General features: G+C 39.6%; 1 protein-coding gene and 1 long non-coding RNA gene across 6 annotated transcripts; both read right to left on the bottom strand.

Moving 5' to 3' along the window:
• Positions 1-20,179: 20,179 nt before the first annotated feature.
• Positions 20,180-38,424, bottom strand: LOC148163171 (uncharacterized). Its single transcript, XR_015769137.1, has 3 exons — positions 38,340-38,424; positions 33,818-33,957; positions 20,180-20,255 (listed from the first exon to the last, which is right to left on the bottom strand). It is a non-coding gene; the product is annotated as an uncharacterized LOC148163171 (long non-coding RNA).
• A 13,356-nt stretch (positions 38,425-51,780) lies between these two features.
• CMTR2 (cap methyltransferase 2) lies at positions 51,781-59,007 on the bottom strand. Of its 5 annotated transcripts, none has more exons than XM_028096254.2 (3): positions 58,797-59,007; positions 57,993-58,066; positions 51,781-55,314 (listed from the first exon to the last, which is right to left on the bottom strand). In XM_028096254.2, exon 3 carries the CDS (start codon positions 55,293-55,295, stop codon positions 53,001-53,003), a length of 2,295 nt encoding a protein of 764 aa, XP_027952055.1. In that variant the 5' UTR covers positions 55,296-55,314; positions 57,993-58,066; positions 58,797-59,007; the 3' UTR covers positions 51,781-53,000. The 5 variants fall into 5 exon arrangements, with proteins under 5 accessions (XP_027952055.1, XP_027952047.1, XP_027952042.1 ...); XM_028096246.1 differs by lacking the exon at positions 58,797-59,007 and adding an exon at positions 58,572-58,783; XM_028096241.2 differs by lacking the exon at positions 57,993-58,066 and having other exon boundaries at positions 58,797-59,006.
• Positions 59,008-67,006: the final 7,999 nt, after the last annotated feature.

The following is a 67,006-nucleotide window of genomic DNA, read 5'->3' as shown; positions in this document are numbered from 1 at the left end:
AACCAAATCCCTCTGACAAAAATAATGTCTGGGAATCAAATTTCCTTTCACAAAAATATTTAGAATCCCTTTAAGAAAGCCAGCCATACATATTAGCGCAAACCTGGATTCACTCATTGACCCTTCCAGGGCTCCAAGTAACATCAGTGAAGAAAGGGACCAGGGCTTTCATCAATCTCTGCCAGCCATTAGGGATGTGGTAATTCCCAGGAGCAAGTTATGATGAGCAGCAAGTCAGCTTGACCCTGCTCAAACTGAGTGCTTTCAACACTAAACACTGGCTCATACATCCTCACCAGCAGCTACTTGTTAAATGCTTTATGTCTACCTTTTATTAAAATGTCAAATGTAATTCTTTTAATTCATACTGGATGGCTGCCATAACAGAATTCAATAATGAAAACCAATGACAGAGATTGGCTGCATACTATAAAACTGTACCTGAGCTGTCTGGAGTATAACAGGGTCATTTTTCTTCTTTCATTATCACATTGGTAAATACTGACGGGGAATTTCTTAGTGTGTTGGTGTCACAGAGCTTGGCCAGATCGATTTCCATTACAATAGTATGAAAAATACCTATATCCAGCCTACATTTCTAATAAGGACAAAAATAAATTTTTCTCCTAAAATTAAAGAGAACTTCCATTTCCAGTAAGGGCAGATAACAGTTGGTTGAACCAACGATTCATGTGAATACTACTAAAAACTTTAGGTGAAAAAAATGTCAATTTCCCTAAAAGTATTAAAAGGTTATCAATATAGTGAGCAATTACCAGACCACAATCTAAATGCAATCAAACACCAGAGAAGTAAGTGAAGCACTAAAATTCCATAGCTGCTTCTGCCCCAGGGCATTTGCTAATCTTGAAAAACTGGGGCTTTGTTTGGTGGCCTTGCTGGGCAATGAGATAGAAGTCAATGATTAGAGACTGCTCAAGATGGGAAGTATAATGAGAAATCTTTTCACCCTAGGCTGGGACCCAAAATTAAAACTGGCCACGCCATCACCATCCCCAGAAAGCCACAGTAGAACTTGTCATGGTGCTAAGCAGAGAAAGAGAAGAAAAAGAAAAAGTAAAAAAAATCCCAAAAGTTGAGGCCACTTCTGACTCAAAATTGCAGCCCAAGTCCATCCACTAAATTGGCTAGAGAACTTCAAGCCATGAGGTAGCTCTAGGGTAGTCCCAGATTAACAGATCCTGAGGTGCCTGACAGAAGCAAATATAATTCTACTATCAAGGAAGGCATCATCAATACCAGACCTCAAAAACTACAAATCCCTACAAATAATATTTTAAGGACAATGAGGAACAGAAATAAGCAAACAAGAAAACTAGACACCATAAACAAAATTAGCAGAAACTACAAATGTCAGAAAGATCATCAAAGTTTCATATAGGGAACTTACTAGATACAGACTATAAAACAACTGTGTTTTTACCGTTTGAAGAACTAAAAGATAAACCTGAAGATATCTTCAGGGCACATGAATCCATTTTTTAAAAATTACAGCAATTCTGTAAAACAAGTGGACTCCAAAAATGCCAATGTCCTGAAAAACAAAACCCAACAAACACCCCACCACCACCAAATGTCAAGGGAACTGTTCTACATTAAAGGGAACTAAAAAGCTTCATAGTTCAATATAGCATACAATCCTTGACTGGATCCAGGATTTCATTTTTTAAAACCACTATAAAAAACATTATTGAAAAATTGGGGAGGGACGCCTAGGTGGCTCAGTTGGTTAAGCATCTGCCTTTGGCTCAGGTCATGATCCCAGGGTCCTGGGATCGAGTTCTTCATTGAGGACTGCTTCTCCCTCTCCCTCTACCCATCCCCCTGCTTGTGCTCATGAGGGCACTCTCTCTAATAAGTAAATAAAATCTTTAAAAATATGGGGAAATACGAACATGGAGTGTATATCAGACAATACTGTATCAATTTTAAGTTTATAGACTGTGATAACAGCATTGTGGTTACGTAAAAGAATGTTCTTAATCTTAGCAAATACCTGCTAACTACATAAAGGAGCAGTGTCATGACCCCTCCCTCTGTAAGTCATATATTGCTTTCAAATGGTTCAAAAGAAAGAGAGAGAGAGCAAAAGCAAATGTGAAAATGGTAATGACAACTGATGGATCCAAGTAAAGGGTATTTGGTAAAATTACTTTAAGTTTTCTTTAGGTTTGAAAATTTTTTTAAATCAAAATGCTGTTGTGGGGGAGTTGTACAGCAGATTTGAAAAAGATTTAAATAGGATATCTAGCAATGAAAGATACAGAGACTAAATTTAGAAATTTCTTCAGAAAAGTAAAAAGCGTATTTTAAACAGCTGGAGAGAACATGACTGAACTAGAAAATGGATCAGAAGAATCAGGCAGGTCAGTACTTGGAGTGACAGAGGAAAATAAAACACACAAGGGAGGTCAGAGACATGAAGGACAGAGACCTGACATCATGAGAGCCTCGAGTGACAGGAGAGGAGTCAGAGGTGGTAAGTGAAAACTAACAGCTGGGAAATCTATTGCAATGTTGGAAAAGACCAATATATAGGTTCAAAAAGCCCATCAAATCCCAAGCTACATAGATGGAGAAAAAAAATCCATACCTGGACTCATCTTTGAGAGGGTGAAGAAAACCAAAAATAGAGAAAAATTAGTAAAAGAGCCAATAAAAAAGATTGTTTTCAACAGAGCCATGGTTACATTGAGAGCTAATTTATCAATACAGTGGAAGCCAGAAGATGATAGAATGATGAATTCAAATGTGCTGGAAGAAAAAACTGCCATTTTTTAATTCTATAACCAGCAAAAATATCTTTCAGGAATAGGGGCGAATTAAGGACAATTTTAGACAGACAAATATGGGAAGTTCACCCTAGCAGATCTCCTTCACAGTTAGCACTGTCTGTGAACTTAAACTGCCCTGAAATGTAAGATTCAGCTCTCCAGCATTCTGCTGTTTCCTCCACCAATCCTTCCAATAATGTACAACTATGGGATGGATACAAGAATAATGTACAACCATTGCTGAAAATGAATCCGAAACAGTTAATATGCCAATTTACCTCATTTGAAGTCTCCGTACAAGTTCACGAATACACGTACATCCATATTGATGTTCTACTTTTTCAAAATGAGGAACCAAAACAATCTGAACTCAGCAGGAATCTCATTGTCCCTGGCTCATAATAATATGGCTGTCTTATGGTTCTGTATTAATTGCTTTACAAATAGAAATATCATTACCCATATATAAATTTCACTTCTGAACAAAACAAAACAAAACAAAGATCCATGAGTGGTGACCTCCAGCTGAACTGGTTAAATTTAGGGACTCATTTGTAAAGGTCAGTGTCCTTTGCTGCAAATCTGCTTCTTATGCAGATGAGAAGATGAACCTGCCCTATGGCACTGGGCATAATTAGCCAGCTGCACTCCCCTAATAAGGTGCAGATGGTTAATTACCCCAGCAAATAACTGCTTACTTGTGGGCACAAAAGCCTGTACCTAAAATCATTGAAAGTATATTTGGGCCTATTTGTGCTCGTGCAAACAAAACACTTCTTCCAAGGTTTCATCTGTGAACAGAGCACCACAGGCTCAAACTGCACTGCTCTGGGGGAGACCCATTAACACTGCTGGGGGCTGGTTCAAAGGAGGGACCAGTGGCCACAAAGCTATATTTAAAATGGTGAAATATTTCACAGGGTGCTGAATCCTTGTTGAAAAAATCTCCTAAAGTTTCCTTGTTGTAATAGGAATCGTAAATGAATCAGAATTTGGTTTTCCTAGAATCCAAAGTAAATTCTGTATTCTTTAGATAAAAATTCTGAAATGAATTTTTTCACAAGCAAACACGTCAACATTCATTGTCTTAAGAAAAAAAAAAAGTCTAATTTTCCTGTGCCTTTGAGGAATTTCATGAGCTAGCTGAGCGACCAGAATTTAGAAAGCCATGTAAGATATAACACATCCAATGGTTGTTAGAAACTGTTCCAAAGATCCCATTTAAGAACAGAATCTATCAGGGGCACCTGGGTGGCACAGTCGGTTGAGCGTCTGAATCTTGGTTTCGGCTCAGGCCACTGCCTCAGGGTCCTGGGATTGAGCCCCACGTCTGGCTCCGCGCTCAGCATGGAGTCTGCTTGAGATTCTCTCTCCCTCTGGCCCTCCCACTCATGCTTTCTCTCTCTCTCTCTCTCTCAAATAAATAAATCTTTTTAAAAAATAATTTAAAAAATGAAAAATAAAAACATAATCTATCAATCTCCCTATGGCAATAGTAGGATTCAGAGAGAAAGCAGAGAAGGGGTAACTGCTTCCTAAAATCCATGTTTGGAAGTCCTCTGCAGCTGCAAAGCTCTCAGTTTGCAGGGGCAAGATGACAGGGCTGGGGAACAGAATACTAATCTACTTGAATCTGCACAGAACCTTTCCTCTGAAGAACCCATAGGGTGTGTGATTCCATTCAGTTTAATTGTATGTTGGGGAAGAGGAAAAGCTGCTTGCCATGGTTTTAATTGCTAAGAACATACTATCTTTTCAGGAACCATCTGTTTAATTATAATTACAAGCAGTGATGTAAAAACACAAATGCTTAACAAGTACAAAACTCCCCTAACACTAACAGTTCTAACATGATGAGCCATATCATGGAAGAGTATGTTGCCTTTTCCCTCTACAATATTTCATGATTTAGCAAATGACAGCCTACCATTTATTATGGAATCTCATTCTGGTAAAGCAAAAGTTATTAATTACTATTCTTAGATTATATCCCTCTGTTATTCCTTTTTATTAAACTTTAATTCCCTCTGAGAGTGACAGGAATTATATCAGAAATGAAATACATCAGGCCCCCTTTCTTCCCTGCTAAAATCTTTGAGGTTCCATATAATACACATCACCTATAATTAATTACCAGGGACATTCCAAAGTATTGCAAGACTAATTTTTTGGCTTTCATAAACACAAATCTCTGCCTTCCTGGTTTTGAAATATGCTTACAACACTGTTATTATTTTAGGAGCCACAAGTATTGGTAATTGTTTTCAGGCATGAATAAAAATAGCTTAACCTTGAAATTTATTTTAATTAGGGATTTTTCAAAGCCACGGCTACAAACTTGGGTGGATTGTTTATAATAAAAACAAGCATCAACAACATAGTTGTACAGAACATAGAATTAGGCAAAGTTATTTAACTTGAGCTTACAATAGTGGTTTAAAGAAATAAAAACAGACACAGACGCAGTCAGATCGTAATGTTATTAGAGCAACCTTACATTCAGGACATTTTAGATAGCCTACTAAAGCAAGAAGATGCCAAATAAAATGCAGGAGATTTATGAACTGCCAAGAAATCACAAGAGATTTCTTCCTTAGTCATTTCACACTAACTTTTCTTTAAAGTCAACCAAGTTGACTCTATGGTATTCATTGTAAGAAGATGATCACTACTTTGACAAGATCATATACTTTCTGACAAGCCTTTCAACCAAGCAAAGAACATTTTTTTTAAGTCAAGAACATTTTTTAAAAGCCCACTCTTCTTTCCTACCATCATAAGGGGTAACTATGACTCTTAAAAAAAAAATCAGAACTTAAGCACTTTAAATCCTCAAAGAAATGAAAAGACTGCACAGTTTTTCAAATGAAATCACAGTGGAGGCATCTGGTGATTTGTCAATTTCTCACTTACCCTTCTCTGCCCTAACTGAAATCCTCCCAGCCATGATTCGACAATCATTTTTGCCTATTTCAAGCCTTCATTCCCCTTGCAAGACATTTTTATATAAGAGCAACCAAATGCTAAGTGCCTCTGCAGTGTTAATGAGGGAACAGATCTTGGAAGGAATCATTTGAGAAGAGACTGCCTGCAGGAAATGGTTATTTCTTCACTTTCAATGATAGCAACCATGATCGAGTGTATTACTATCCCCTGTGCTCTGACATGTGCTCATTCTAAACCAGTAATCTTTGACCTTTGAGGTCTCAGTCCCACTAGGAATCAGATAAAAGCTCTGAACACCGTCCCCAGAAGAGATGAACATAAACATAAAATCTAAAGGTCCACATTCCCAGGGTCAAGAATCTCTACTTTACACAGATCCCAAAGTGTATCAGTTAAAACATGACTGCAGTACTCACAAGCTATGCGGGCTTCTTTCAAATTTGATGAGAGTTATCATGTTCTAAATGTTTTTGCTGCTAATGTGGAAGAACATTCTCAAAACTATTTTGAAGTTTGTGAAACTATTCCACTAATTAATAACAAATAATAACTTCCCCTCTACTTTGTGGTTGGTTATATGAATCATTCTCACACACAAGTCAGAGGTATTATACCCTCCCCAAAATAAAGCTAAGTTTGCTCATATACAAATAAAATAAAATGAAATAACAAAATAATAAAATGATTAAAATGAAACAATTTTAAAACAATGAAAATGAAATAAAATGTAAAACATAAATCTATCAAACTTTGAGGAGAAAACAGAGAAGAAAATCGGTGTCACCTTGGGTTAGGCAAAGAGCTTTAAACAGCATAATCCATGGAAGAAAACAGTGACAAATTGGACTTCCTCAAAATGAAAAAAAAAATTGACTTCAAAAGACAACTCAGTAAGAAGACAACCGAATAGGACAGGGGCAAATGATATGAACAGAAACTTCACCTAAGACAAAAGAGAGTAATAAGCACAGGTTGTTTAACATTATTAGCCATCAAGGAAATGAAAATCAAAAACAGACTGAGATATCATTACACAACTACAAGAATAACTAAAATTAACAGAACTGTCACCTGCTGGCAAGGTTGTAGAGCAAGCAAAACTCTCGTACTATGGTGGCAGAAGTGCAAAATGGGACAGTCACTTGGAAAACAGTTTGGCAGTTTCTTATAAAATTAAACACAAACTTACCACAGAACCTAGCAATCCCACTCTGGGTGTTTATCCAAAATAGCATAACATATGTTGATACAAAGACCTGTATGTGAATGTTTACAATAACTTTATTTATTCATAATCACCAAATGCTGGAGGCAACCCCAAGTCCATCGACTGGTGGTACATCCATTCAACTGAATAGCACTCAGCAATAAGGAATGAACTACTGTTACATGTGACAGCGTGGATAAATCTCAAAATCAATGTGTTAAATAAAACAAGCCAGACAAAAAGTGCTATATATTTTATGATTCCATTTACATGATATTCTGGAAAACTCAGAAACAGAAATCAGATCATTGGTTGCCAGGGGCTGGAGGTAGGGAAAGGGGATTGACTACAACTGGGTACAAGGGAACTTTTTGAGCTAATGGAATCATTCCATATATTAATATGGTTACATGACTATATATTTTTCAAAAAACATGGAACTGTACACCTAAAAGAGGTGAATTATATAGTATATAAATTATACATCATCAACCTGACCTTAAAAAATAACTAAGAACATACTAGGAGAAAATACTAATTTAATTTATATTTCAACATAGCCCACAAAGTATCAATATCCAGGGTGTGTACAGTAATTCTACAAATCAATACAAAAAGGACAGATCATTTAAAATGGGGAAAGATAAAGACAGGCAATCTCCAGAAGACCAGTTATCAAGGGTCAACAGACATAAACCGCTCGATTTCACTGGTAATCTGGCAAATGTGAATTATAACAAAGTGATAACCATTATTTTCCCATCAGAAAGGCAAACTCTTCAAACACTGGAAATATCAAATGTTGATGCCTATGCAGAGCAAACACAATCTCTAAAATAAGACCCCAAGAGAGTTACATCAATGGGGATGATGGAATTTCAACTATATTCATACTTAGCTAAATCAAAACACAGAAAAATAATCCTTTAAAGAGTTGGGTGGTTAAAAAGAAACAAACTAATAAAAATAAAATAAAGAGCTGGGTGGTTGTCTTTGCTGTTCCGGTCAGTGGGTTGGAGGATGAGGTGAGACAGTCCTGAAAATGCTAGTGTCGGTGCCATCACTGCTGGAACAGTCTGTCAGTCCAGTGCGCACTGGGGACACCATGGAAGGTACCATGAAGGATACTAAGGATTTACCAGCCCAATAAGCAAAGAGTGATGTCCAGGTAGCCCTTCAAACGGAGCCGGCCTCCTCAAAATTGCCAGGAAAGAAACTGAAGTATGAAATGTGGGCCACAGCAAAATTTAGAATAAAGACATAATGGACTGATAAATTTATCCTTCTACTAATTTATGGAGACATATAGGAAAAGTTTATAAATTAGAATTTTAAATATTCTCAGAATGAAAGCTTTTCAGTGGCTCAATTTCTGAATTGGATTGCTGGAGGGGATTTAAAGGGACTGTCCAGGGATATTTTTGACTGCATCCAATTTTGATCTTAGCACTGACTTCTGAACCTAATACAGTAAAATGTGACTCCACCATATAACCTCATCAAGGGCACATAGATCCTGTGGGTAACAGTATTTTTTTTCTTTCCAGCAAAACACCTACCTTAGTCCTGGACATGAAGTAGGACTTGTTACTTTACGGAGTAAAGAAGAGTGGGGAAGAATCATCTTGATAAAATACATAGTATTTGAAATATTACGAAACAAAAAGGACAAGACCCAGTAGAGGAAAGGAGCAAGAAACAAATCCAAGGTAAACAAGTGAGCACACACAGAGGACAATACACCTGGTATCCAGCATAGGTGGTGATTAAGAGTCTTAGCAACGACCACTCACTAGCTGTCATCATGCGACACTCTCTGAACCCAGAATGCTCCACAGTAAAGGCCGACTAATCATTAAAATCACTTCACAGGGCCATGGCTACGAACTGTAACCCTAGAGGAGAAGTACACCTGAGGGTGCAATGGTCAGTCATTGATCCTCACAGTCTTCCTGGGAAGGAAATGGGGAGGGAATGGAGGGGTGGAGGCGTGGCACCCTAGCTGGGCGAGAAAATACGGAAAATGATTGGCCCGAGGCCTCGCGGCTAAATAGAAGTTAGGAGCAAAGTGAACACCAAGGTCGGAGGTTCTGCTATTTTAACCGGAATAAGAAGGGGCCTGGGAAGGCTGAGGAGGAGCGGGGTCTGGAAAGCTTGGGGAACCCCTCAGATGAAGGGTGGGAACATGAGGAGGGGATGCCCCGGCCAGTCCCTAAGCCCCTCGCACTGTGACCCCGTGATCACCGCAAGGACCTCCAACCCCGGTACACCTGCGACTGCCTGCCCATTCTGTGTGCTGTTCCCCACCAAGACCCTGCGTCCAACTCACAGGCGCCGCAGCCAAGGAGCTCCGCACCAGGCTCCAAGCCGACGGCTCTCCTCCAGCGTCCGGGACACAGCTGTTGCCATCCGTTGCCACAGCAACCACGGTGCACCGGGCAGCCGAGCAAGCCGCAGCGTGATTGGAGAAGGCAAGCGTCCTTAGCAACTGCCGCGCAGCGCTATTTGGTGGAAATGAACTTGGTTTTCAGCGCCGCGCAGCGCTATTTGGTGGAAATGAACTTGAATTCTTCAGACACCCTCTCTCCCTAAAGGCACCCTCCAGCAGGCACCCGTCCTGGCTCTTGAAAGGTGCTCCATGCATTATCTCATAAAACATCTGTCTCTCTTTGTTACTGTGAGGGTTCTCATTTCCACAGAAATTTTTAACTTGACGCCAATTTTATCTTCAGGTAAAATGTCCATGAACTCCTTTAAGTTTATATGTAAAAGTCTATGTCCACTTACGCAGTAGGATGGTCCATAACTATAGATTCTCAAAGGAGCCAGAACCAGAACCCCAGACGTCCAAAAGAAGAATTTCTATTTGCATTAACACCATCTTCCTTCCCAGAGACCACCGATTATTAAAAACAGTGTGGCTCCTCCCGGACTTCATTTAGACTGTGGCCTCATTCATATCCTGCCTTGAGATATCTCCAAAAGACTTTAACTAACTCTTGACTTTCTTTCATTCATCCATTCAATAAATATCTATTGATCACTAACTATGAGTCATACAGTTGTCATAGAAGCGCCTTTCTAGCCACTGGAGTATAGCAACTGTGAAGACAAAGTCCCTAATTTCTTAAGAGTTTTCCTTGTGGTGTGGGAGACAACAGATGAATAAGCAAGATCGTTTCAGTTTATGATAATAAATAAAATGTTGTGATAGGACAGGAAGTGTCTAAGGTAACATGCCCCATAGACAGGGTGGTCAGAGAGGTTCACACTTGAGGAGATGGCATTTGAGCCAAAATGTGAGAAGACACTGGCTAGAGAAGAGCAAGGAAGACAGCAACACAGACAAAAGAGACAGAAAGTTAAAAGAAATGAATTTGAATGTTAGAGAAAATGAAAGGCCAATGTAGCTGAAAAGGAGACAGCTTGTAGGACCGTGGCAAGAGACGATCAGATTGCCCTTTCCCTGGCTCTTCAAAGGGCTGGCAACTTCTTCCTCCTCCCTTACCCGCCCATCCCCGGTCACACCCTATTACATCACTGGTCTTTCCTTCACAGCCCTGGTGACTCTGTATTGTCTGTGAGCTCCCTGAGGACCCAAACATTACTCAACACAGGATCCCCAGCACCTAAAATAACTGGCCCGGCGTGGACACTAAATAAGTATTCGTTGACTACGTGAACATCCGTATCACAAAACTAGAAACTACAGTGGATCATGGGGACAAGACAAAGACACCTCTGCCTTTATGAAGCATAAATGCTTGTAGAATAAATGAATTTACAAACTATGTGGGCTAACTAAATGTATGCAGAGTTGAGTGATTTAGACTATGCTATGGAAAGCTGTTGAACAATTCCCTGGATAATTTCTTCATTCTATTATATTTCAGTTCAATTTCACAAATATCTAGTGTTTGGCCTATGGTATATAGTAATGACCAAGAAGAACACCAGTCTTACCCGTAGAGCTCATGGTCTACCGCCGTGCTGTCTATTACAGTAGCCACCAGACACTTGTGACCATTGAGCACTCATTTGTGGCTGGTCCAAACTGGAATGTGGAGCAAATATATAATTTCCAGATTTCAAACACTCAGTGCAAGACAAGACTGTAAAATAGCTCCTTATTAATTTTTAATATTGATTTCATATTGAAATAATAATATTTTGGATATATTGGGTTAAACAAGATTATTATTAAAAATTATTTTCACTCGTTTCTTGTTTTTAATCTAATTGCTACAAAATGTTAAATTATGTATGTGGACTGCATTATATTTCTATTAGACAGCACTGGTCTAGTGGGAGCTGAATGCTAGTTGAATAAACAAGTGATACCTTATCACAGATATTAAAACAGACATTTCAGGGGCGCCTGGGTGGCTCAGTCATTAAGCGTCTGCCTTCGGCCCAGGTCATGATCCCAGGGTCCTGGGATCGAGCCCCACATCGGGCTCCCTGCTCTGCAGGAAGCCTGCTTCTCCCTCTCCCACTCCCCCTGCTTGGGTTCCCTCTCTCGCTGTGTCTCTCTCTGTCAAATAAAATCTTTAAAAAAAAAAACAAAAAAAAAGCAGATATTTCAGGGGGCGCCCAGCTGGCTCAGCTGAAACAGCATGTGACTCTTGATCATGAGTTTGAACTCCACACTGGGTGTAGAGATCACTTAAAATAAATAAATAAGTAACTTTTAAAAAATAAAATAGACATTTCAACTGAGGAAGGGTAGATAGCAAACTTCAAATAGAGGAACTAGATAAAGAATTTACAAAGAAAATAGACAACTCTTAAGTCTTTCACACATGAGAAATAAAAGGGTCAAGAGTTGGTGATCGGGGAGGATTTCTTCAAAGAGAACTGAGCTGTGAGCCCCATCTCCTAAGTTTCAGTCAAAAAACAAAGGAGGCTTTGCAGGGACCACCAGCGAGTTTAACCTATCAGGGGGCTTACGTCTGACTCCCACCTGGAAGTTCTAAAGGGCAAGAAATGGGTGAACTAGTCAGCAGACAGCCGAGCAAAGCAAAAATTGGTTGGTTGGGGACAACTGCCCCCTTCCCCCAGGATGTATCAAGGTAAAAAATGCATGAGGGTTTTCTATAGAGCAGGTATGGGCCGCTCAAGAAAGATGTGTATGGTCATTTTGGATCCTTTCTAAGAGGAAAATCTGGTGGGACAAAGTGACTTCAGCAGAGGGAAGCTGAGAATATTGTCAGGTTCCTAGGGGCCAAGGAAAAGCATAGCACCAGGCAAATGAGAGATGCGTTTGGCCGCATTAAGAGAACAATAGGGTACAGATGCCTGGTGATGAGGATAAGCTTTCTGAAAGACTCTGGAAAGTAACCCCCAGGTGGAAGTTTCCGCTTAATCACAGCAGTATCAGACAAATAACAATGTTCTTACTGCCTTCTTCCTTCCTCCCTCTTCATGCTCTAATCCAAGTCAGGCCAGAAAACAGTTGCCCAACTTGGGGCACAGGTGTGGAGGTTGGCAACGAGCCCAAATAGAAGACAACAGGAAAGAAGAAGGTGACCCTGCTTTCATTACCTGGCTGGAGGGTTTTTACTTGCAGCAGCCCAAGCTTAAAAAGGAGGGAAGCCATGACTTTTAAAGTTTTGATTATCACCTTGGACAGAACATTTTAACAACTGTACTGAGACTGGATTTTGACACCTAAGAGGGTCCATAAAAGTCTTGGCATCTGACTGAGTTCAGCCACGGGCAGGGAAACAATCTGTCCCCTGGAGACATTTTAAAGAGAAACTAGAAAACAAAAATCAAGTTGCTTTATGATGCAACCCACAAGTCATGCTTGTCTGACTTAAGGGATACAGAAGAAATAAGAGACGGGCTATAAATATAAGCAGGAACATGTGTTACTTTTGAAGTGTACGGAGCAGTAGAAGATATATAAAGTTAAGGATTAGAGTGCATGTTATCACAGGGAGAAAAACAGATTATCTAAAGACAGAGCACCTCGGAGCCAGACCTGCGACTAGCATTTAATCCCCACCCCCCAGAGGCCTTTCTGGGGCTGCTGAGAACTGCTGCTCCTTCAGGGTCCATCTGCAGCTACTGCACAGTGATGAAAGCCTGGCTTGTGCTTCGTGCCAGATGGACAGGTGGGCAGGCAACACAGGAAAAAACAAATGCAAAAAACAAAACAAAACAAAACAAAAAAACCATGCATCTAGAAATGGATATCCCACTGAAAACTAATTATGGTATTCATAAGTAGATCACATTTGGGGATCTTTATTAACTTAACGTTTATTTGCCTTCAACAGGAAGGATGAAGACTGTCTCTATTCTAGATCTGCCTCACCCCTATAGAACCTCACACTTGTATTGGATAAGAGATGAGGCCAGGGCCTGTTCTTTCTAAGGTGTGAGCAAGTAATTGGGTCAATGAGCAGTGAAGATTGAGCCTTCCTTTGACTTCAGAGTGGTTAAGTAGGCCTGTTACCCTGGGGCCTCAAGCCACCCAGCCTACCTCAGCAATCCTGGTCCATGGGACCCATGCAGAGGAGGGCCATGGTCAAGAACTTAGGGGGCAAATACCCAGAAATCATGGATTCACCATTGTAAAGAGCTGTAGAGATCAATGTGTATAAAACTTTCAGAATAATATGTGAGCAATGGGTGCGCCTGGGTGGCTCCGTCGTTAAGCGTCTGCCTTCGGCTCAGGTCATGGTCCCAGGGTCCTGGGATCGAGCCCCACATCGGGCTCCCTGCTCCGCGGGAAGCCTGCTTCTCCCTCTCCCACTCCCCCTGCTTGTGTTCCCTCTCTCGCTATATCTCTCTGTCAAATAAATAAAATCTTTAAAAAAAATATGTGAGCAATGATTTTTCTTACTATTCTGACATGACTCCAGTTCTGAACTTACTCCCTGTGTGGAGTTTGCTACATAACCTCTCTGTGGTTAAGGGACCACATCTGTACAATAGGATCAGTGAGGTTGAAATAAGATAATAACATAAACCAAGGGCTTAAGAAAGGAAAGCTATCATTCTTATTAACATTTTACCATCCTTCAGTCCTGGTTTTCTATCTCTTTGACATCACCTCCAGAAAGTTGCTCAGTGCTAAAGACTAAATGTTTGTGTCGTTATTCAAAATTCAAAATTCACTAACCCCCAGTGTGATGGTATTAAGAAGTGGGGCTTTCGGGTGATTCGATCAGGAGGGTGGAGCCCCCATGAATGGAATTAGAGCCCTTATAAAACAGACCCCAGAGAGCTCCCTAGAGCCCGTCCACCATGTAAGATTACAGCAAAAAGATAGCTTCTGCAAAACAGGAAGAGGGCTCTCAGCAGACACTGAACCTGCTGACACCTTGATCTTAGATTTCCCAGCTTCCAGAACCGTAAGGAATAAATGTCTATTGTTTAACCCACCCAGTGTAGAGTATTTTTGTCATAGCAACCCAAACCAACTAAGATACTTAGCCTGTGTTTAAACTCCTGCTCTTCATCTTCCCTTTACCAAGCTTTGACTGAGAACCCACTAAGCCTCAGCTTATGTAAGGCACTGAGCCTACTCAGCAAGTAAGATGCAGTCCCTGCCTTCAAGGGGCTCAGTCTTCTGTCTGCTTAGGATACTTACTTTCCACGCTTTCCCAAACCTAAGATCAAGCATCATGACACTCCATTTTTGAACAGCAAAAATTTTTGAAAACTTCTTCCTGAAATCACACAGAATGTGACTCCTATGTCTCTTTTATGTGACAATTTTTTCCAGCTTAAAGACCATCCATCGTGGTTTTCCCAGTCCTCTATTTTTCAGATTAAACTACCGGAGTCTCTCCAACAGTTTCTCACAGGGCATGAGTTCTAGTCAGTCCCTTTGTATCCTGACCATGCTGGGCAAATCCCAGAGTGCTCTCCTTTACTAGAGCTCAAAATGAAACACAGTTCTCTCAAGTGCTCTGAGGAGTATGTAGAATGGGATTACTGTGGGGAAAAAATTTAATTCCTCACATTTTGAGACAGTTTTAAGTAAAAAAAAAAAAACAAAACTAATCAGCCTCCTTTTGTGAGTAGCCACTGCCAAAATTTCCTGTTGATGCTTGGGTAGCATAAATCACAGCCTTAAGAAGACTGAAGGTTTGCCAAAATTGAGACCCATCACCCCACCCTTCTGCTATTTCACCTTCATCAAGGCTCTTGGCTGTAAATTAAAGAAACCCAGTCCAATTAGTTTAAGCCAGTTGGAGAATTAATTGAAGAATTCACCTAAATCATAGATCCTGAGGGCAGCTGGGCTTCCTGGGGGACAGGAACCAAGAAGTGGAAAATTAAACAGAACCAAAGCAGGGCTGGTCCCTCTGTCTGCCTATCTTTCACTGGGCCCAAATGTCCCTACTTCTCAATAGATACCTGTGTCATTTTTCCCCTTCACCTTAGACCTGTCTCTCTCTATCCTCTACCAAATCTTACAAAACAGTCATCCCAGTGCCCCGCATACCCATCCTCTTAGTGCCCGAGCATCCCTAAGTCTCCAAGTGTGGTGGATTAAATGGTGGCTTTGAAAAAGGTATGTTCACATCCCGATACCCATACCCTGTGAATGCTATCTTATTTGGAAAAAAGGTATTTGCAGATGTGATTAAGGGTCTCGAGATAGGAGATTATCCCAAATTATCCAGGTGAACCTTAAACCTACCGACCCTGTAAGAGACAGAATGGGAGAAGTCATAGACACATAAAGAGGAGGTAGGAATGTGACTGGAGAGGCAGAGATTGGAGTGGTATGGACAAGGAAGCCAAGGACAACCACCAGCCACCAGAACTGGAAGAGGCAAGGAAGGGTTCTCTCCAGAGCCTCCAAAGTGAGTACAGGCCTGCCTGTCCCTTGATTTCAGACTTCTGGTCTCCAGAACTGTGAAAGAATAAATTTCTGTTGTTTGAAGCCACCTAATTAGTGGTAATTTGTTGCTGCAGTCATAGGAAATGAACATGCTAAGTTTTAATTCCAAATTCTTGCAAGAGAAAATCCAACTGGCTTAGGCTGACTCAAGTGCAACATACTCCTCCAGTTGAATCATCTGCTAGAGATGAGTCGCACTGAATGGTATGGTGGCCAGGGCCACTCCTGTATGAAGGACTATGGTCATTCTCAAGAAAGTGAGAGTCTGGGGCACCTGGGTGGCTCAGTCATTAAGCGTCTGCCTTCGGCTCAGGTCATGATCCCAGGGTTCTGGGATCAAGCTGCGCATCGGGCTCCGGGCTCCGCGGGAAGCCTGCTTCTCCCTCTCCCACTCCCCCTGCTTGTGTTCCTGCTCTCGCTCTCTCTGTCAAATAAATAAATAAAATCTTAAAAAAAAAAAAAAAGCGAGAGTCCTTAAAGCCATCTACCACATGGGAGTTCTCCAATCTTCCAGGCCCCAAATTTCATTTTCCAGACCTCTTTCCTCCATCCCCACAATGGTCCATTTTTGGACCAGTTTTCCCTGATCCAAATTTTTCACTTCAATTTTTCACTTCTCCACATATTCAAAATTTCCCCCTTCTTTCCAATTCTCTGGCCACTAATCTGCCTCAAGCTGGCTTCATATCTTGCCTTGGTCTAGCGCCACAGTTCTCAAACTGTGTGCTGAGGCACCTCAGGGTACCACAGTGAATTCAGAGGGGTGTCTCTGGATATTTTACATTTTCACAGGAATCACAGCAATATCTGTGGGAAACTGGTAGCTTGAGGTAAGTCCACAGTTTCAACACTAGATTATTATACCATTTCCAATGACCACATCACATCAAAGCAGGGTTTCCAATGACTGCTGGGATGAAAACAAGCACCACTTGAAAATCAGTATGGCACAGAAATGAGGATGGTTGTGGTGTGTGATATGCTTCCAAGGTCTGCGAAGGTGTGCAGTGATCAATAGGCATGACTTTGCTAGGACATGTGTGCTCATTAAGCTATCTGGGACCTGATTACTTAATAAATGGAAGAGTTGGCTATTTCTTTTGGCCCACAGATACTGTGAAGCAATTACTAAGACACCACAAATATTGTCCACCTTTTTATTCTTATTTTCCATGAGCAGGAGATAGCACTGAGTCCCATTTCAAAGATGAGCCATGTAGAACGCATCACGAATGCTCCCAGAGAAGAAGACTAGCGGGACATTCCTGAATAGAATGGGTGAGACCATAGATTGTGTCACTTAGAAAACATAAGCTCGTTTTGCTTCCTCTTGTGAAAATGTCTAATATGTTCAAGTCATGTCAAAAAGCATATATTGGGTACTGACTGGTTAGTTTGGAATAAAAAGCACAAGAGCCGGTAAATCTAGGTTGGAGGCTTAGTTCTACCATCTATCACCTCTCCCAACCTCAATGTCTGCAGCTACTAAAAGGCACGATTCAGACATTCAAAAAATATTATTTATAAGCCTATTCTGTGCTCAGAAGTATTCTATCCTGTAAAGCAGTGTTCTCAACCTTTTTTTTTTCATTACTGCTCCCCTAAGGAGACTTTTTAGACACATCCGTTCTAATTATGCCTCCCAAATTTTAATATCATGTATACACTACATATCAGTCTATATACTATATATAAATTTGTGTTCTATACATTAAAAAATGAAATTTGAGGGTCTTTTTGCCCCCTTAAGAACCAGTTTTTGCCCCTTGGGGATGATATCACCCCCAATTGAGAACACACGCCCTAAGGAAACAGAGGAAAACATTTCTGCTTTCACAAGGCCCATGTTGTAGCATGCGAATTTGGATAAAAAACAAACAAATAAAATATCAGATGTGAAAAGTGCTATGAAACAGTAAAGTAGGATGCTATGATGGAGAACAGCTGAGGGGCTGAGCCAGAGGCCCCTGTGAAAGGTGACCCCAGGGGCGAGATCTGAATGACCGCAGGGGCAGCTAAGCATCTACAAGGGAGGAGCTGCTAGTGCAACAGCCTTGCTAGGCACCAATCTGGCGAGGGGCATGAGAAGGGTGGAGCGTGGCGAGCTCAATGACGCCACCATTAGAGAGAGGGTCGGTTTTTTTTTTTTTATTAATTTTTTTATTGTTATGTTAATCACCATATATTACATCATTAGTTTTTGGTGCAGTGTTCCATGATTCATTGTTTGTTCATAACACCCAGTGCTCCATGCAGAACGTGCCCTCCTCAATACCCATCACCAGGCTAACCCATCCCCCTCCCCCCCTCCCCTCTAGAACCCTCAGTTTGTTTTTCAGAGTCCATCATCTCTCGTGGTTCGGAGAGGGTCGTTTTGAAGACTGAGTATACAGCAAAGAAAAACACTTGATAAAGAGTACATTGCTAAATGAATGGGAGGGGTTATTATTTCCAAAACACTGCTTTTAGGCACTACAGCCAGAAGATGACTTAGCTCTGAACCCTGTTGTCAAAAAAAATAGTTGGTTTTGAAAGACAGCTGAAGAGACTGGATTCTGGAAAAAGGCTTAAATAACCAAAGGTTATCAGATAGCCAGACATCTAGATAGACCTAGAAGAGAAAGAAATGTTCGAAGAAATGGTACCTAACATTTCTGAAGTCCTTACCCTTTGCTTCTCTACAGAGTGCTTTACACATATGGATCCTCAGAAGCCCATTATTCTCTTCATTTCACAGATGAGATGCTAAGGCTCCGAGAGCACAAGTGACTTGCCCAAAATCACCCGGGCAGTATGTGGCAAGACTGAGATCTGTCTGGCCTGAGTCTAAGGTCTTCACCAAGATGATGTCACCCTGTTTCCTCATCTAATTCTATATACACTCCATCTTCTGTGCCTGTCCCTTTGCTATAAGCGATTTCTATTTATTCAATTTGAGGAGCTGGACTTCTCCTGCTAGGACATCAGACTCAACTCAACAATTAGAAGACTAATTATAATGTTCTTACAGGGCCTAGGAATAAAAACTGTCAGCACCATGTTTAATTACCCACTGTCTTGCTTGTAGGGGGGAAATATATCTTTTCTCATGTCCTGAGGATTAGTCAATATAGACTACGTCTGGGTTGGAAGAGAATTTAAAAGCAGACTTGATTCTGTTTTGGACTTCCTAAAAATGCAAACCGAGAACTGTCAACAGGACTGCACTGCCTGTGATTAACTGTCAAGAGAAGACCCAGAGAGAGATACTTGTCATGAGGAGACACCAGACACTTGGCTGTGTCTGGCAGCTATGAGTCATAATTTAAGTGGTAGTGGATGTGAACACCCAGGATCAGGGATTGATTCATGATATGAAAGTCTCATATGGAACCAAGAGCACGTGGTTGAGAAGACCTATAGTTTCAAAGGGATGGACCGAGAGCTCATCTGTGAAAAATTTTGCCTATCATCAGGTATGTATGGTTTTAAGCAGAGGCTTTCATTCTTGTCAATATGTGGGCAAAATCAAAATTGTTTCCTGTTAGGCAAATACTTGATAAAGCAGTGTATACAATTACAGATGCACTTACGCTTTCTTCCCCTTTTTGATGAAAATCTCACAAAATAGAGTTCCTGTATTTGTACGGCCCACAGGTATAGTAGAATTACAAAGAGTGAATAGGTCTGTGTGTGAGGTAGCACAAAACAATGTACATGAAACTAGCAATAATTAAAAACACCAATTTATACCAACCATCCTAGAGAAAAGACTGAACTATTTTCTCTAGAAAATGATACTACAAAATCATTGTTATATGAAGAAGCAATCAAAGATTAGGCAGACAAGTGTATAGAAGAAAAACATCATAAAAATGTGGCAGGCAGCTAATGAATAAAAATCTTATTTTTTTAATTTGTGATGTGTGTGGTAGTCATCAGTTTTTTTTAATTTATAGTTTGTTATAACTCATCCCCCCAAAAAATTCACTTTTGTATTGAGTTTGTATTTGTACTAAAGGGCTTCCAAAATTGTATAAGCTTCAAACCCCATAAAAATTAGCCCCTGGATGAAGCTTGCAATCAAGGGGAGACGGGGCATATAAACACAAAAATTAATATGCAAGACATCACAAGATAAATAGCACTGTATTAATCTATAAAAGATTCACTAATACAAGAGTGGTTAAGAAGGGAAAGACTGGTTGGCTAGAGTTGTCAAGAAAGCTTCAGGTGAGGTTAAACTTGAAGTGACTATTGAAGGACCAGTAAAATTTTGACTCACTTATTAATGTGCTTTGATGGATTCTTCAGTGTACAGAGTCCTTGCTCTAGGGCAGATCGTGGCAGTCACAGCGGGAGTTGGGGGGGGGGGCACTGAAACTTTAACATATCCAACAGCTATTCATGAGTTCTTCTTCCATGCCAGGCACTGGGGATGCCAATGGGAACCAACAGAGCCCTAGAGAGCAGAGGGAAAGTAGGGATGAAGCTTCCAGATATGGGGCTGCATACCACATCCCTGTAAACAGCTCATCAGGGCTTACCCATAGTGAAGACGGCAATTTCTGAGATAAAATGTAATCTTAGGTGCTTTGGAATGAAAGACTGGAGAGCGACAAAGCCAGGAACTGCACAGAGGAGAAAATGGTACTTTAGAGGGAAGATGAGACAAGTCTCAGATTCTCTTTCTGGCAAAATGAGGAAGGACGTGTGAAATGACTAGATGACCTGGAAGAGAAGAAAGAAATGTTTGGGGGTGCCTGGGTGGCTCATTCAGTTAAGCGTCCGCCTCTTGATTTTGGCTCAGGTCATGATCTTTGGGTCATAAGATTGAGCCCAGGGTTGGGCTCCATGTTGGGTGTGGAGCCTGCTTAATATTCTCCCTCTGCCTGTCCTCTCCTCCCCGCAAAAAAAGAAAATGTTTGATTTGAGTCCATATAAAAATTCTGCTCTGATGACCATAATATCCTGTAACAGAAATGGAGACAAATATATAAGAACTCATTCATTCATTTAAACACGTATTTCTCAGATACCTATTCAAGAGTGTATCAGCTGTGTCAGATACCAGGGACAAAGAGAAGAAATTTTTCAGTTGTTTATTTTCCAGCCAGACTAAACATAAAAGGTAGAGCTTCTACAATAATGTCATGGGAAGGGGCCAGAAGGAGGCAGACACTGAGCTAGTGGTCTTTCGTAAGCTGACCAGACTGAACCTTAGAAGTAAATAAGAAAGCAAATTTAAAAGCTTTCTATTGCCCTCATCTTCCCATTAGACCAACCCTGAGGCTTTGGAGAGTCCTCAGGCCCCTGGCCTCATTAGAAAAGCAGATGGACACATCAGAGGGGTTAATGACAGCCAGGGATGACCCTGATATGATTAGGTCCTAGTTGCTGACCCTGTAGAGATGGTTATGACTTTGAAATTTGAGGGCAATGACTTTTGATAGGCAATGAAGTGCAAGGTAAAATCTAAAATTATGTTAGGATTTAAGAAAAATAATCCCCCCTATAGGAAGGGGGGAAGGAGAAATAAAAATTAAAATTGGGTAGCAGCAATATCGTCAACCATTTATTAAATCAATTTTAATACCAAATACCAAAAGTGAGTATTTCAAAATATTGTTAGCATTAATGAGGGAAAATTGGGAGCCTAGTGGAGGAACATGGCTGACATATACCTGGGTGGATAGTGAGTGTGTATGTTTCTAAGTCCACATGGATATAGTGGAATTACATGACAGGTTCCATCCATGTGTTCTTCCTATTTCTGACCAACTGTCTTGGCCTGTCAGTGTCTGCACCTTGCCACCTAAACCCTTAGTAAACAGTCTTTATTTCTGCTGCAGGCAACACAGAGTTATCCGGAGTCATGTAAAATGGAAGTGTTCTACACCGTGGATAAATGGAATTCCCAAAGAGTGTGAAAATATCAGTGGTTTGGTTACAGTTGCTGCTTTTATCAGATGATCTGTGGACTTTTTCCATCCCAGAGTAATGGCTCTTATTCCACTCTCAGAAAACAATTTCATCATTTAGGAGCTCAGAAAATGAAAATAGTTTCTGAATTGGTGTGACTATTTCTGCACAGTCTCTGCATTTTCCCATAACACAGCTTTGCTGAGCTGCTAACAGCTCAATATTTACAGGCATTCAAAGAGAGCATTAATCTTCCTGATTAATTAATTCAATGACTTCTCCAAAATCTTTCCTGTGAGCAGTCCTGGACCCATGGTTCCCACTCTCTCCACTCTTGTTTTCTGCCCGTTAGCCTTTCTCTTTGTCTAGTGCTAGGCATAAAAAATGGTCCCTGGTCTAGACTGCTTATGCATTCCTCAGCAGGCACCTAAGAGACTTTCATAAATTCCTCGTGCACTTCTAAACTTTAATAATGAAGATCGTGGACTTACATGAGTAATTGGCAGATGGAATTTGAAAGCCAATTTCTTTTGCTCATTAAAATTTTGGACAGCCATTAGGACAGACACTCAAGCACAATGAAGGAATTTAATGTTCATTTAAACACCATTCCTGGAGTGTGACAAAAGCTCACTGAGTTATAGAAGTTGAAGCAGGTGAGGTTTAGCCAGTGAATTCTAGAAAGTGTGGCCCTGTGGGAAACCCGGAGCCAGCTAAGTGGGGCCAGGACTCCAGACCCACAGAGATTGTAGTTCTAGCCCCTGAGGAAGGAAAACAAATAGAGGTTTTGTTGAGCATGCACACGTACACACACACACTCCTCTGGGCAACTGTATTTTCTCCTTACCTTCTTTTTCTCTCATCTTTTCTAACTTGATACAAACTATGCAGCAAGTGGACCCATCCTATTCATACCAGACTTTAAGCCATGGGTAGCTCTTTTTCCCAGAAGAAGTTGTGGCCTGGAGAGGTACACATCACCAGTGTGGTACACACGTCAGAGACAGACAGACACACACACACACACACACACACACCGTTTCATCTACTCTAATGGGGGGAAATTTACTTTTAGAAAACATTTAATTATTTTTGAGATAAATAAATTCCCAAAACCCATTAACTGTAAGAGTAAGGGAACTAATATTTACCATGGCAAATGAGGTTATTTGGAGTTAGCACTAGGCGAGCCTTGAATTCCACACTAACAAATTTAAATATTTTTCCATATGTGATGGGGAACCATTCTGGGATTAATGAAGGCAGAGTTGATGTTAGACCAAGAGTTTACCAAGAGTATGAGGAGGAATTAAATCAGAGAGACCAGGTAGGGGGCTAGGGTAACAATTTATGGAAAAAATAACAGAGTTAACCAGAAGCAGAATAAATGAGAGATGGGAAAAAATTACAAAGCAACAGGGCACTGGTATCTTAGTAATTGATAAGTATGGTTAGTTGGATGGAAGATGGAGAAGAAAGAGCAGATGCAATTTGTAGACCTCATGACTGTGTATGTGATGATGCCATTAAGTGAGATATGAAATACAGATAGGAACACAAAATTGAGGAGAGGGAAGAGTTGTTATTTGTTGACATTTTTTAAAGTTGGCTTATACTCTTGACATGACATGATGAAAATGACACCTTACCTGTGATCCCCCTCCCCCAAAACTGTAAGCCCATTCTAATCATGAGGAAAACATCAGACAGATTCTAATAGAGGGACATCCTACAGTCTATGACCAGCACTTCTCAAAACCGTCAAGGTGATCCAAAACAGGGAAAGTCTGAGAAACTGTCACAGCAGAGAAAAACCTAAGTCAACATGAAAACTAAATGTAATGTCTTATCCTGGATGGGATCCTGGAACAGAAGAGGCATTAGGTAGAAGCTAAGGAAATCTGAATACATGATAAACTTTAGTCAACTGTTCTAAAAAGTAAAATCAAACTTTTAGAAATCTGTTTATTAAAGCTTTTGATACCTGCTAACCCATAATGGGAGCTGGGAAGGGCAGAGCACAGAAAATAAGTAAGTTCTTGTGCCCCACGCACAAATACTCCATTACATGTTAGATCACATCACTGAGAAGCCCATCACCATCCCACCACCCACTCAAATGAGAATGCTAGGGTGAGGGAAAGCGACTCACTACCTGCCCTTAAAAGCTAGAGTTTGTGGTACTAATGTTGAAATGACAAGAAGGGGCCCATATGAGAAATTAATGTGACAACAGAGAGGAAAACTGGCCTAAGAAAAGCATCTTTTTGATCAATGCTACATTGGGGTTGCAAAGAAACTATGATCTTATACCTTAAACCTCTGTGCTTTTGGATTTCATCCAACAACTGTACCTTCAGCACCTACACAAGCCGAGGACTGTTAGCTGCTAGGGATGTGATGAATAATACACCACAGCTCCTGCCCATAGGAAGCTCACAGTCTACTCTAGAGATAGGATTGCAAATAATTCCAGTATCTGTTAGAGCAAGGATATTATATTTAAAAGAGAAAAAAATGTTTTGGGAATGCTGAGGAGGAAACAATTAATTTCCCTTGGATACGTGGTCAGGGAGGGCAAGGCCAAGGAGACAGCTTTGAAACGGGCCATCAAGGCTAAGTTGTCTCCTGTCGTGCAAAGAGGGAGTATTCAGCATTTGCAAAGACATGGTGAGAGTCAACAGTACAGTGTGCTTGGGGAAGTGGAAGCCAGGGCTTTGAGCACGGACTTAGGTCAATCAGGACTAAAAAGGCCAGAGTTAGGGACACCAGGTACGAGGCCACTATGATTCAGGTTGGAGATGCCAACACACTATAATTAGGAGGAAATATTTTAAAATGCCTCATCTCTCCTCTCTTCTCATGCCTCCAACATAGTCAAGCAAAAGAACCTTGAGTCCCCAGAGTCTTCCGCTCTTGGCAATGGAATAAGGCCTCACATCTGTTTCTTGAGCAGCCAGAGGCTAGAGGGCATCAGTGTCCAGGCCTCCTCTCATTAGAGAACCCTGGGGTACAGGCCCATGCCCATTTCAGCATACACTGGGGAATTCCATGAGCAGCTGCACCATCTGCTAAGAAACTCTCCCTTCTGCCCCATACAAGTCCTCTCAGCTCCGGCTGTTAGACGGAGGCCGTGCTCACAGCCTGCCTGGGGGCACATTGGCATTGCTTCAAACACTGCAGAGATTACCAACTATCTTACTTGTTTCCAGAAAGATGTGGTGAAGGCTGTGGAGATGCAGGCTTCTTCTTCCCTTGAAAGTAGGTGAAAACAATCTATGGCAGATACTTTGCTCGGAAACTGGGTGACCTCATGAACCCTCAGAGGTTTGGTCTCAAGTTCTTATCACTTTTGTCGACTGATACAGCTCAAAGAACTCAAGTTCTGTGACCAGGAGCAGTAGGTCATGCTACACTCTGGCCCTGCGGCTTTGCTGCGCTGGTTGGTACAGAGAGGCATGTGTGGGATGGTATAGGGCCCAGACTCTGCAGCACACAGACTTGGCTTTGAACCCTGGCTCCATCACATACTAGTGATAAGACCTCCCTATCCGTTTCTCCTTTTGTAAAAAGAGGCACAACAGTACCCACTACAAAGGGCTGTTGTGAGGATTAAACATTATATTCTAGGTGAAGCACTTGTATACAGCCTGGCACGTGGTGATCAAACTTAGCTGGGAGACACCTTTCACAGGACCAGCCAGCAGCAGCCGCAACACGCGCCTCTGGGCGTGGTACACCAAAGCAGCAGGCACACGAAATGCCTGCTGTCTGTGCCAGAGGCTTGCGATAGCAGGACACAATGGTCAAAGGATGGGACTCAAAAGCCGGGGTTGGAATCCCAACTCCTTCACTACCTAGTTTTGTGGGCTCCAGCAGTAACGTGCCCTCTCTGCCCTCACTTTCCTCAGCTGCAAAATGAGAGTAAGAATAAGAGCCACCTCATCAAGTTACTGTTGAGTAAATGAGATTCATCCAGTGTTGCACATAGTTGGAGTTTATTCACCCAGATTGCTATACAGTGTACATTTTGTGAATATTCTAAGCTTTGTTTATCCGTTCTACTCTCGATGGAGATTTCTGTTGTTTCCAGTTTGGGGTTTTGACAAGTAGTCCTGCTCTGAAATTTCTTATACAGAAATATATGTAAAATACGTATGTATAAATATATGTAAAAATATGTAGACAATTTCTGGGTCAAGTAGAATTCTCAGTCGGAGGGTATCAGCTTTAGCGGACCCCACCAACATGTTTTCCAAAGTGGCTGTTCTGATTTAAATCCCTACAAGCAGTGTATGAGAGTTCAGTTGCTCCATATCCTTACCTTAATGTTTTCATTTTCACCATTCTAATGGGTTTGTAGCATTAGCACCCTGTAGCTTCAATTTGTATTTCTCTGGTGACTTAATAAAGCTGAACACCTTTTCATGTATACATTAAACACTGTGTCTGGTATAGAGTAAGTATGCAATAAATGTTAGCCATTATCATTATACTTCTTCTCAGGTGACCAAAGCACAACTTTTCAAGTGGGGGCACAGAGATTTCTGGAAGCTTCTAAACATTTTATATTCTCTTGATCTACCTTCCATCTCTCATGTATGCTTTTCCCCATGCCTCCCCCTTCTCTTGGTTAACTTCCCTATAAATAATATTCCTTGACTCTCCCTGAGTCCAGACATGTTGAGTAAGAAAAAATGAAAGCCAGGTGAGACTTCTGACCTCCACCCCAAACAGATTTCCACCCTTGTTCAGATGTGCCCAGTCTAAGAGAAACAGAAAGGATCCTTATTCAGAGGCTCTAGGTCACCCGGAGTCTCATCCATCTGACCTGACCTCCCTCTAGTTCTTTCTTGATAAATGGCTTTGACAAATTTCTCATTATTATGGTGTCTGGTCTAAATCAGACTTGAATCTTTAATGCTTCCCATTAGGAAAAATGCATCACTTGATTTTTAAGATGCAGACACAATTCCCCTTGCAAAGCCAGTATCCTGAGGGGTTTGCTAATGCATCAAGCCATGTACCTCTGAGTAAAATTCCATGATCTCCCTAAAACAAGAAGACAGTTAAGCTCTGTCCTTAGTTTAGCCCTTCCTGATAAACTCCAGGAGAAAAGAACAAAAAATGTGTAATTGGGGGTGGACTTATACCTTATAAGATCTTGGGAGAGAGAGAGAGAAAGAAGACAGCTTAATATTTTCCAAACCAAGTCAAAAATTTTCATCCATGTTTGTTCAAAATATTCATTATGTAATGTAACAGACACGATTTTATTCTCTACATAGCTGGGTTAAGATTTTCTCTTAGATGAAACCCACCTTTGTTAAGAAATTTCATGGTATTCCCCCATGGGATAAAATGTGGGACCCCTGCCACCAAGGACCTTGAGAGGCAGAAATACCCTGGATGAGACAAAGAAATCAAAGTTGCTGACTGCAATAGATGTTGCAGGGAAGAGAAAGAAAGAGGGACACTGAGCAGCCAAAGACATGGTTTGCGGCTGTTTGGCAGGGCATATGCAACCCCTTAAGTCTTTGGGAGAGCTGCTTACTTTATTAAATGCAGAGTGCGAGGTGAATCTTTTGTGGAAAACCACAAAGGAACTGGGAGCTCCTTGTGCAGGTCAACCAGGGGTGGAACTGGAAAAGCATGAACACAGAAGCCACAAGGGGGAAGGTGGGGGTGTGGCACAGAAGAAACAAGCAGGCTGGAAACAGCCTGATGTTTGGCGAGGGCTCCTGACTCAGTCAAACTTGGGGCAACCAATGCACAGCGGTCTGTGCAGAACCTTTCCGATATTAGCATTCCAAGGATGCCCTCTGGTCCAGGCCAACTCTAGCAGGCTGGAAAAGTGAGGATTTGAATCAAGTTTCCCTAAACTTCCTAAGGCTAGGGAGGTCCCAGTTGACAAGTGAATTATAATTAAAAGAGCACATATACTAACTAACCAACCTTTGGTTTCTGAGTGTGACAACTTCCAATACACAAACATAGACAGACACACAAGTACCAAGAGGATATGCTAAAATTAATAAAAATGTCTCCTGACAAGTTAAATCCCCCTCCTGATCAATAATTTCAGTTTTTCACCTTTGTTTACTTAAGAGCTTGCCTTCCTTTGTGCATTGAGGAAGATACACAGCTTTGCCTCAGCTCCTATGTAAGCCCTCAAAATCAGCTGCCTTTCCACTCGAAGATTGTCATTCTGATCCTATACTTTCACGAGGGAGAGAAAAAGCAGCAGAGCAAGAAGCTCACTTCTGGGACTTCACTTGCCCCCATTTTCTGCCCCCCCCCCACCAATGTGCACACAACGTGGAAGAACTGATCAAGGGAGGACATGGGTGCTTGCAAAGTCTGGGCCCACTGAGCTCCTCAGCTAAGATTAAGCTATGTTTTCAATAAATTTCACTCAGAATTCTATTTTTGTAGTTTTAAAAACCAGTAGAAATAAATTGAGAATATGATCTCATCTCCAAACATTCACTCAGTCCACGGTCTCCTAAATTAGAGTGCAAATTCCAAGAGTCAGAGCAGAATCACCTTTCAGGCTAATAGGATTAGAATAGAGCAGCATAATCTAGCTGTGTTTTAGAACAAGACATGCCTGGATTTTAATTCCAAACCTGGTCAGGAGTCCCACTAAGGCCTTTGGTCACAGTCCCTGTGAATGAGGGTGTGAAAGAGGAATCAGGGATCTGGACCTGAAAAACTAAAAGGGTGCAGAAGTTACAACTGAGTGGTGCAGGCTGCAGGTAGAGCAGGCTGAGGGAGAAAGAACCAGAGCTGGGTAGAAGGTATGGTAAGGAGAGAGTTCTACACTGAAATATAAGTTTGGGAGTCACTGACGTACAGACAGTATTTAAAGCCATGACCGGATGAGATTACTAAGGGAGTAATGGCAGGGAGAGAAATGTCTGTATGTCCATGGGTGTACCACACCAGCCGGAAGTTGGCTGGCCACCACTTTCCCTCTCCCACACCTACGTTCAGTCCATCCATCACAGCGGAAGTTTCAGCGCTCTACCGTATGAAGCCAAAGTGGTGTAGGACAAAGTGTAGGAATTTAGGGCTTGGAGATAAGAGGGACTTGGGTTCAGCTTGGCCACTTCCAAGTGTATTACCTTGGGCAAATCACTTAATCTCAATGAGCCCCCATTTCCTCATCTGTAAATTGGAGATCATCACCTCACTCTAGGATATCTGTGAGTGTTAAATAAGTAGAATAAAAATACCTTGTAAGGGGCACCTGGGTGGCTCAGTTGATTAAGCGACTGCCTTCGGCTCAGGTCATGATCCCAGGGTCCTGGGATCAAGCCCCGCATCAGGCTCCCTCCCTCTCCCACTCCTCCTGCTTGTGTTCCCTCTCACGCTGTCTTTCTCTGTCAATTAAATAAATAAATAAAATCTTTAAAAAAAAATAACTTGTAAAATACTTTATCCTTTACAAATCATTATCATGCATCTCGTTATAATCTCTGATAACTGAGGGGAGAAAATGCTGTGCTTCTATTAGTGATTACATATAAAGTTTAGGACAGGATCTACCAATGTTTAAAATGTACATACTCTTTGATGAAGCAATTCCAACAACCCTACAAATACAGCTGCACAGGCATAAAGATAAATGTGTTAGGCACTGGTAATAATGAGAAATTTGAAAAAATATCTATCAGTAACAGATCAGGTAAATAAATCATGGCATATTCATACTCTGGAATGCCAGTTGTTAAATATAATGAGAAATTTTATGTGTATCGATATGAAAAGATGCCCATGATATTCATGTAAAATAATAAATTGCAAATAATATAGAGAGTATGATCCAATTTGTTTTAAATTTATCATATATTCATATTTCACATTTTGATACACACATGGCATAAAGACTAGAACTGTTGAAAGCGGCCACTATGTGTGGCTAAGGAGTTCATGTCCCTCTGAGGAATGCGACTGATGTTGGAGAGAATGGCTTTCACTTTCTCCTTTTTACATTTTGAAATCTTTGAAGTTTTATAACAAACAAAAGATATTTTAAAGACACAACTCCAAACTAATCCCTGTGCCCCAAGGTTTTTAAGACAGTGGTGCACCAGGAACATAGGGCATATATCCAAGTCCAGAAAAAAATGTCTCTGTTGGGTTCCTGGTCATATTTCAATTCTACAAGCCATGGCTTTCCTTCCCACCAGTCCATGTGCTAACACAGAAGCAGTCCATGAGGGGGAAATACAGGCCCCAAAGTAGGGACACGTTGGGAAGGAAAAAGGAAATGCAAATGTATTCTGAAAACAGATGATGTCTGGAAGAGAAAGTGTGTTTGGCAGGAAGAAGGAAAATCACAGGAAGAGGAGAGAAAAGCAGTAAAAGAGAAACAGCCAAAGGAGGTGGTAATTAAGTGCGAAGCTGAAGATTTCCAAGGGATTTTTCAGCGTTGGCAAGAGTTAGGCCTCTGGACAATTCTGCCTAAGTGTGTAGACATTATTTTACATTTCCTTTTTTTAATTTTTTTTAAAGATTATTTATTTATTTATTTGAGAGAGATAGTGGGCAAGAGAGAGAGAGCACAGGAGCAGGGGTGGAGGGAGAGGGAGAAGCAGACTTCCCGCTGAGCAGGGAGCCGACTTGGGGATCATGACCTGAGCTGAAGGCAGACGCTTAACCGACTCAGCCACCCAGGTGCCCATATTTCTTTTTTTTTACTAAAATTATTCCATTAGAGCAGTAGCTCAAGACCATGATATCCTGACACTATTTGCTAGCAATGTTCCAAGGATTTAAGTTTTTTAATAATTTGCTTAATTTCATAGTTAAAGAGGACTTGAGGTTAGCCCTCTCATTCATTTTGATATGTTTGGGAGATAAAGGGTAGCGTCACCGCCAGTGGTGAGGAAGTTGTGTATAATCCACAGACTGTGCCTCTCCTCCTAACACTGTCACTCTTCTTTTCTAGGCTCTGGAACCTCCCATGGGTCACTGGTTGAGTAGGCATGTTGGGAACCATGTAGGCATGGGAACAACCATGATGGGAAATGCCTGTGATGATCAAGAATCATGCCACTTCCCACCTCATTTACAGTCTGAACCAAGACACAAGTGTCTGAAATGTCCAATAACAAAGAGATTAATTGATGGATTCTTTTGCACTAAATTGCTTGCTGTTACAGCTGCTGAGAAGGTCAAAGAGCACCCAGGAACTTGACCATTCCGGCAGGGAACAGCTGTGGGTGTTAGAGGCCAGCCCCCCTTCCCCAGAGCAGGACAGAAGAACTGATGTCTGTATCAATCCTTCCTGTCACATCCGTGACAGTTCACAGACAAGATGACGAAAGACAGGTTTTGCATTTGGTCCTAAATAACTTTAACATCACAAAAATTGAACCAAAGCCAAGAACACGTTATGATGTCTCCAATGATCAGTTCTATCTTTGGAATAAGATGTACACAATACCCGAAACTCAGGGTCAGGAAACAAGTTCTTCTCCTCTAGACACAGTCAAAACTTTTCTGGGTCTCATAAAACAAACAGGGCTTGTGATACAACTTAAGTTTAACAGGGAGCTTTTCGATTACATGAGCTCTAGATGTTGGATGTAGAGGGCTGAGATTCCAGACACTTATATACCAAGTTCTTTCATATATGTGTGTGTGTTTGTACATGTATGCATATGTAGACAGTGTATGTATACATTAGCATGCACACAGATGTATATAGAGAATAATAAATTATTTACATAGTCCTTTCTACCTATATTAGTATCTCATTTAACCACTTTGAAATCGTAAGGAAGCTACAAGGGCTGGAGTGGAATAAGCAGAGTGAAGAGAGAAGAGAAGGTCGAAGGAGTCATATGAAGGTCAGAAGGGACAGAGCAACACTGCAGGCCATTTTAGGGACTTGGACTTTTACTCTAAATCATGTGGGAAATCATCAGTGATTTTTTTTGGAAAGAGGAATGACTTCATACAACTTTCATTTTAACAAAATGGCTCTGGCTGCTGTGTCGAGTACAGAGCGAGGGGGAGCAAAGCAGAGACACAGAGACCAGTGAGGAAGCCATGTAATGACCTGGGGGGAGATGCTGGTGGCTAAGACAGGGTGATAGCAGGAAGGGAGGGACCAGTGGTGCACTAAGGACAGCTTTAAAAGTAGAGCCACCACGACTTGCTTGAAGGACTAAAGATAGGTATGAGAGAGAGAGAAGTCAAAAATTGTTCTTAGGTTTTGACCTAAGCAACTAAAAGGGTGGCTCCATCAGCTGATATGGCAGAGACTATGAGAGAAGCAGGTTTGTGGGAAGTTGCTCAGGAGCTCAGTTTTGGTCAAACTAGGCATCTGTTAAACATCCAAATGAAGAAATCAAGTGGGTAGTTGAATACGTGGTTCTGGAGTTTGGGAGAATGGTCTAGGCTGGAGACATATATTTGGGCATTGTAGTAGGCAGAAAAATGTCCCACCAGAGATGTCCATGACCTAATCCTCAGAATCTTTGAATATATTACTTCCCATGGTGGGGGGGACTTCACAGATGTGATTAAGGGTATGGAATTTGAGATGGAGCGATTATCCTGCATTATATGGCTGAACCCAATGAAATCAGAGAGGTCCTTAAAAGCAGAGAACTCTTCTTGGCTATGGTGAAAGAGAGACAGCTGATGAAAGAAGAGGGTCCAAGAGATAAGACATCGATGGCTTTGAAGACACAGGAAGGAAACCACAAGCTAAAGCATGTAGAAAGCCCCCAGAAGATGCAAAAGGCGAAGAAATGGATTGTCTACTTAAGCCTCCAGAAGAGAATGTGGCCCTGGTGAGAGGTTGTTTGAGCCCAGTGAGACCAGGTCAAACTTCTAACCTAAACAACTGTAAGATAATAAATCAGTGTTGTTTGAAGTCACTAAATTTGTAGTCATTTGTTACAGTAGCAGTGGAAAACTAATGCAAACATCATCAATATATCAATAGTATTTAAATCCGTAAGGGTGGATGTTGGTGGCAGAAAAGGGAAGAAGCCGGACTGAGCTTTGGCAAATTTGAAAATTAAGTCAGGAAAATGAGGAAGACCCAGCAGAGATGGCTGAGAAGGAATGGACATGAATAGAAAGAGAAGAAAGCAATGTTCTCGAAGCCAAACGAAGAGTTTGTGTCCCATGTTGCTGAAAGGTCAAGTAAGATGAGGAAAGGTGATACCCAGCTGACACACAGAGAAAGGATATACACAGAAAGGAAACAGTGGACTTGGTCCTCACCACTCAAGCAGCTTGGATGGTGGAGACACGTGAATGGCACCCACCCAGAGCACCCATATTTTCACACACAGTGATTCTAGAGTCTCTAGCCAACTTGGCCCAACTAGAACCCTGGAATGTTTCCAATCAGATTAGCATTCGTTTGCCTGCGGGATGGAAGGAGTAAAGGTCAGTAGCAAGAGGAGGAGAGCAGAAGAAAAAGAACAGAAGGACTTTCAACTTTCTCTTACAGACCTGCACGATTGTCTTTCCTTTTACCATGCAATACAGTCCTAAGCCCTCCAAGCCCCAACTTGTTAAAAGGCATAAACCCTAAGGCCAAGAGTGTTAATATAATATCTCAAGACCAGGAACTAGCTTTTTTCTTAGAAAAAACATGACCTCACCAAAAAAAAAAGAAAAGAAAAAACACACACACACAACCTTCTAGGACCTGACATTTCACTTCAGCCACAGCTTCAGACGACTTTCTGTATTTTGCCTTCCTTCACCTCAAAACTCAAGGTTAGGTGACCATCTATAGAAGACTGATTGAAGTCATGCATGGAGGATTCTTGGAGTCTGAGACAAATATAGCCTATGTCACTTTGTCTCACACTGTTATAATTATTTATTTACCTATTTATCTTTTTCAATAGACCCAGAAGTCCTCAAAAAGGTGAGACTATGTCCTTGCACCATTGAATTGTAAAAACAATAACTCATTAACTTTTCACTCACTCAACTAATCATATGTTTCAGACACAGTGTAGTTTTTAGGCATTTAATCTTAACACAACCCTATGAGATGGGTATTATTTATGCCACTTCCCAAATAAAAAGATTGAGATTCAGAAAGGTTAAGAAACTTACTTGGGATGCCTGGGTGGCTCAGTCGGTTACGCATCTGCCTTGGCTCTGGTCATGGTCCCAGGGTCCTGGGATCAAGTCCCACATTGGGCTCCTCGCTCAGCAGGGAGTCTGCTTCTTCCTCCGCCTGGCATGCTCTCTCTCTGACAAATAAATAAATAAAGTATTTTTTTAAAAAAAGAAACATGGGGCACCTGAGTGGCTCAGTCATTAAGTGTCTGCCTTCGGCTCAGGTCATGATCCCAGGCTCCTGGGATTGAGCCCCGCATCAGGTTCCCTGCTCTGCGGGAAGCCTGCTTCTCCCTCTCCCACTCCCCCCGCTTGTGTTCCCTCTCTCGCTGTCTCTCTCTCTGTCAAAAAAAAAAAAAAAAACTTAAAAAAAAGAAACATACTTGATGGTCATGTTAAGTCATGCAAGTGGCAGAACTGGCCAATACCAAATTCTGTGCTAAAAAACGGCCCCTGCAAAGATGTCCACATCCTAATTCCTAGAACTTGTGAATGTTACCATATATGGAAAACAGGACTTTGCAGATCAGATTAAATTAAGGGTTTTGAAGTGGGGTGATTATCTTGGATTACCCAGATGGGCTCAATGTAATCACAAGAATCCTTATAAGAGGGAGGCAGGAGATCACACTGAAGAGCAACAGATGTAACAGCAGAAGTTGTCGTTGATGTGATTTAAGGAAGGGGCCATGAGCCAAGGAATGCAGGCAGCCTCTAGAAGCTGGAAAAGTTTAGGAAACAGATTCTCCCCTAGAGCCTTGAGAAGGAACCCAGACCTGCCAATACGTTGATTTTAGACTTCTGAACTTCAGAACAGGAAGACAAGAAATCTGTGTTGTTTTAAGCCACTAAATTTGTGGTCATTTGTTAATGATAGCAATAAGAAACTGACACAGTGCTCTCTGTCTTCACATGGCCTTTACATCCCCAGGACCTAAGACGGTTAATAGATATTTGCTAATTACTGAAGGAGGAAGAGATTCTCCTCCAGGGTGTCTCCCACCTGGCCCTACCTGAACTCCTAACAGGAAGAATCTAGCCTTCCTCAGAGACAGGGAGGCAGAAGCAGCCCAGGTGTATCTGGGGTGGTAAGTTTTCCTAATTTCTAAGTTGAATGGATGGTGCTAGTAATAATCTGAAGCTCATTCTATGTCAGTAAGCGTGCCCTTGGAAGACATGACAAAATGCAACTCTAATTTACAGCTGTGATTTAGAGCCATGAGGAACTGGAGGGACACAGAGGAGGAGGGGACTTAGCTATTTTTAGGCCACCAATTTAGGCTTTTTTCCCCATGTCCTATAATGGTGCATTAAATATCACAAATGATTCCACTGAAATTAAAAGCAGCATCAGTAAAAAGATGAGCTGAGATCATATTTTATAATCTAATTCCTTAAATTATTTCATGACAAACTGGACCAATGAATATACACATGCATACTGCAAATGCACAAACTCTACCTTCCTCTTTCTCTGAGATCCTCATGGCCCTTTCTTAAACAAGGAAGATGCTATCAATAAGGAAACAGTTTTCCGAATTAATAAATTCAATATACTTCACAGCTTAGCTGCTTAAGAAATGAAGAGCTGGAAATCTGAACATTGCTTAGATTTTGCAAATGGCTTACCATGCCATGAAGGGTTATTCCCCCACCTGCATCCCAGTTTCTCTAGCCAAGTTAAAATCCTATGCTTTGAAAGTAAAAACTTCAAAACAGCTTTCGATCTTTTGAGAACAAGTACTATATAAGCAAAAAGATGGTTACAATCCCAACTAAAAACAGTCATTTACAACTGAATCTCAAATTCACATATGCTTGTGTTCCATAATCTACATGTAGTTGACACAGAAGGTAAAATAAATTGGGTAGATCTAAGGTAAAATCAGTCACTGCCCTTGGTCTAGACCTTCTGATTAGACTGGCAATCCCCATGGCGTTCCCAGCTTGCTGGGTTTGCAGCCAAGGTTCCCAAGGGTCCTGAATAGCTTCGGAATCTGAATAAATCACACACTAGGCGTCCACTGAAACCACCAGAAACTCAATTTATTTGTGAACCAAGACAGGATTTTATTGCTTCTCAGATTAACAGTTAAAAATGTTTTGCTTTTCTGCCTCAGGGGTGTTAGTTTGATGTATGAGGCAGGGAGATTATTAAATCTTCAGTGCTTCCAAAGATGTAAATTAAACCATAGCACCTCCTTAGCCACCTTCCCTGGATGAGCTGGAGATTTATTATTAACTTGTCACTCCTGCATGCTCATCAAAACAAGCAGACCATGAGTAATTACATCTATATCTTTAAGGATACCTTTCGTTTCAATTTTTTGCAGACAGGATGTTACAAAGTCTCCTGATTTCCTCACAGAGCGATATATAGCATGAGGACTTTTAGAGGGGAGAAGAGAATCACTGTCCTCTCCTAATCATTTCCATGAATATATTTGAAAGAAAGGTGACATGTATGTAACTGTATATTGTTCTTTTAGTTTTAAATGAAATTGCACTTCATTTTGGCTTCCCTTGTCTGTTCACAGACATCGCATTGGCTGATTCTGTTCATCTGAGCATCTTTCAAAGACTTGGAAGAGGTCCAGCACTAAATGGATATATAACTCTAAAATTCTCTTTTCAATTCTGTCACTCACAATTCAATTCAACAAATACAATATTTATTAGGTTCCTTTTATGTGGCAAGAAGCAGATGTGACTTTATTCATTCATTTCTTCATCCAATATTTATTTCATGTCTTTTATGTGCTAGTAATGGTATTAGGTATACCATTTTTCTATTAAAAACAGTGAACAGTTCTTGCCCTCATAGAGTTCATAGCCTTGTTACCACCCCCCCAATATAAGTTTGCACAAATCCCTTCTAACAGAAGTTTGCACCAGAAAAAGGAGTGCATCCCTTCTAACATAAGTTTGCACAAAGTAGACATTAAATGGAATCAGCATTAAGACATCATGCCCTCCTCCTGGTCCAGTGTGGCTAGCAGGACTGAACTGCATGGAAACTGTGGTATTTCACCTCTTTTTCTTCTCCCTGTACCTAGCATAGCACCAATTACCTGGTTTGCTAAATAATCATAGAAACATAGAAAGTTTTCAGAAGTTTTAGGCATGCCTAGCCGGCCTCTGATCAGCCATAAGAAAAAATTCACCTTTACCAGTGTAAACTAGAGGATAATTATCCTTTTTTTTTTTTTTAAGAACTATGTTCCTTATAATATCCTTTCTCTTTTTAAAATTTTTATTATGGGGTGCCTGGGTGGCTCAGTTGGTTAAGCAACTGCCTTCGGCTCAGGTCATGATCCTGGAGTCCTGGGATCGAGTCCTGCATCGGGCTCCCCGCTCAGCGGGGGGTCTGCTTCTCCCTCTGACCCTCTTCCCTCTCGTGCTCTCTATCTCTCATTCTCTCTCTCTCAAATAAATAAATAAAATCTTTAAAAAAAATAAATAAAATAAAATAAAATTTTTATTATGGAAATTGATAAAAATAGAAAAAGATGAGATAATAAAATAATGAACCCCCATGTCCACGTCACCTAACTTCAGTAATTAACATTCTGTCATTCTTGTTTTTATCTATCACATTTCTCTCCTCTTCACCTCTTTTTGTTTTTGAGTATTTTAAAATAAATTCTCATTGTCATACCATTTCACCTTGAAATGCATCAGAATTTATCTCTGACAAATAAGATTTTTTGAAAATCTATAATATCATTATAATACTTAACAAAATCACAATGTCTTTAACACTTCTAATATCTAGCCCATGTTCAAACGTCTCTGATTGCCTAACAAAAATCCTTTTGGAGTGAAACAAGTATACATATTGAGTTTGGTTGATGTGTCTTTCATCAACTCCTTTTCTCCCTAAGTCCTTTTGAATTTCACCAGATCAATATTTTAGTTTTATCCAGGATAAACAAGTCCATCCAAACTTAACATATGCTCCTGGTGAAGCCTCATTTATGTAATATTTTCAAGGACAGGGTGATCATTTATCATTCAAAGAAACTCTTGAGTGAAAGGGTGATGCTATTAATAATTATACTGGTATAAACCAGGACAAATAGTCACCCTACCAGTAGCGAAATCAGGAATAAAAGGGAAGATACAGTTTCTGGTTTCTTTGTGGGTATAGAGAGCTGGAAAAGAGCTAGAAAGGATGTCCCTCCCATGCTGACAATTAAAAAACAGAAAGAAAGAAAGCTGAACAAACTGCAAGTGAATAACTTTTCCTGGATCCAGCACAATTGAAGTTGAGGAAATGCCAACTAGTCCCAAATCTGGGTTGAGACAAGTGCCTACAGGGAGACACTGAGTGCAAGCACTTGTTTACTTGGGGCAGGTGAATACCAGGAAGAAGAATTCACCTACAATTATCAACAAAATAGTGGAGGCTAAGTATTGGCTGGTGGCACACTAGGGAGCCCTAAAGGCTACAGATATAAGGGGAGTTAACACCACTTGCAGGCTTCTCTCACTATAGATACCAATGGGTACTCACAAAAAATATGATGGAAAGAGTCCTGAGAAAGCATCCCTCATGCATGGTACAGGCTTAAGGGTGAGGAAGAGCAGCTGCTGTAGGAAGGCCATGGAGTCCAGCCCAGATTCTTCTCCATCTCCCTTATAAAAATAAAAACAAAAACAAACAAAAATATCACTGGTGGTGTGGTGTAAAAAAAAAAGTCAAGGGAAATAACTTCATAATGCCAAGAGACAAAACAATCAACAGAACCAAACCCATATATAACACAGATGTTGGAGCTATCAACATTTAATTTAAAATAAATTAAACGTTATTTAATTTAACAGCCAGGGGACGCCTGGCTGGCTCAGTCAGAGGAGCGTGTGACTCTTGATCTCAGGGTTGTGAGTTTAAGCTCCACATGGGGTGTAGAGATTACTTAAAAATAGAATCTTTTAAAAATAACTACAAAAACACGCTAAAGGTTCCAATGGAAAAAGTGAACAACATTCATTGTCAGATGAGTAACTTCAGCAGAAATGGTAACTAAGAAAAAATCAAATGAAGATGGTGGAAATAAAAACCACAGAGTTAGAGATCCAGATTGTCACTGGCTGGTTCATCAGCAGACTTAACAGAACTAAGCGAAGAATAGTGAACTCAAAAATACCCAAACTGAAAGAGAGAAGAGAGTAAAAGATAAAAGAGAATATAGCAGGGGCTCCTGGGTGGCTCAGTTGGTTAAGAGACTACCTTCAGCTCAGGTCATGATCCTGGAGTCCCAGGATCGAGCCCCACATCAGGCTCCCTGCTCAGCAGGGAGTCTGCTTCTCCCTCTGACCTTCCCCCCTCTCGTGTTCTCTCTCTCATTCACTCTCTCTCTCAAATAAACAAAATCTTTAAAAAAATAAAAAAAAATTTTAAAAATTAAAAAAAAAAGAGAATATAGCATCCAGGAAATACAGGACAATACCAATGATCTGACAGATATGCAATTAGAATTCCAGAAAGAAAAAAAGACAGGGAACTGGATAGAATAAATATTTGAAGGGATAATGGCTAAGAATTTTCAAAAGTAATGACATCTATCAAACTACAAATCAAACCATCAACCAAGATAAATATCCAAGCCAGAGACAGACGTATCATATCCAACTTCTAAAACATAAAACAAAGAGAAAATCTTGAAGGCACCCAAAGGGGGGAAATTATTAAAGAGAAATAAACATAAGAATTGTAAAAGCCATCTTGTTAGAAACATGCAAGCTACAAGACAGTAGGGGGACATTTTTTAAGGACTGAATGAGAGAGTAACATCATCAAGATGGAGGAGTAGGAGCTTCCAGACTCCATTCCCCTGCAAAAAAAACAATTAGACACTTATCCATGAATAAAAAATAGCTCTGGGAGAGTTCAGAAGTCCACTTAAGAAAAGCTTCAGCAACAGAGGTGTCTGTGTGGTACAGTTGGTTAGGCATCCAACTCTTGATTTTGGCTCAGGTCATGATCACAGGGTTGTGGGATTGAGCCCTGCATCAGGATCCCTGCTCAGCAGGGAGTCTGCTTGAGATTCTCTCGCTCCGTCGCCCTCTGCCCCTCCCCCACTCAAACAAACAAATAAATCTTATAAAAAAAAAAAAGAAGCTTCAGCAACACAATAGAGAAGAAAAAAACCCTGAGAATAACCATACAAAAAGGGTAGGAATAAGTTTAATTTTGCCTGCATCATCCCATCCCGCAGGCTGGCACTGTTCTGTGCCAAGAGGGAACTCCCCAGCCCAAGAGAGTTCCCCATACTGGTAAAAGGAAAGCAGGGTGAGCCACAAGCTGCCCCAGCCTTTCGGAGCACTGCATAAAGAACACATTTCAGTTTCACCCTACCCAGAAACCAGCAAAGCTGAGACCTCTAGAAATGGCTAAGAACAGAGAACAAGGGCAGGGGCTACCAGTATTAGCCACACACTGTGACCAACTGTGGTTCTTAGTGGCCTGCTCCGGAGAGGACCACAAAAATCTTCAGTGCTAAGGACCTCAACACCACCTGCATATGCTAAGGCCCCATCCCTGGCTTTCATCACTGAGAATCTCATTATAGACCTGAGCACCAGACTGCTTCACACAGGACTCCAGCAGATTTTTGCTGCTGAGGAATCCAATGGCTAGCACAGCCACTGCAGACCTCCTGCAGATTTTGCCAACGAGATTTTTACCCTACAGGTTTTCATGCTCACAGATACCAGCTACCTGAGTCCCTCCCCACCAAAACCCAGGATCCACACTGCCAGCCTCAGCCTCAACAGCTATGTGCATGCAAGATGGCAGCCTAGACCCCCACAGCTGTTCCCCATGGTTATGCATGTACCCATGTACCTATGCACATACTGCAGCTACACAAGTCCATGTAGACAGTTAAGGCCCCCAGAATTGCTTGTAGACTCAGAGATGGCCCTGACTCCAGTCACTGTCTACAATGCCACAGGGGAGCCCAACATAGGAGCAACTAAACAGATAAAGCAAATATTAACAGACATAAAGGGAGAAATAGACAGCAATACAATAGAAGCAGGGGACTTTAATACTCTATTCTCATCAATGGCTAGATCATCCACACAGAAAATCAATAAGGAAACACTGGCCTTAAATAACATATTAAATCACATGGACTTAATAGATATATAAAGATCATTCCATCCACAAGCAACAAAATACACATTCTCCTCAAGGACACATGGCACATTCTCCAGGACAGATCATGTTAGGCCACAAAATAAGTCTTAATAAATTTAAGAAGACTGAAATCAGATCAAGCATCTTTTCCAACCACAATGATATGAAACTGGAAATCAATTACAAAAAGAACACTGGAAAATCCCAAAATTGTGGAGATTAAACAACATGCTACTAGACAACGAATTGATCAAAGAAGAAATCAAAAGAGAAATCAGAATATACCTTGAGACAAAATAAAATGGAAATACAACCTATCAAAACATGAGGAATACAGCAAAAGCAGTTCTAAGAGGGAAGTTCACAGCAATAAATGCCTACCTCGAGAAACAAGAAAAATCTCAAATAGGGCGCCTGGGTGGCTCAGTTGGTTAAGCGACTGCCTTCGGCTCAGGTCATGATCCTGGAGTCCCGGGATCAAGTCCCGCATCGGGCTCCCTGCTCGGCGGGGAGTCCGCTTCTCCCTCTGACCCTCTTCCCTCTCGTGCTCTCTGTCTCTCCTTCTTTAAATAAATAAATAAATAAATAAATAAATAAATTGATTGATTGATTCATTTGCAAATAAATAAATAAAATCTTTAAAAAAAAAAAGAAAAATCTCAAATAAACCACCTAATCTTAAGCCTCAAGGAATTAGAAAAAGAACAAATGAAGCCCAAAGTTAGTAGAAGAAAGGAAAAAACAAAGCTCCTAGTGGAAATAAGTGAAGTAGACTAAGAGGACAACAGAAAAGATCAATGAAACTAAGAGTTGTTTTTCTTAAAAAATAAACTATATTGACAAAACTTTAGCTATACTCACCAAGAAAAAAAAGAGGGGGCTCAAATAAAATCAGAAATGAAAGAGGAGACATCACAACTGATACCACAGAAATATAAAGGATCATAAGAGACTATTATGAATAATTACATACCAACAAATTGGACAACCTAGAAGGAATGGATAAATTCCAGAAACATACAACTTACCAAGACCTAATCATGAAAAAAGAACATCTGAACAGATAACTAGTAAGAAGACTGAATCAGTAATAAAAACCATCAAAAACAAACAAAACTCCAGGACCAGACAGTTTCACTGGTAAATCCTACAAAATATTTAAAGAAGAATTAATACCAAGTCTTGTCAAACTCTTCCAAAAAACAGAAGAGAAAGGAACACTTCCAGACTCATTTCATAAGGCCAGCATTATCCTGATACCAAAACCAGACAAGGATGACTATAGGCCAATATCTCTTATGAACATAAATGCAAAAATCCCCAATAAAATATTAGCATACCAAATTCAACAATATATGAAAAAAATCACACACTATGATCAAATGGGATTTATTCCAGAGCTTCAAGGATGGTTCTACAACTGCAAATCAATTCATGTTTTATACTACATTAACAAAATGAGGGTAAAAAATCATATGATCATCTCAACAGATGTAGAAAAAACATTTGACAAAATTCAACACCGATTTATGATCAAAACTCTCAACAAATTGGGTATAGAGAGAACATACCTCAACATAAGGGCCATAAATGACAAGCCCACAGCTAACATCATACTCAGTGGTGAAAAACTAAAATCTTTTCTCTAAGATGGGGAATAAGACAAGGATGCCCACCTCCACCACTTTTATTCAACGTAGTTTTAGAAGTCCTAGCAAGAGCACTTGGCAAGAAAAAGAAATAACAGTCATCCATGGGACACCTGGATGGCTCAGTCGGTTAAGCATCTGCCTTTGGCTCAAGTCATGTTCCCAGGGTCCTGGGATCTGGCAGTGTTGGCTCCCTGCTCAGTGGGGAGTCTGCTTCTCCTACTCCCTCTGCCCCTGCCCCGATCACGCTCTCTTTCTCTCAAATAAGTGTTAAAAAAAAAAAAGTCATCCAAATTGGAAAGAAGGAAAACTGTCACTATTTACAGATGACGTATTATATACAGAAAATATTAAGACACTACCAAAAAACTGTTAGAGCTAATAAAAAAATTCAAGAAAGTTGTAGGATACCAAATCAATATACAAAATACTATTATGTTTCTATACACTAATAACAAACTATCACAAGAAAAATTAAGAAAACAATCCCATTTTCAACTGCATCAAAAAATAAAATAAAATACCTAGGAATAAATTTAACCAAAGAGTTTACAAAAGACCTATATGCTAAAATCTATAAGACAATGATTAAAGAATTAAAGAAGACACAAATAAATGGAAAGATAGTCCATGTTCATGAATTGGGAGAAAATATTTGCAAATGATATATCTGGTAAAAGGTTAATATCCAAAACATAGGGGCACCTGGGTGGCTCAGTTGGTTAAGCATTTGCCTTTGGCTCAGGTCATGATCCCAGGGGCCTGGGATCAAGCCCCGCATCTGGCTCCCTGCTCAGTGGGGAATCTGCTTCTCCCTCTCCCTCTGCCATTCCCTCCACTTGTGCTCTCTGGCTCTCTCTGTCAAATAAATAAATAAAATCTTTTAAAAATATATCCAAAATATATAAAGAACTCCTACAACTCAATAGCAAAACAACCACCACCCAATTAAAAAATGGGCAGAGAATCTGAATAGACATTTTTCCAAAGACATACAGATGGCAAACAGGTACATGAAAGATGTTCAACATTATTTATCATTGGGGAAATGCAAGTCAAAACCACAATGAGATATTACCTCACACCTGTTAGAATGGCTATTATCAAAAAAAAAAAAAGAAGAAGAAGAAATAAGTGTTGGTGAGGATGTTGCACTGTTGGTGGGAATGTAAACTGGTGCAGCCTCTATGTTCTACTCCACTGAAACAGTATGGAAGTTCCTCAAAACATTAAAAATAGAACTACCATATGATCCAGCAATTTCACTTGAGTTTTTAATCTGAAAGAAAACACTAACTCAAAAAGATATCTGCACTCTCATGTTCACAGCAGCATCATTCACAATAGCCAAAACATGGAAACAGCCTAAGTGTCCACTGACGATGAATGGATAAGGAGATGAAATATTCAGCCATTTAAAAAAAAAAAAAAAGGAACATCCTGGGGCGACTGGGTGGCTCAGTCATTAAGCGTCTGCCTTCAGCTCAGGTCATGATCCCAGGGTCCTGGAATCAAGCCCCGCATGGGGCTCCCTGCTTGGCGGGAAGCCTGTTTCTCCTTCTCCCACTCCCCCTGCTTGTGTTCCCTGCCTCCCTCTGTCAAAAAATAAATAAAATCTTAAAAAAAATTTTTTTGAAAAAAATAAAAATAAAAAAGGGACATCCTGCCATTTGCAACAAGATGATGGATCTTAAGGGCTTTATGCTACGTGAAGTCAGATGGAAAAAGATAAATACCAGATGATCTCATTTATATGCATAATATTTGAAAAAATTTTAAACGAGCTCATGAATACAGAGAACAGATTGGTGTTTGCCAGTGGCAGGGTTTTTTTTGTTTTTGTTTTAAGATTATTTATTTATTTGAGAGAAAGAGCGAGAAAGAGCTGAAGCAGGGAGGAGAGGGAGCTGAATGTGGGGCTCCATCCCAGGACCCTGGGATCATCACCGGAGCTGAAGGCAGACGCTTAACTGACTGAGCCACCCAGGCGCCCCAGTGGCAGGGTTTTATATATACATATACATGGTTAATAACACTGTGTTATATTCAAAAGTTCCTAAGAAAGCAGATCTTTCTCATCATAAGAAAAATATTATAACTGTACAGTGATGTTAACTAAACTTATTGTGGTGATCATTTCACAATAAATATATATATATATTGAATCATTATGTTATACACCTGAAACTAATGTTATATGTCAATTATATCTCAATTTTTAAAAGTAAAGCAGAAATTGAGGAGTTAGAAAAAAACAGTTAAGTAAACCAAAATAGCTGGTTCTTTGAAAACTAATCAACAAAACAGAAACTGCTAACTTGATTTTCTAAAAGATGAGAAAGCACAAGCACACAAAAGAAAAGAAAAGAAAATGAGAAAGCACAAACACAATCTGGTAAGAACAGGATTTTTTTTAAATCATGAGACGACTTTGTACAACTATATGAAATAAAAACTTTTTAAAGAAAATCTAGATGAAATAAACATCCTAAACAAGTGAATTATGAAAAAGAAATATAGAAGTAGAAAGTCGTACAAGAGCTCCCCTGCCAAAAAGCTAGGCCCAGCTGATTTCACAAAGAAATCTACCAAACCTGTAAAGATCAGATGATGTAAATGCTACTTAAACTATTTCAGAGCACTGAAAGAAAAAATACCCAAATTATTTTTATGCCAACTTAACATCGATTCCAAAACCAAACACTGAATAAAATACAACTATAAACCAATCTCATTTATTAATATTAATGCAAAAATTGTGAATAAAATATTAGCAAACAGAATCCAAAAATCCATCATGATCGAGTAGTGTTTATTCCAGAAATGTAAGAGGGGTTCAGTATTTGGAATCCCTTAATTAATCATTTTAATAGAACTAAAGAGAAAAACATACTCATCTCCACAGATTTTAGCAATGGAAAAACAGAACACTTATTTAGGTTTTTTAAAAGCCTCAAAAATAGGAATACCTCATTGATATAAAAATAAGAATATAAACTTTAAAAAAATCAGCAACTGATATAATGGGAACAGACTAGGACAGCAGTTCTCCACTATGTAGTCTGTGGATCCAGACCAAGACATTATTTATTTCCTCTTTACACTAGGATGATACAAAAGCAGTGGTGGACAGAAATGCTGGTGCCTTAGCACAAATCAAGGGAGTGGCACTAGACTCCTCTATGTAGTCATTGTATTCTTCAACACACATGTTCATGGTGGTGGAAAAAGAGCAATTTTTTACTTAAGAAAATCCTGGATGAAGCAGTAAAAATAATCAAATTTATTAAGTTTCGACCCTTGAGTTCATGCCTTTAATATTCTAGGTGAAGAAATGGCAAGTATGTATAAAGCACTTCCATTGCATACCAAAGTAGGATGGCTGTCACCAGGAAAAGCATTTGTGCAACCGAGCTGCAAGTTCAGTTGTGTATTTTTCACAAACATCGTATTTACTTGGAAGAACAACTGGGAGACAAACTAAAGTTATTGTATAGTTGGTAGTTATAGTTTATAGTTATAGACTTGGGTATTCAGCAGATGTTTCCTCAATAATTAATAAGGTGAGCTCTCATTTCAAGGAAAACAACTGACAATATTTGTCGCTAAGAGAGAATTCAAGCATTCAAGCAAAAATTAAAATTTTAGAAAATTTTTGTCCACCACCCTGAGTCTGACAACTTCTCAATACTTAGATTTTTTCTGATGACATCAGCAGTGATGTTTAAAAATGCAATTTTTTTGGTACCATATAAATCAAACGCGTCAAACATTTGCAAGATCTGCATAACTCAATGAACTCATTTTCCAAATGACAAATTCATGGGGCTACAAAACCACATGTGAGTAAGCGATCCCTTCAAAGTGCAAGACAAACCAATGGATTTTAACAGAGTACAAGAAGTTCATTAATATAGTTTAAGATTCTTCTTTGCAATCAACTTTTAAGAAACTATCACCTGTCAAGTTTTGGAGTAGCATCAAAGAATATCCGTAATTACCCAAAAAGGTTATTAAAATACTCCTTCCAACTACCTATTGGAGTCCAGATTTTCTTAAGTACTTCAACTAAAACAATGTAGTGCAACAGACTGAATGTAAAACGGATATGAGAATCTGTCTTCTATTATAAAGACAAAGATCTGCAAAAATGTAAACATTGCCAGGCTTCTCACTTTTGTTTTGAAAGTTATTTTTTATAAAATGTATTTATGTTAACCCAGTAGTTTTATCGTTATTTCTCATTTAATTAATGAAACTTAAAATTTTTATGAGTTTTAGCTTCTGACATGGACCATCTCAACAGATATAACTCCAATGAACAAAAGTTCTTTGAATTCTTCAGTAATTTTTAAGAGAGTAAAGGAGTCTTGAGACCAAAAAGCTTGAGAACCACTGTACTGTAGACATTCCCATTAAAGTCAGGATGATGTCAGGTCTGGGCAGAAATATACAAGATGACATGGGCACATGTTGTGCCAGAAAGTATAGAAGCTATCAAAGACTGAATTATGTAAAAAATGACACAGCTATCAACTTGAAGGAGCCCTTCCCCCCACCCACCCAAGTCAAAATAGGATGATTTGAGCATCAGTGAGAACAGTATTTGTAACTGATTAAAATACATCAAATACATAACCATCCATGAGCTCCTGAAGATAGTTAAAAAAACACAAAAAAGGGGTGCCTGGATGGCTCAGTCATTAAGCGTCTGCCTTCGGCTCAGGTCATGATCCCAGGCTTCTGGGATCGAGCCCTGCATCGGGTTCCCTGCTCCGCGGGAAAGCCTGCTTCTCCCTTTCCCACTCCCCCTGCTTGTGTTCCCTCTCTCGCTGTGTCTTTCTCTGTCAAATAAATAAATAAAATCTTTAAAAAAAAAAAAAACACCAAAACAAAATTTCATTTGTCACCTTTAAGGGTTGCTAAAACATCACTTATTTTTCCGAAAACCGATAAGGTGTTTTAAAAAATGAAGCACTTTTCCCATGTTTTTCCTGAACAAACTATTTCCAAAAAAAATAAATAATGGATGACTTCAAGTACATATTATAAAGTCCAATTAATACTGAGGAAATGCAGTTAATCACTAATTTGCAAACCCTAATAGACCGAAGTATCAATATCCATTAAAGGCTAAAACTATTAAAAGATCGATAGAAAAATGTAGTGTATAAGTAAGGTTGACGTTTGAAACTGATTGACCTTAATGTCACTGAGAGGGGGCAACTAGCCATTTTGTGCTTCATGATCTGACCAAAAAGGAAGTACACAATACCACTTCGGAAGTTTTCTTGCCAATGGTAATCAATCCTCTACATCTAACTAGCAATTTATAGGAAATATGTGACATGGAGATACAAATCAAAAGATAAAGTAATCAGCCAAATTCAGCATGTGGAAAAGTACAGGACAGTTAACATGGCATAGAAAAGAAAATGTTGGGGCTGCAAAACAGGGTGAGGGACTTTTAAATAGACTTCAAAGGCACATTAAGCAAATACAATGTGCCAACCTTACTTGGAATCTTACTTGAACCAACTATAAAAAGGCACTTTTGAGACAACCTGGAAAATTTGAACATGAACTAAGGATTGGTTGATATTAATTTTGTCACGTGTGAAAAAGTCCTTATCTGTTAGGAGAGATTTCATGAATTTGTTTTAAAATACTCCAAAAAAAAAAAAAAAAGGGTAGGAGGAAAAAGCAAGTTAAGCAAAAGGTTGGTAGTTATGGAACCTGGCCAAGGGCACATGAGGGGTTGTTAACATGATTTTAATTTTGTGTATGGTTGCAAGTTTTCTATAATAAAAAAATCAAACAGTATTCTGAAGACACCTATATTGACTATATGAAATATAAAAGAAGTGTAGCCAGAGCACCCTGCCCTTGAATTTATAATTTTGGAAAGAAAATGAAAGAATGGAGAAAAAAAGAAAGAACAATGTAATATTGCTTAATTTAAGGCAATGCTTAGACTGAACAGCTCCAGGAAGAGATTAGTATTACTGGAGTTATCAAATAGTTACAGGAATGACATTTACTCTAATAAAAAAAAATCACTAGGACATGTTCGTGCTTCTTTTGAAGTTTCTCAACCAGTCTACTATGCAGACTAATTTTTCAATCCTGAAATTCACTGGAAACTGCAGAAATTCTCAAAAGTCAAGACAGTAAAAGCACATCTATCTTGCCCAGTAAAATAATTTGGTGTTGAAGCACAAGCTTAAATAGAAAAAAGATGCAGATACACATGTAAATAAAATGTTTATCCACAAATGGGTCTACAGAATCATTTTAGTAAAAGTTAACTTTTCGGCAGAATGTACACAAATAGTTTAGAGAAAAAGAACAATCTCTACAAATATCTTCCTTAATTATATCATGACCAATTTAACCCACAAATCAACAATGTGGTTGCAATTTTAAATAATAAATAATATTAAAAGTCTGGTAACAGGCTACAGTGATGCTGCTACCCTTGGCACACAATAAACACAGAATTCTACCTAGTCTGTCTGGAAAGACAGAGAGAGTAACATCTTAAAATTAGAGGAAACACTACTCTGGGTACAACTTGTAAATGAGTATATAACCTATATGTGACTACAAGCAGATTAGACTTTTAAATAAAATTTTCACTTGAGTAAAATTAAATGCTAACCTATGCTCGATGACAGGTAATTTCTAATATTTTCACTAATAAAAAACGGCAGGCACCTTCACCATACCTGTGGTTATAAAGCGGCTTTCACCTCTTCCCAAAACATTCCAGTATAATCTTGTACTTATCCATTTGGATAAGTTACTTTGATCTTCTGTATTGTTCCAAACTAAGAAAATATAAACAACAGATTGGGGATGGGGTGGCGGCAGAACACCTTATTCAAAGACTGTTACTTAACAGATTGGGAATGGGGTGGCGGCAGAACACCTTATTCAAAGATTGTTACTTTATATGAACTAAAGAATACACTGATTAGAAGTACAAAATAATAAGCAAGAACTCACAAATTTTGATTACTGCTTTAATTACATGCCTTAAAACATACCTACATATTATGAGTTACTATATGTTTTATGCTTTTAGTTTACTTGCTACATGGTCATTAGGCCAGCTCTAAAAAATGTTTACCATCCAAATAGAAATTCATTAGGGAATACTAAAATTTTTGTTTTATGATTAGTTCTGCTCCTAAGATCAGCCTGAAATGAGTTTTAATCCAGTAAAAAAAAAGGTGGGGAGCCCTATTATCAAATAATTGAGTCTCTATTTTCAATAGTAACCATGTAGTAAACAAATTTTCAGTCAGGCCTTGCCTGTCTGTACCATCTATGTATAATAAATTTTCATTATTAAAAATAGAGGATAATATTTACATTAAGTCTACGTTTTGTTCAAAATGTATTAAACAGGTAACAAAGGACATTTAAACAAGGCCTAATTTAATGTTTTTATTTTTTAGAATATAAAAATAGCAAAAAATGTCATGCTTTAAAATCTTTGTAAGCATGTACTTTTATAAAAAATAATCATTTATTGTTTAAAACAATTAAAAAATTAAAACTTAAAATGTCCTATTTCTTACTTTCATCTTGGAAAGCAAAAATACACTAAATGAAATATCAGTGTATTTTATTTTCAAATCAAATATGGAAAAGTATTTAAACATGAAAAATGATTTTGGTCAGGTTGATAATCAACACTTTCATTTCTAAAAATGTGAGAACGTAAGGGATTAACTGATTTCATTTGCCCATGCCACAGCAGTATAACTACAATGAGTTCAACTGGAAATGAAAAATAAGGTTTACATACTTTTTAAGACCAGGTATAGTCTCATCAAAAATAAGTAAAATAACAAAAGCATCAATCAACTTTTTTTTCCAACTCTCCCTAATATTTTAAATGCTTCTTTCATTCCACTCAGAGATCTTTGGAGTAGAAAAAAATGTTTAATACAAATCTTCTTAAACAAAATAACTATTTTAAAGATGGAGTAAAGCCCACAAATTAGATCTTTAATTTATTCCAGAAAAGATATTTTCAATGCATTTAAATATTTAATGATCATTAGGATAATAATATAAAGGCCTCCACTAAAATATAAAACTCTTTCTTAGGGAGGACAAAAATTAACATTGAAGAAATTAAATTTATAAGACCTATTTCTCATCCAAGTTTTTTAAAAACACATTTGTGAAGCTTACATTTTCTGGCTGTTAAAAAATTCTCTTCAAAAACACCACAATTAAGTTCAAAATCTCAAGACCTACAAAAAAAAATTTTTTAAAGAACAGTAACTACCTTGATATACAAATCGCGTCTCACCTTACAGTCTTCTTGTCATTAATTTTTTGGACAGCACTTTTCCTCCCCTTTTACCCAAAAGGAAGCTCCTGTAAGTCATCGGTACCTGTCATCCACATCAAGTTCAATCTGGACCTTCAAGTCCTATTCTCACCTATAGAGCAAATTTGAATCCAAAAAACCAGATGAACAGCAACTGATTCCAAAAGTCAAGTTAAATACCAAAATATATTCTAATGTACACCAGTATGCTATATATTCCAAGAGAATGATTTGTGTTTAAAAAAAACAAAAAGCAAAAAAAAAAATAAGCATTCAATGTTTATTTGAGGTGCTTAAAACAAAGTTTTAATACTAATACCCCGACCTAGGCTTTCAACTTCATTCAAATGAACTAGTTAAAATAAGCAAAAATAAACTGTGTCATTGTATTAGATCAAACCAACCAAGGCATAAAGACTATTCAGTGCAAAATGGTTTTCCAAGAGTGGTTTTTAATTCTCTCCTGGTAACCAAATTTCTGTCAGACTTCTATCATTATACAACTGGAACTGCTTCCATAGTCACCAGTAAAAAAATCACAGTTCTTTTGGAAATCTACCTCCAAGCCTCCATACCCTCCCTGGCAAGAACTCAATCTACCCACTTCTCCACCCTCCCTTAAGTATTCAGTTCTTTCCCGAAGTAGAAATTCCATAAATATCACAATATTAAGGACTAAATTTTAATGAATATAAATCAGAGGAAATGAAGGAACATGAACTCCCATTCAAACCTTCCTTAAAAAAAAAATGTTTCCAAGTTATATTTTTAACTTCCCCCATGATTCGCTTTAAAAAAGACGAACACAAAATCTCTCTAATGACTTTATTCATGAATCTATAACGGAACTCAAAATAGCAAGGAACATGAAAAAAATTCAGATTAATATTTATCAACCAATACATCAGAGAATACATCTATTTTTTATTTAACTAACAAAAATGTCTAAAATGCATGTGTGAGAATATAAACATTCTCCACTTTCTGGAATTTCAAAGTAATGAAGATCTGCTTAATACAGTTGGCCAGAAAAGCTCATTTACACTGTCAAATACATGTAATTCAAAAGAAATCAGACACAACTGATAAAATAACCATCTCATGGTTAATCTTTTGGTAAAGTGCTACTTTCAAAGAAATAAGATTAAAAATTTTTAAATGCTGAACCATCATTCTGGAAGTGTTAAAATTTCTCTTCAAGATTCACTATGTTCATCACATTCATATGTCCCCAAGAGTCCATACACACTATTTTACAATCTAAAAAAATCTGTTAGCTCACAGATTATTTCCTGGAAGTTAAAAGATTACTACACCATTGCTAAATGAAGTTTTTCATGATACAGGTGAGTCCCAGACACAGTGATTTTTCATTGTTTTAAACATGATCTTTGGTTTGAAGCTGTCCTGATATCCTTTCTGGCTGGATGGCTGTGGTCATTAAAATATTCATAAAACAGCACATAGCTTCATTTGAACCACACAAGTAAATTGGGTCAATGGCCTAAAGGCAAGAACGGCACATACTCAGCATCTGGCAAGAAGAGTTCCCCGAATCCATAACTGACGTGGTCAGTGTTAAAGAAAACAAGCGTTGCTGAGGAGTGGCTCACCTCCTTTCATCAAAGACCTCTCTCGATTTATTAACAGCATTAGCCACTAAGGAAATTAGTTGGGAAAAAAATCTAATCTGAAGGAAGGCACATGGATGGAAATATTAAAAACAGAAAAATAAGACCAAGGAAACTGCTTAAATAAGAATGTGTGTGCCCATCCCAAAGTATATGCACATCTCGTATTTGAGGTTGAATATGATCACTGCATAGATTGCACCACGTGGAAAACTCTATGCCTACGGGCATATATATGAGATCAGAACTAACTGGTAGTTTTCCCGAAATAATGAGACTGTCAATGATGCAAAACCTGGCCTTTCCCCCAAATGAAAGATTTTAAATAGCAAAGGGCTGAAATAACAATGGAAACTGTAAGAAGCCATAAAGTTAAATCTCAGAAAGGACAAGTTCAACGTCATAGCTGAAGGCTGCTGATGATTTCTTCTCTCTCTCCTTGAATAATTACATGCAAATGCCTTTTAGCAATGGCAGCATTCAAATCCCACAAAAAATCAAGTAGTGCCCCCTTCAGGAGCACCTCCATTGGCACAAACTGTAAAACCTGCTGGGGTGCGTTGGATTTAAGCAAAGAGCTCAACAATTCATTCACATTCTGCAGATACTGGAAAACCGGATTTGGAAGGTCCTGATAACCAACACACAGCAGGACTGCACAGGTCTTCAGGGGCTCAGAAGAAGTGGGACAAGAAAATGTGATGAATCTAAAACAGCTGTGGAGTACAAAGATCAAACCAGCCATAAATCTTGTAAAACAAGAAAGTACAGGCAAAATCATAACATCTCCTGTATGAAGCTGCTGCAATGAATGTAGAAGGCAGTCCAGAAACAGTTGCTGGTAAATCGGGTCTCCATCATGAAGCAACGAACAGCTGAAAGTCATGAGTTCAGCTGATTCCAGGACTTCCAGTGGTATATGTGTTTTGATATCACGGAGAGTTGAAAAGCCCACAAGCAGGCACTTTATTTGGTTGCTCGGTTCTACCACCTGTTCATCCTGAAGGCACCTGGTAAGGCTAAACAACTCAGAAAATATCAATTCTTCAGTAAAAATGTGACAAGAACAGTAATACTGCTGTTTGGGCCAGAACTTGGAATCCAAATTCAAGGCTCCTCCTAATGACTTTTCAATTGCTTCATTAAGAGTCTTTAAAATTTCACCATCACAGAAAGGAGAACACTTTACCTTTGGCAGTTTCTTTCCCTCTAAAATATGCCATAAGTGATACTCAAGATTGGAAGCTGTCCCTTCTAAGAGAGAACTTTGCCCAGAATGGTACACAGCATGTTCTTCTGCCCAGCTATTAAAGTATCCTTTGGCCACCTTATCTTTCCATGAAAGGGTTTCCAGCATTTTCCTTTCATTATAGGTTTTAAAATACCTGTTCCTCTGCCCAAACCATTTTGTATTTGTACTACAACCAATATTAGATTTTTTCACTAGCCAATGATTTCTGGAAAGAGGCTTCAACTGAAACTTTTGCATGAAATATTGAACAGCACAGTCCCTTAAATTATTCAGCTTTGTTTGTTCCCCTTTTCCCATGCACTGAAACAGACGAATGTTCTCAGAAATAGTCTCTAGTTGGTATTTATGAAAGAACATACAACATTCTTCATGCCTTTTAAGAAAAGATTCGGGAATCACATGATGGGGAAAGAGAGCTTTCTGGGTCATTTCCATCCCAAAATTCAGCACCATCTTAGATAACAGAGGATGGACTGCCTCTCTTCCTTTATAGTGGAGACAAACCACATAGACTTCTGAGTTCCCTGCCTTACTAGTAGCAGGTTTAAAAACATGGACTTGGTCAAAGGAACAGTTTAGCAGGTACATCAGGTTTATGGAACAATGTTCAAACAAAGTAAACATCTTCAGAACAAAAGAGCCACCATTTCCAAGAGTCATCAGAGCAGTGACGACTTCACAGTAATGCAAAGAAGAGACTAAAGCTTCTTGTTCACCTGGGTTTCCTTGGCAATCAAAACTCCCATCTGCAGTGATCAAGTGAATGGTAGCCATGTTACTTACGAAATTCTGAAGTCCAGTCAGGTATTTCAAGGTCATGATATCACCAGTATTATCTGGACCAAAGTACCACCAATGCAAGGTATTTGCAATAAGTCGGTCATCCATAATCATCATAAGATTGTCATTTGCTTCGTGGTATGGATTCAAAGTATTAGCTACCCAACTCCAATCACAGGGGAATCTATGGGATTTTAAGTAGTGATTGAGACTAGCTATAAAAGCTCCAGGAGCTTCACAAAGGTGTAGAGAATTCAGTTTTCCATTCTGAAAAGCTTCCTGTGGAATAAGTGGAAAGCTGCACAAAATTTCATGAAACTTACACCATGCTTGAGTACAAAGTTCAGCGTTCACAGATTTTTTCACATGAGAAATTATTTTTCCAGCTTTATTGGTGAAGGCAGTGTGTTCATGCCACTCATCCAATTTCTTATCACTCAGTAGGTTTTTTACTTCATTTAGGGAGTTCTTCAAATCAAGCAATGTATTAAATTCCGTGTGGTCACAAGTGAAAATTTCACTGGGATCTGGTAACTGCCACTCATTATTAAGTGGCTTGCCATAAGAAAAGTTCTTGGCAAAGAGTTCAAAAATGTCAGCAAGAACATCTGGGCTGAATGTCTCAGGACTTGAACCCAGTGGTGGCTTCCTGCACTTACTCATTTTCAAATTAAATTAAAATCTAGAAAAAGAAAACACATAATTAAATGAATCAAATTTATTAGTGAAATCTCATCCACAGCAAATAAGATCACACTCATGACAAACCACATAAAATGGGAAGGTTAATGTCAGCACATTCTGTTACATAATGAGGCAATTTGGAATAAAGAAAGAGTAAAGGCTTTTACATCCAACAGAGCTCAAAACCACAGCTAAAAAGTGGCCTTGGGTAAATTACATCTTTGAGCCTGTTTCTTATTTAAAAGTAAGGGTATCATTTTTTTAGACAAGGATAAAACATGCTAGCATATAAAAAGCATATACCAACGAATATTCATCAGTGATGGCAGCTCATATTACCATGGAAATCCATCTAGATCCTCCCCAAAATTTTCCTCTAACCATGACTGAGACACCACCCACATGGCCCCAAACATACTCTCAGACTAAGATTCATGCCTTGACCTTTGATCAAGCTTTAACAAGTGACTTTTAGCTTTTTCAGTTCCCTCCAAATCTCACCTCCTTCCAGGAGAAGATTCTACACCTGAACCCAGTACTGGTACTGCTACCAGGCCTCTCTGCCACCACACACTTATTCACCTACAAGGACTGCCAAATACGTCCTCCATCCAGATCTCACACTCTTGCTAAGACATGCACTTTGGTGGTACCAAATCACCTTTACAGGCCACCAACTAACACTCATCACCATACTGCTTGTTAACTGTGGCGTACCTGACTGGTTAGCCTCTATTCAGCTTAATGCTGAAACTGAACTATAGTTCAACCTGGCATGTCTCTAAACTAGATTCCTGTCTCATCTACTCAGACAGCTCCATGCCTCCACTACAAAATATATCTTCTTGTCACTAAAACGTAACACACTTTGATAGAGGATCTTTAAATTGAAGAAACAGCCTCACTGAATATACAAATTATAAACAGTCACCCTACATTCTGTGTTCTAACACCGCCTAAGAAACCAAAAACATCTGTCTACTGGAGGGAAAGAGATATAAGGGAAAGAAGCATGGCTTAATGGCATAGTGTTGGCCTAAGTTGTACATTCCAGCAGACAGAGCTCTAAGTATGATGATAGTACTTGTTGGCTCAATGTTAATTAATAGGTGCTTTAGTTCATAAGTTCTGCATTTGCTTAGCATATTCAACGCATTCTACACCAGTTTTTCAAAAAGAATCTAAATACGTCAAACACAAACTGACAACAAAACCACCATCCCGCAAAAAGCCAATGTTTGATGAATAAAATGGGAAACAAAGGTGAGCTAGTGCCACAATAAATACAGTAATATCCAAAAGACTGTAATTAGCAACTTCTTTTGTACTGTTCTTTTGGCACACTTTTTTCATTCTCTTATATTTTGTTTAAATTATTTACAACCCTGTATACTCCACTAGTTTGCAAGCTTTTTGAAGTAACAAGTATCTTCTTAGTCATTTGTTTGCCACAGTGTATTTACAATACACGTATATAGCTAATAGTCACACTTGCCCATCAATACCTTTTTCTTATCTTAGATCTTTTTTTTTTTTTTTACTGTTAGAAGCTATATTCAGACAGACTTCTGAAAGAAGGCCAAAAATGAGGCATTGTCACATTCATTAAAATACTAAAGGCAAATGAAAGTTTATTACAAGTTATTCTGTCTTAATTCCCACTGTGCTTACTGGAAACTACAACCATGTTTAGATCACAACTATATTTTATTTTGGAAAAAGTCTGATTTTAGTCTAATCTCACATACTAATTAATGGCTGTAGGTAAGCTCTGAAATCTTACCTAAGCTAATAGATAATTACCTTCACATGAGAAAAACTAAAGTGATTCAAACACTCCACTGTTCTTCCTGACTACACCTGCGGTACACAAATCAAGATTATATATTTATATAAAAATTATATATATTGAATGTGTGTGTGTGTGTGTGTGTGTGTGTGTGTGTGTGTGTGGAATAACACTCAGGTCTATAATCCAACCTTTGTTTCCTCCTATCAAATTCCCAGAATCCACCCACCTCCCAGCTACCAGTCTCCTCATTGTAGACACTGTCAATTCTCTGCTGGATTACTGCCATAGCCTTCTAACTGGTCTCTTCTATCTTTGCCTCCTTTGGCTCCCCATTTCACTCAAAGTAAATACCACAGTCGTTACAGTAGCCTACAAGAACCTTGAAGATTTCTGCCCTCAAGCCCCAACCCATCTCTGACCTAACTGTCTTATTATTCCCCTTATTCATTCTGCTCCAGCCACACAAGCGTTATTGCTGTTCACTTAAACACCAGGTACACTGCAACCTGCAGGTCTTGATCAATCCCTCCGCGTGGAACCCCTCTTCCTTCAGATTACCTGCATACCTAACTCCCTCACCTCCTTCAAATATTACTGGTGTGCAATCTCTCTATGAAATCTAACCTGACATCCTAATTGCATCTTGCACTACCACCAATGGTAAAGGTATGGACCTAGCTGTACTATAGTTTTCCATGACTCTCTTTTCCTTCTAACATGTAATTTGCTTATTATGTTTATTATTGTCTTCCCCAAATTAGAATCTAAGCTCCACAAGGCAAGGATCTTTGTTTTGTTGACTCATTTATCACCCTGAGGTTACAACAGTACTTAGTACACAGTAAACACTCAGTATTTATTGAATAAATGAATGTATATCATACTTAACACAAACGGCACTCTTCAGAGTAGATTCTGAATAGGCGTCATAAAAATGCACTTCACTTTCACTCCAGCCCTTCAATGCATGACCAAAAATTAAAAAACAAAACACGTGGTTTACAAGATAGAAGTTTCCAGTATGTTCCTCTGTCCCTTTCATTAAGCACTCCATAGAGCTTTGTGGCATCATAATTCTGCTAGGAGGGTCAGTATTACCATTCTTATTTTGCAGATTCGAGAAGAAAAGTCATGTAGCCCCCTGTTCGAAGCCACAAAGGAAATACCTGCAAAATTCGTGAGCCTGACACAAAACCCACAAGATCTCACTTCTCCAATTAATGCTTACAAAGGAGTTTTAGAAATGTTTCTGGCAACTCCTCCCAGCAACGGTGAAAGTAATAGCTAGAGTGTATCCAGCGCTTTACTTTGGGTCCGGGGCACCCAAGATCTCGTTTCACCTGATGGAAGTGAGTCCCAAGCTACATTCGAGCGGCCCGATTCCTACTGACCTGGAGGCACCTCAGTCCCAGCCCCTGCCTCACTCGAAGGAAGACCCGGCCTCGGAACCCGGGTCTGATTACCTTCGCTCACGCCCACCTCGTCCCCCCGAGTCTAGAAAAGCAGCGCTTCACTCGTTCTCCTCACGCGAAGGAACCATCCTCCACTTCCGCTCCCGGGGCTGCTTCCCGGAACGGTCGCTCCTAAAGGTCTGCGGCGCCTCCCGCCGCAGCGGATGTAGGTGGCGCGCCGAAAGGCCGGGAAAGAGGCCCTGGCCCGCCCTCACAACACCAGAAGCGGTAACCCACCTCCAGGCCGCGCCGCCCCGGAACGTCGGCAGAGAGCCGCCCGAGGGCCCTGAGAGACACATTGCGCACGCGCCTCGAGGCCGGGCTGGCGTCACGCGTCAGCGTTACGCACGCCGGCGACTCTCGCAGCGCCGAAGCCCTTGCTCCCTAGGTTTCGTTTCTCCGCCGGGCGCTGAAGCTGGGAAACGCCAGTCTCCGGGCCCACGGCTTCTATGGCAACGGAAGGTGCTCGCGGAGGCGGAGCGTCCCTTGGCCCCGCCCCCTCAGCGGAGAGGGAGGAGAGGGCGGTGAGGTGGGGCGGGGCAAACCTATCAAGCACACGCTGGCTCCGCCCACCCGGCCTTTGGGCAGGGAAGGCTTTCTAATAAGGCTGTTAGGCGGAAGTTGGTTTGTAACACAGGTTGAGTTAAAACTGGTGCTCGAAAGACAGTATGAGGTTAAAAGCCAAACTAGGCAAACTGCGAGATAACACTGTTATTATAACATATATATTTATAAACCAGTAAGGAAAAGACAATCTCAAAGGAAAATTGGGCGGAAATTTGAACAGGCCATCCAAAACAAGTAAAACAGCCAATAAGGATATACAAAAAATTTTAACCTATTATAAAAAAAAAAAGTTGGAAATGAAAACAATAAATTGCCTTTTCACCCAATTTAGCAAAGGTTAAAAAGATCAATAATGGCCACTGTTGTTGAGAATATGGAGAAACAGGTTTATATACTGTGGGTGGGCATAAAAATTGGTATAATCCTTACAGAAGGCAAACTTTAAAATGGCCTTGCACCTTAGCCGGACGATTCCCGCGCCTAGCAATTTATCCTTAGGAAACAAACAGGCACTCACTTTGGACAAAATGTTCGTTTCGGCACCTTAATAGCAACAATAACAAAAACTGGAAACTCTAAATGTCTACTTTAAGGGAATAAAATACTTCATGATACATCCATATAATGGGATACTATTCGGCCAATAATAGGTTATATGTGTCAACAGTATTGCATAAAAATGGGAAAATACAGAGCTGTGTGTAGAGTTTGAACCATTTATGTAAATTATATATGTGTATATAAAATATATTATTTTACAAGTCCTCCAGGACGTGCATCAATTGAGGGGAAACAATTGTCTTTTCAAAAAAATGGTGCTAGGCCATCTGGATATTCATATGGAAAAAATTTTATTTGGACTCTTACCTCCATCATAAAAATACATTTCATTTGGGTTGCCAATCTATATTGGCAAACAACTCTTTTAGCAGAAAACATCTTTGTGACCTTGAAGTAGGCAAAAAGTTTACAACAAAGCAGAAAAGCACTAATCATAAAGGGAAAATATATAAATTGAACCATATTGAAATCAAGAATGTCTATTCACCATAAGACACCATTGAGAGTGAAAAGACAACCTATTGAAAGGGAGAAAATATTTACAATAAATATGTATGACAAATGACTTGTATCCAAAATATATAACTCTACAAATAAATGAGAAAAGATGCCTAGTGGAAAAAATGGGCAAAAAAAAAAAAGGAGCAAACACTTCTAAAAGATGGTATCTAAAAGTCCAATAAACATATGAAAAGATGCTCAACTTCATTAGTCTTTGGGGAAATGTAAACTAACCCCACAATGAGTTAGAATTATACATTACACTGGCTAAAACAAAAAAGACAAAATGTAAGTGTTGGAGAGCATGAGGAGCAACCAATGGAAAGCTGTTTGGAAGGAAAAGATCTCCCAAGATCTTCCAAATTCACAAGTTGGTTGCCCTTCAAAAAAAAAAAAATTTAATTATATACAGTCAAATGCTGAAATCCTACATGTACTATTCAACCACTTTTGCCAAACACCTATTAAATACTACAGAAAGTTCCCTTAAGCGCCTTCCCAATCAATCTGACTCCCAAGTTTTTTATATCATCATAGCTTAGTTTTGCCTATTTTAGAATTTTATATAAATTCGGTCATTACAGTTTGTTTGTCTGTTTGCAGCCCATTTCCACTCAGTAATCTTTTTTTTTTTTTATTGTAGGGGAGAAAAAAAATCTTTTCCTTCTACCCTCTAAGTTCTCAGCTGGGGCTCTGTAACAAAAGGTAGATTAACAAGAGAAAAGCACGTAAATTTACTAACATGTTTTATGTGACATGGGAGCCTCCACAAGGAAATGGAAGTTCTGAAGAAACTGTGAAACCTGAGTGTTTTTGTACTAAGTTAAATGAGGAGTAGAAAGTTGTGGGGAAATGTGACAAATGGGTATGAGCTACAAGTAGTACCGTGGGAGAAATTTAGCAAGGCACGTTCATCCAGATTGCTCTTAAGGTCCTCCCATCTTCAGAAATGAGGATGTTCCTTTCCTCCAGTTATAGGGAGGGCATATCTCACATGAGGATCCTGTGACCTGCTTCAGGGCAAGGTCAGAGGGTCCTTCCTGCACCTGCCATTTCTCAAATTCCTTTAGCTTAAAACATTTAATATGCCAGTCACCATATTTTGGGGCAGCATGTTCTAAACCCTGTCAATATTCACCCATGTTGTTTTATGTATTTGACGTTCATTCTTTTTTATTGCTAATTAGCATGTCATTGTATGGAGAGACCATAATTTAGTTATCTATTCTTTTGTTGATGGACATCTGAGTTCTGTTTCCAGTTTGAGGCTATGGTGAATAAACCTGCTATGAACATTCTAGTACAAGACATTGCTGTAAGCATATGTTTTCTTTACTCTTGGGTAAATAGATCTATGTGTCACTTCGAAGAAACCTCCAGACAGTTTTCCCAGAGTGCTTGAACAAGTTTACATCCCTACCCACAATACCTAAGAATTCTGGCCCTTGTAGACTCCGCCCAGCCGCGGTCCACCCCACCTTGTTCTTGGACATTGCCAGGGACGGTGAGCCCTTGGGCCACATCTCCTTTGAGCTGTCTGCAGACAAAGTCCTACAGACAGTAGAAAACTTGAGTGCTCTGAGCCCTGGGGAGAAAGGATTTGGTTATAAAGTTTCCTGCTTTGACAGTATTATTCCAGGATTTATGTGCCAGGGTGGTGACTTCATACACCATAATGGCCCTGGCAGCAAGTCCACCTAGGGGGAGAAATTTGATGAGAATTTCACCCTGGAGCATATGGGTCCTGGCGTCTTGTCCTTGGCAAATGCTGGACCCCACACAAATGGCTCCCAGTTTTTCATCTGCACTGACAAAACTGAGTGATTGGATGGCACGCATGTGGTCTCTGTCAGGGTGAGAGAGGGTAGGCATATTGTAGCAGCCATGGTGCACCTTGGATCCAGAAATGACAAGACCACCAAGAAGATCACCATCACTGATGTGGACAAATCTAATAAATTTGACTTGTGTCATAGCTTAAGCACCAGACTACTTTCTTCTGTAGCTTAGGGGAGGACCCCATCACTCCCATCTGCTGAAACTATCCTATAATCTTTGTGTTCCCTAAGGCAGTTCAACGGGTTCCATATTTTCCTTAACCCCTTCCAAATCAAGTTAGATTGCAGAGTTAAGTTTATGATTATGAAATAAAAACTAAACAACAACAACAAAGAATTCTGGTTGCTTCATATCCTCACCAACTTTTGGTGTCGCGAATCTTTCATTTTAGCTATCAGTGGGAGTTGGTTGCTTTTTATCTCCGATTCTTAGTAAATATTAAAAAAGAAAAGCTGTGGATATTGTTCTTTTATGGGACTAGATGCTAGATGAAGGCTATATGATCTCTTAAATACAATTACTATGTCCCCTGAGGTTTATAAATATTATCAGTATTTCAAACCACAAAGCATATACTGAGCCAGTCTTTACTAAAATAGTCCCAACATTAACATTTTCTCAGTACATAATATGTGCTAAGCACTGAAAACTGCCCTTTTTTTTATTCATTTAATCCTCTCAACAACTCCATGAAGTAGATACATGTACTGTCCCCTTTTTACAAACAAAGAAATCAAGGATCAAAATGATTATGCAATTTACTAAAGGTCATGGAGTCAGTAAGTAGCAGAGTCAGGGTTTGGACCTATAGTTCTGCCTCACTCCAAGACCAATCTGTTCTGCAGAGAATTCCTAGAAACTGCCTCTAGTAATTTTAAAACAACTTTATAGTCCATATTCATGGTGAGAAATGCTTATTGAGGCAAGTAGTTTTATTAAAAATGATGAGTTTCATTTATTTTGTCCTAAGAGCAGGAGGGTTTGCAAAATTTTTGGAGAAGATGAAATGTTATGAATGAATGAAATTGGTATCTGAAACTTTAAAAAGTTCAAGGAAAATAGCCAAGCCCTGAATTGATGTATTTGCAAATTTGGATAAAAATGCACAGTTAATGTGAATACATTTGGTATCAACTTTTAAATATGTACTTTAAGAAATATACTAAGTATCTGAGTGGAAGCTAACTACAGTTACTCTTTTCTAATTCCTGAGTGTTCTTTATACTCCACTGACATGATAATGAGAATATAAGTAGCAGACAAGAATTAAAACAACCAGCTCTCCAGTCTCTACTCTGATTATATTTCTCTGTCAAAGCAAACAGAAACGAAACTGCTTCTGTGGTCATTTATCAGCAATCAACTTTCTGAGTCTCTAATTACACCTTCAGACAGATTCTGTGGGGCGACAATGTATAAATCATGGTTCCAAAGTCCCAGAGGGAGTTGTCTGGAATGATGGAAATGTTCTACAGCTTGATAGGGGTTTAAGTTAAGAAGTATGTGTATCTCTCAAAATTCATCAAATGGTATAATTAAGATTTGAGTATTTCACTCAACATAAATGTTACTACCTTGAGAAAAAAAAAAGAGCCATAAACAAATATTCAAATATTGAACTCTAGTTACCCATATGCATGCTGAAGACTTTAGAGAGAAGTGTACTGATATCTGCATCTTACTTTGAAATGCACCACACATGAGATAGATTGACATATGGATAGAGGAGTGGATTAATGGTGAAGTAAGTGTAGTGTGATGTTCACAATTATAAAACCCAGATGGTGGATTCTATGGCTGTCCACTCTTTCTTTCTGCTTTTCTCTGTTGAAATTTTTTCATAATAAAATAGTGGGGGAAATAAACAGATTCACATCATAAAAGGCAGGAATGGAATATCTTCTTATTAAAAAAAATACATATGGGGTGCCTGGGTGGCTCAGTTGTTAAGCATCTGCCTTTGGCTCAGGTCATGATCCCGGGGTCCTGGGATTGAGCCCCGCATCGGGCTCCCTGCTCCATGGGAAGCCTGCTTCTGCCTCTCCCACTCCCCCTGCTTGTGTTCCCTCTCTCGCTGTGTCTCTCTCTGTCAAATAAAATCTTAAAAAAAAATACATACATACATACAATGAGTATCAAGCATTTCCCATTCACACAGGAAACAGAGCCACTGAATGAGCTTTAAGGGAACAGCATTGGATTTGGTGGCAACCTGGCCTGTGTTCTTTTTTTTTTTTTTAAGATTTTTATTTATTTATTTAACAGAGATAGAGAGAGAGCACAAGTAGGCAGAGTGGCAGACAGAGGTAGAGGGAGTAGCAGGCTCTCCGCCGAGCAGGGAGCCTGATGCAGGGTTCGATCCCAGGACTCTGGGATCATGACCCGAGCTGAAGGCAGTCGCCCAACCAACTGAGCCACCCAGGCGCCCCGTGGCCTGTGTTCTTACGGCTCAGTCATTCGATCCATTTATTTGATTTGGTGAACACCATTCAAGCTTGGTTTTGACCATTACACAATCTTAAATTGTTCCCACTCTTTGTTACATAGTGGTCCACTCACTGTCTTCTTGCCACATGGAATGGACCATTGTTTAAAGGCAGCAAACCAAGGAAGGGAACACGAACACTGAAATTCTAGAAGTCAGCAAAGGTTATAAACTTGCTAATAATTGTTCCCACTTTGCTCATGATGATTTTCACTAGATCTTTAAATGGCATTCTAATCAAAATTCTTACGCAGCACCCTATGCTGTTAAAATACAATGTTAAAAAGAGAAAATATAGTAAAAATTATAAACAGTTTGTCTATTCAACTATTAGGTAGAGCACCTGAATGGTAGTATTTGTGGGAAAGTACTTGAAACAGGAGCCTGAAATCTCTTCTTTCTTACTGTTTAGGAACTAAACAAAAATTATTAAAACAAAATCAATTGCTTTCTAGGCATAAATACAAAAAATTGTAAACAGCGGGTTATGAAAGCTGTTGTTGTCTAGTTTGGGTGCTACAATACGTAGCTAAACCTCATCCTGCACTTTAATAAACATTCAGAACTAAGATGCAGTATGAAATGTCTTTCTCAAAACTTATTTTTTAGCGATTCATTTCTTTCCTTACATAGTTAAAGTTAATAGACTGAGTCACTAAATGGGGGAAAGCCAAAAATGTGTTTTTACATTATGGATATCATTAAAGATGATATTTTAGATGAACTTTAGAATAAGATTCATAATATAATCATTAATACTACACTGACCTAAAATACTTATTTACTTAAAATCACATCTTTATTCTCTTCCAAAATGACCAAAATGACTTTTTCAAAAATTCTTAAGGGCTTAAGAAGCCACATATATTATTGTGAGATGGGCACAGTTAAAAAAAAAAAAAAAAAAAGGTTGGGAAATACTGGCATATGGAATAGAACAGAAGATGTGGCCTACCCGTGAAGCATTAATCATCTTACTGTAGACACAAGATGTTTAAAAATAAATAACATTACACACTAAGTGCTCTCTTGTACAGTACAGATTGAGTATTGTAGGAGTCTAAGGAAGGGGGAATTAGTAGGAAAAAGATGGGGAAAAGAGACTTCAATTTTTGTCCTAAAAGGCTACTGTTATCTAGGGAGACAGAGTACCAGCCTAGCTCAGGAAAATAACTTGGGTGAAAAAATGTACAGGAAGAAGGGTAATTGCAGAAAAGGGATGGAAGGTTAGGAAGATTGAAATGCTATAGAGGTAGTGTCTCAGTCAGTTCAGGCTGCTATAAGAAAACACCATAGACCGGGGGACTTAAAGAATAGAAATGTATTTCTCGGGATGCCTGGGGGGGTGGCTCAGTCAGTAAGCGTCTGCCTTTGGCTCAGGTCATGATCCCAGGGTCCTGGGATCAAGTCCCGCATCGGGCTCCCTGCTCTGCGGGAAGCCTGCTCCTCCCTCTCCCCCTCTGCTGCTCCCCCCTGCTTGTGCATTCTCTCTCTCTGACAAATAAATAAAATCTTAAAAAAAAAAAAAAAGAAGGAAAGAAACATATTTCTCACAGCTCTGGAGGCTGGGAAGTCCAAGATTAAGGTACTGGCAGATTTGGTTCCTGGTAAAGGCTCTCTTCCTGGTGTGCACATGGCCACTCTCTCGCTGTGTTCTCCCATGGTAGAGAGAGAGCAAGCTCTCTGGTCTCTATAAGGACACTCATCCTATCATGGGGACCTCCCCCTCATGAGCTCATCTAAACCTAATTACCTCCCAATCTGGCTGAATCTCCAAATACCATCACATTGGGGGCTAGGACTTCAACATATGAATTTTGTGGGGCACTATGCAGTCCGTAGTGGGTAGTGAAGATCCAGAGTACAGAGGACCATGGAAGCCAGACTGAGCTGTCAGAATCTGCTGCAATAAGAAATGGTCAAGTGGGAAAGAAATGACTATGTTTGGTTCACAGAGAGTTAGGGAGGATCGTGGAATAGTCAAGCAGAAATATCCAGGAGGGGGGCACCTGGGTGGCTCGGTAGTTAAGCATCTGCCTTCGGTTCAGGTCATGATCCCAGGGTCCTGGGATCGAGCACGCATCAGGCTCCCTGCTCAGCGGGAAGCCTGCTTTTGCCTCTCCCACTCCCCTGCTTGTGTTCCCTCTCTCGCTGTGTGTGTCTCTCTCTCTGTCAAATAAATAAATAAAATCTTGGGTGCCTAGGTGGCTCAGTTGGTTAAGTGACTGCCTTCGGCTCAGGTCATGATCCTGGAGTCCAGGGATTGAGTCCCGCATCGGGCTCCCTGCTCAGCGGGGAGTCTGCTTCTCCCTCTGACCCTCTTCCCTCTCGTGCTCTCTATCGCTCATTCTCTCTCGCTCAAATAAATAAATAAAATCTTTTTAAAAAATAAATTAAATAAATAAATAAATAAATAAATAAATAAATAAATAAATAAATAAAATCTTTAAAGAAAAGAAATCCCAGGAAGGAGTTGGAAATCAGTGGGTGGCTG

This window comes from Eumetopias jubatus, unplaced genomic scaffold (assembly GCF_037043125.1).
Source record: "Eumetopias jubatus isolate StellerSeaLion01/CBP00866 unplaced genomic scaffold, mEumJub1_p1.0 scaffold_10, whole genome shotgun sequence".
Classification (NCBI taxonomy): domain Eukaryota; kingdom Metazoa; phylum Chordata; class Mammalia; order Carnivora; family Otariidae; genus Eumetopias; species Eumetopias jubatus.
The sequence above is the reverse complement of the archived record's forward strand: the minus strand, read 5'-3'. Positions and strand labels throughout refer to the sequence as shown.

Coding starts and splice junctions, on each gene's coding strand:
- CMTR2 (XM_028096254.2), bottom strand. CDS start 55,295: ATGAGTAAGTGCAGGAAGCCACCACTGGGTTCAAGTCCTGAGACATTC.